Source organism: Kogia breviceps, chromosome 2 (assembly GCF_026419965.1).
Source record: "Kogia breviceps isolate mKogBre1 chromosome 2, mKogBre1 haplotype 1, whole genome shotgun sequence".
Classification (NCBI taxonomy): domain Eukaryota; kingdom Metazoa; phylum Chordata; class Mammalia; order Artiodactyla; family Physeteridae; genus Kogia; species Kogia breviceps.
In genome coordinates, this window is record NC_081311.1 from 183,603,382 (window position 1) to 183,654,549 (window position 51,168).

The 51,168-nt window shown below is 49.4% G+C and overlaps 2 protein-coding genes across 7 annotated transcripts; one reads left to right on the forward strand and one right to left on the reverse strand.

Moving 5' to 3' along the window:
- Positions 1–8,514: 8,514 nt before the first annotated feature.
- DNPEP (aspartyl aminopeptidase) lies at positions 8,515–32,405 on the reverse strand. Of its 6 annotated transcripts, XM_067026937.1 has the most exons (16): positions 32,278–32,405; positions 18,774–18,819; positions 17,619–17,712; positions 17,444–17,532; positions 17,235–17,348; positions 16,925–17,050; positions 16,577–16,707; positions 16,206–16,281; positions 15,987–16,094; positions 15,178–15,255; positions 14,114–14,197; positions 12,946–13,106; positions 12,512–12,551; positions 12,285–12,386; positions 9,024–9,191; positions 8,515–8,654 (listed from the first exon to the last, which is right to left on the reverse strand). In XM_067026937.1, the coding sequence occupies exons 3-16, from the start codon at positions 17,704–17,706 to the stop codon at positions 8,604–8,606; spliced, it is 1,416 nt and encodes a 471-aa protein (XP_066883038.1). In that variant the 5' UTR covers positions 17,707–17,712; positions 18,774–18,819; positions 32,278–32,405; the 3' UTR covers positions 8,515–8,603. The 6 variants fall into 6 exon arrangements, with proteins under 6 accessions (XP_066883038.1, XP_066883036.1, XP_058911174.1 ...); XM_067026935.1 differs by lacking the exons at positions 18,774–18,819; positions 32,278–32,405 and adding an exon at positions 18,311–18,387 and having other exon boundaries at positions 16,209–16,281; XM_059055191.2 differs by lacking the exons at positions 18,774–18,819; positions 32,278–32,405 and adding an exon at positions 18,311–18,387.
- A 7,039-nt stretch (positions 32,406–39,444) lies between these two features.
- DES (desmin) lies at positions 39,445–48,677 on the forward strand. The gene is made up of 9 exons (XM_059055194.2): positions 39,445–40,951; positions 42,170–42,230; positions 42,351–42,446; positions 42,562–42,723; positions 42,880–43,005; positions 43,413–43,633; positions 45,507–45,550; positions 47,581–47,663; positions 47,878–48,677. The coding sequence occupies exons 1-9, from the start codon at positions 40,374–40,376 to the stop codon at positions 47,917–47,919; spliced, it is 1,413 nt and encodes a 470-aa protein (XP_058911177.1). The 5' UTR covers positions 39,445–40,373; the 3' UTR covers positions 47,920–48,677.
- The last annotated feature ends 2,491 nt before the right edge of the window (positions 48,678–51,168 follow it).

The following is a 51,168-nucleotide window of genomic DNA, read 5'->3' on the forward strand; positions in this document are numbered from 1 at the left end:
TGTTATTGGATGCTGAATATTTTTATCATGAAAGAATGTTGGATTTTATTAAATTCTTTTTCTGCATCTATTGAGATGATCTTGTGGGTTTTGTCCTTAATTCTGAGGACACATGATTAATAATAATTACTCTAATTAATATAGTGTATTACACTGATTGCTTTTCATAAGTTGAACCAAGCTTGCATTCCTGGGATGAATCCGACTTTGTTATGGTGTATAATATTTTTTACTTGTTACTGGATTCAGTTTGTTATTTTGTTGAGAATTTTAGCATCTATATTCATAAGGGATGAATTTCCTCCCTTTTTATGAGACGTCTTTGTCTAGTTTTGGTATCAGGGTACTACTGGTATTGTTTTCTCTTTTACTTTTTGGAAGAGTTTGTGAGAATTGGTGTTAATTCTTCCTTAAATGTTTCCTCATTCTAATTAAATATTTGCTTTCATACTAAATTTTTTGTTTGTAATTTTGTATTCTTCTACTTAAAGAGGGTCCTCAAATTGTGTATGTTTCAGCTCCCACAAAACTGGGATCTCTCCTAGTATCCGTTGTACTGTTTATGGACCCTTGGGTTGTTCCCAGTTTGGGACTCTCATGAAAAGTGCTGCTATGAACATTCTTGCACATGTCTCCTGCTGCGCTCAGCAAATGCATTTACTGAGGGTGTACACCTACAGTAGCATGGCTGGGTCAGTGAAGATAATGCCAAACTGATGCCCTAAGCTGTTGGCAATTTACGCTCCCACTAACATTGTATAAGAGTTCCTATTGCTCCACAGCCTCCCGAACACTTGGTATTGTCAGATTTTTAAATTTCAGTTGCTGTAGTGAGTGTAGTAGTGTCTTATCATGGTTTTAATTTGTGTTAGGTTAAACCAAATGAAATTGCCGTTTTGTAGGTCAAAATGGTCAAACACAGTCAATTTCACATGATTTAACCTGATATTTCTCTGATGACTAATGAAGTAGAGCATGTTTTTTATGTATTCAATGGCCATTTGGATTTCCACTTCTTTTATGAAATGCCTGTTCAAGTAGTTTGCTCACTGCTCTTTTGGGTGTTTGATCTTTCCTACTGACTTGTAGGTCTTTATATACTCTGAACATGAGCCCTATGTCAATTACATGCATTGCAGATATCTGTTTCACTTTGTGACGGTGTGTTAGTTTCTGCTTTATAACAAAGTGAATCAGTTATACATACACATATGTTCCCATATCTCTTCCCTCTTGCGTCTCCCTCCCTCCCACCCTCCCTATCCCACCCCTCTAGGTGGTCACAAAGCACCGTGCTGATCTCCCTGTGCTATGCGGCTGCTTCCCACTAGCTATCTATTTTACGTTTGGTAGTGTATATATGTCTGTGACTTGTCTTCTAATTCTCTTAAGGATATCTTAATTTTAATGAGGTCAAATCGGCCAGTATTTTCCTTTTGCTTAGTGTTCTTTGTATCCCGTTTAAATCTTCCCCGACTGATGTCGTAAAGATATTCCTCCTCTAATATTTTCTAGAAGATCCATTATTTTGCCATCTATTTTTAGATGTAAAATATACTTGCAATTGACTTTGTGTATTGTGGGAGGTAGGGTTCCAATTTCATTTTTCCATATGGACATCCAATTTTCAAAGCACAATTTATTGAAAAGACCCATCTGAATTGCCACTTTTTATCACAAATCACGTATCAGATATTCAGTTGTCTCTACTGGTTTTATTGGTCAGTCTACTCTTGAACCAACAATATGCTGTATTAATTACTACAGCTTTGTAAGAAGCTTTGATAACTGGTAAGGCAGCCATCTTCTTCAAAGATGTCTTAGCTATTTCCATATAGTATATTATATATATTGTAGAATCAGCTTGTCAACTCACACAAAAGAAGAAAAGCAAGGAGGAGGAGGAGTAGAACCCATGACATTTTTATTAGAGTTGCAGTGAATCTGTATATCAATTTGGAGGATAACTTATATTTTTACAATATTGAGTTCCACATCCGCAAATAACACATATCTTCCAAATGGTTTGGACCTTCTTTCATTTAATTTTCTCTTTGGAGATCTTGCATATTTTTTATATTTATTCGTAGGTACTTGATTTGTATGCTTTGTAAAAGTAATCCTTTGAAATTTTCATTTTATAGCCATTTATGGCTGGTATATAGAAATAAAATTGATTTTGTACATTGAGTTTTCAGCCAACTATCTTGATAAACTCTCTTATTAATTCAAATAATAGATCTTTTGGATTTTTCTACATAACAAATCATATCAAAAGGAAGTTTACGCCTCCCTTTCCAGCCCTTCTAGCTTTTATTCCTTTTCTCACTTTATTACCTTGCTAAGGACCTACAGTACAGTGTTGAATAGAAATAGAATAGCAGGCATCCTTGCCTTATCTCAAAAGAATTCTAACTTAATTTAGGTTTCCCCCAAAGCAAACCCTAGACAAGAATCTGACGGCAAGGAGTTTATTTGGGAGGTGACAGAGAACACTGGTAGGGGTGAAACAAGGAAGAGAGGGTGGCCGATAAATGGGGTGTGTTACCAGGCTTGGTTCTGGAGCTTAATCTTGTTGGGGAGACTCTGCAAGCCAGTGTAAACTACACACATCAGAGGTATCTCACCCAAGACATGTGAGAGCTGGAGTGTTCACACACAAAATCTTGCCAGTCACTGGTTAGAGCTGCTCTGGGGTAGAGAGCATCAGCTCCCTAGCACTTCCAACTGCTACGTGAGTGGAAAACTAGTCAAGCAGCAAGAGAAAGCCTGCGGGCAAAGACGTGCTGATATTGGCAGTTGGAAGTGGGACCAAGTACACTGAAGTGGGAAAAGTGAGAGACACAAGTGGGTTACCCACAGTGTCTTCTACAAAAACCTTCAATATTTTATTTTATTTTATTTTATTCTATTTTATTTTATTTTTTAATGTCCTAGGGTTCCAAATGTCCTCTGTTTAATTCAACAATTTATTATTACAAGTAATAGTTGCAGTCCCCATAGGATATCAGCAGCTGTCTAGTTCCAAATCTCTCTATGCATCCTCCAAAAAGCATGCAGTTCAACAGGAGAAAGAAGGAAATAAAAATAGTCATTACTGGGATCTCCCTGGTGGTCCAGTGGGTAAGATTCTGTGCTCCCAATGCAGAGGACTTAGGTTCGATCCCCGGTTGGGGAACTAGATCGCACATGCATGCCACAACTAATAGTATGCGTGCTGCAGCTAAAAAAAAAAAAAAAAAAAAAAAAAAAAAAAAAAAGGATCCCGCACGCCACAAGGAAGATCCCACATGCCTCAACTAAGACCTGGCACAGCCTAAATAAACAAATATTTTTTAAAAAACTCATTACTCATACTTACAGCGTAATTAGGAGACAGAAAATACTACAGACTTTGGTGGTAAAGTGCTACCACCTGGTCTCTGCTGTTCTGAAATCCCATTATCCCCATCAACACTAGGGAGCTCCGTTCCGAAGCAGCCTTCCCTCCCCTCGCATCAACCCTGCCTGCAAAGGACAGCCCACCACTGCCTTTCTCAGCCAGGGAGCGGCTTGGTAATTACGATACAACAGCATGCGCGCTTTATCACCAACACACTTAGCACTAACAAATATATACAACTGCAGGTACTTCGAAAAAAATCCACCACATCGGCAAACTACTAGCTAACTTAAGAGAAAAAAGGAGAATGAACAAACACAAGAAAGAGAAGGAAGAGGAGGAGGAGGAAGAAAAAGAAAGAAAAAAGGGAGAAAAAAAGGGGAGCCGGGAGAGAGAGAGAAGAGAGAAATTATAGGGAGAAATTATTAACCAGAAGGGGGCAATGAATAATAACAGACTGCTTTAGAGAACTGTGCAAATAAATGTGAACACTGAGATAACATGACTAATTTCTAAAAACATAAAATTTACAAAAATTGATGCCATTAGAGGTAGAAAGCTTAAGTACACCAATTTCCAAACAACAAAAAGAGAAATTTATGAAAGAACTTTTCCACAAAGCAGCATCAAGTCCATATGGTTCTGCAGAGGAAATCTACAAACTTTCAAAAGTCAGATAATCCTAATGCTATTTAAATTGTTCAGAGCATACATAAATAAGTAAATAAAACCAGGAAAACTTCCAAATTATGAAGCAAGAGTAACATTAATACCTAAACCTGATGACACACCAACAAACCCTGCAAGTCAATCTTATTTATGAATATACACACAAAAATCCCAAATAAAGTGAAATAAAATGTTGTCAAACACAATTAATGACCCATTAAAAAATAATACGAAGTGACCAAATGGGACTCGTTCTGGGAATAGAAGTATGGCTTGATATTAGGAAAAATCATCAGCATAATTCTCTATGTTAATAGGTCTAAGGAGAAACAATCAGATGATTATGAACCAGACACAAACAGCACATACTGCATGATTCCATTTATATAAAATTCCAAAAAATGCAAACTAATCTATGGTGACAGAAAGCAGATCACCGGTTGCCTGGAGTCCAGGGGTGGAGAGATTGATTGATTGCACAGGGAGTACAAGGGAAGTTTTGGGGGGTGATGGAAATGTTCTCTATCTTGATTGTGGAGATGGTTTCTCAGGTGTACGTATCTGTGAAAATTCATAGAATTGTATACTTTAAATGGGTGCAGTTTCTTGTATGTAAATTATACCTCAATAAAGTTGAAAAATATTTTAAAAATCAATAGCCTTTACTAGCTACACACTGGGGGACAACATCTGTGATGCACATACCTAACAAAGGACTTGGATTCTGAATATATATGTACATACAGAAACATTCAGAATATAAGTTCGGAGTGTGTGCATGTATATTCAATACATGAATCAGTAAGAATAGGATAAACAATTCAATGTAAATGGGCAAAATATTTGAAGAGCAACTTCACAGGAGGACATCCAAATGGCCAATAAGCTCATGAAAAAGTGCTCAATATTACTTATCACAAAAATGCAAATTAAAATACAATGAGTAGTCTTCTCACCTCACACCGTTCAGAATGGCCATCATCAAAAAATCTACAAACAGTAAATGCTGAGAGGGTGTGGAGAAAAGGGAACCCTCTTGCACTGTTGGTGGGAATGTATATTGATACAGCTACTATGGAGAACAGTATGGAGTTTCCTTAAAAATATATAAATATAACTACCATATGACCCAGCAATCCCACTACTGGGTATATACCCTAAGAAAACCATAACTCAAAAAGAGTCATGTACCACAATGTTCATTGCAGCTCTATTTACAATAGCCAGGGCACAGAAGCAACCTAAGTGTCCATCGACAGATGAATGGATAAATAAGATGTGGCACATATATACAATGGAATATTACTTGGCCATAAAAAGAAACAAAACTGAGTTATTTGTAGTGAGATGGATGGACCTAGAGTCGGTCATACAGAGTGAAGTAAGTCAGAAAGAGAAAAATAAATACTGTATGCTAACACATATATATGGAATTTTTTTTTTAATGGTTCTGAAGAACCTAGGGGCAGGACAGGAATAAAGACGCAGATGTAGAGAATGGACTTGAGGACACGGGGAAGGGGAAGGGGAAGCTGGGACGGACTGAAAGAGTAGCATTGACATATATACACTACCCAATGTAAAATAGATAGCTAGTGGGAAGCAGCCGCATAGCACAGGGAGATCAGCTCAGTGCTTTGTGACCACCTAGAGGGGTGGGATAGGGAGGGTGGGAGGGAGATGCAAGAGGGAGGGGATATGGGGATATATGTATACATATAACTGATTCACTTTGTTATACAGCAGAAACTAACACAAAATTGTAAAGCAATTATATTCCAATAAAGATGTTAAAAAAAAAATCCAATGAGTTACCACTACACACCCAACAGAATGGCTAAAATTAAAGAGACTGACAATACCAAGTATTGGTGAGGGTGTAGAGCAACTGGAACTCTCATACATTTCTGGTGGGTGTGTAAAATGGCATAGCCACTTTGTAAGATTGTTTGGCAGTTTCTTATAAAAACAAGCATGCATCTACCCTATAACCCACCAATTCTATTCCTAGGTATATATCCAAGAGTAATGAGTATTTGTCCACAAATATATAAGAATGTGCATAAATGCTTTCTTCATCATAGCCAAACAGTGGAAGCAGCCCAAATACCATCAGTAAAAGAATGGATAAGGAAAAAAAAAAGAATGGATAAGGAAACCATGGTATATAAAGGAATAATATTCAGCAATAAAATGAAAAAAAAAAAAACCTACTTCCACATTCAACCACATAGATAAATCTCAAAAACACTATGTTGATCAAAAGAAGACGGACAAGTTGGAAAAAAAAAAAAAAAAAAGGAATACAAGAATCTGGACCAAAAAAGAGTATATATGGTTCCATATGTGAAATTTGTGGAATTCAAAAACAGACAAATCTATAGTAATGTTCTGTCAACCTTCTGTATCCTTTTGTTTGAGGTGTGTCTCTTGTAAACAGCTATAATTTTTTTATCGAGTCTGATAACCTTTGTATTTTAACTAAAATAGTCCACTTATTTTTTAAGTAACAACTTTGAGATATAATTTTATTTTTTTAAATTATTTTTTTTTGGGGGGGTACATGGGCCTCTCACTGCCATGGCCTCTCCCGTTGCGGAGCGCAGGCTCCGGACGTGCAGGCTCAGCAGCCATGGCTCACGGGCCCAGTCGCTCCGTGGCATGTGGGATCTTCCCAGACCGGGGCACAAACCCACGTCCCCTGCATCGTCAGGCGGATTCTCAACCACTGCGCCACCAGGGAAGCCCAACTTTGAGATATAATTCGTCCACTTATTGATGTTATAACTAGAGACATTTGGGTTTCGGTCTACCACCTTAAGTGATTTCAACTGCTTCACCTCTTCTTTTTTTCCTCATTTCTCCTTCTTTTGAATTTTTAAAATTTGTTCCCACACTTTTACTATAAAAATGTTCAAACATACAAAAAATTTGAAAAAAAAATAGTACAATGAACACCCAGTCTCTCCACCTAGTCAATACTTTTTGACCTATTTTACTATTTTATCAACTCATTTTACTATTTTATATCACACACAAATATATACATAATATGGTTTTGCTGAACCCTTTGAAGCGAAGTTGCAGAATAGACTGATCACTTTTTATTATCCTATTTCCCTCCCTCAATTATTTTGAAGTTATATTCATTTCCTAGGGCTGCTGTAACAAAGTACCACAAACTGGTTGACTTAACACAACGGAAATTTGTTCTCTTATAGTTCTGGAGACTTAGAAGTCTGAAATCCTGGGGTTGGCAGGGCCATGTTCCCTCTGAAACCTGTTGGGGAATCCTTCTTTGCCTCTTCCTAGCTTCGTGTTTGCTGTCAATGTTTGACATTCCTTGACTTGTATATGCAAAATCCTGATCCTCCATTTTCACATGGCACTGTCCCTGTGTCTCCACATCTTCTTCTCTCTATGCGTGTCTGACTCTGTGTCCAAATTTCCCCTTTTCATAAGGACACAGTCCTATTGGATGAGGGTCCACTATAATGGCCTCATCTTAACTTGATCATCAGCAAAGACCCTATTTCCAAATAACATCACATTGACAGGTACTGTGGGTTAGGATTTCAATAGCTTTGGGGGGACACAATTCAACTCCTAATAGAAGCTGTAGACTCAAATTCTTTTAGTGGCTTTCTTAAAAAATACAATATGCATCCTTGACTTCAAAGGATAGTATTCATTCCTTCACTCTCTTTCTGGACATTACAAGAAACTTAGCACGCTTTAACCAGTTTATCTCTCCTGAGTTTTGTGCTATTGTGGTCATTCAGTTTAATCATATATATTTTAAACCCCACAAGCAATATTATTGTTTTATGCATCATATTGTTTTTAAAAACTTAAATGGTCATATTTATATAAAAACTAACTTTCGTATTGGTATCCAAAAATTTGGAAAGACACCAGTTAGCACAATTATTTTGATAGAAGAGTTTATAAGCAGACATTGACTTTTCCTATTTTGATTTTTTTCAGTGATAATTGTTTCTTGGTAATTGTTAACAATTAAGTAACACCAGTGGCTGCTAAGTGAAGTGGATGATGCAGGGCGATGCTGAAGCCCGGACTGTGTCCTTCTCTTGGCAGTGCCTGGGAGAGATGGGGAGGCACTGGGGAAGGGAAACAGCCTGGGCCGCCCAGGGCGGCTCTGGGGGCATCGAATGCTGAGCACCCAGACCTCAGAGGGCCGAGCTGGGCTCCTGGACTAGTCTGGGAAGGGAAGGACTGGGGATGGCAGAAGAAGTGACCTTCCCATAGCGAACCTACCACCTCCACCCACTCAGGCATGAGCTTAAAAAAGAGAAAAGAGATACGAAATCAGGCCTCCATCAGCTCCCAGGATTTGCAGCCTCCTCGACCTGTACCCCACTTCCCCGTCTGTTCTGGTTCCAGAGGTTCAAGCCGGCTGAACGCCCAGGCCTCCAATCTCCAAAGAAGCACAACAGAATGAGTTTGAGTGAAAAATCCACTTTAATAATCCAGCTTCAGCTCAGCTGAGAACTTCCCCTCTCAAGCGCAAGAGAAGTCTTTCCAAGAGGCCTCAATCCACTAGGAGGTTACGGCTCAGAGAAGGGAAAAGCTCAAAGAAGCCCTAAAATAGTAGGCAACATGGAATTTGAGATTAGTGGAGACCAGCTGGGGGGGCCCCCACTGCTCACCGTCTACCAACATGGCCCCAGCTAGAGGAAGGCATAGTTGCCTCACACACACTTGACAGCTGCCCCAGGCTTCCCACCCCTGATCCCCTCTCTGACATTTCATTATCCTCTGCGGGCTGATCAGGGCCCCTGTGCCTTGAGAAGAATGGGGACCCTTCTTTTCCTACATGGTAGGCACAAGACAACCAGCCCCATGACGTAGGCCAGCCACTTAGTGACGGTGATGTTGCCCCAGCAACCAATCCAGGCACTAGATGGGGAAGGAGCTCAGTTGCCATGGTGACGGGTGGGGTGGGAGTCACCTTGAAGAGAGTGAGGGTCTGGAGTACTCCTGTGGTGCAAGCTGTCTCCCGGATGGAGTGCATGGCCAGTTGGGGGCTGCCTAAATCCAGCACCCGCAGCCCCAGCCGAGAAGCCAAGATGGGCCCAATGGTGGTCCCGCAGGGAGAGTCATTCCGGACCATGAGATCCTGGGGAGAGGAGGAGAGGTTCATGAGCAACGTGAGGTGTGTGTTTATTAAGGCCCAGGAGGAAGTCACCTTAGAACTGCAGGGCTGAAAGGGGTCTGGTACATCGTCCACTTCGACCTCCTCCGAAGGTGAATGTGACCAGCATAAAATCACAAAGCCAACACCAAATGGCAGGCCCAGAGGACAGCAGACTCTGAATTGTTCCCATTCTCTGCACCTGCATTACCAACACCCTCCCGGTCCGGGAGGATCCCGCATGCCGCGGAGCGGCTGGGCCCGTGAGCCGTGGCCACTGAGCCTGCGCGTCCGCAGCCTGTGCTCCGCAACGGGAGAGGCCACAGCAGTGAGGGGCCCGCGTACCGCAAAAAAAAAAAAAAAAAAAAAAAAAGATTTTCCACATAAGGGAAAAGAGAATTACAAAAACAAATTAAGTAATAACTATTCTTTCTTAAAAAATGAGAATCACAGTATCAACTCATGTTTTTTAAAATACATATATTTTCTTCCTAGCCATGTCCGTAGAAATGGCTCCAAAGCATTTCCCCACCCCCAGTAACAACGAACACTCATGGTGCCAGACTTCGGTCTCTAACATCCATCAAAAGCTACCAAGTCTGGGGAGAGAAATGAACAAGATGAGCCTGCAATTTCTTATTGTGCCAAAAAGCAAGACAACTTTCCAGAGTCATGACAAAGGCCACAGAAGTTATGTTGAAAGGGCCCCCACTGGTCAAAGTCATGACAACTGGAGCATGAAATAACATGATTACAGTGGACCAGGTTCACACTGAACCAACGAAACTGAACCAAAGAAAATCTATGATTCTACATAATGATCATCAAAAAAGGAAAAGGAAAAAAAAAAATCCTCGTATTTGCCAGCATTTGAGGCAGCCATTAAAACACCTCACCTTGAAAAGTGGTTATTTAAGGGAAAGAATAACATTTGTCCTGTCTTTCCAGGAGGAACCATGCTTCACAATAACCAAATGGCCCTCCTGATGGGGGAAAGTTCTACTTCACAGTAGAATGACAGCTAATAAACGTAAAAGGAATAAAAGAATGGGGGGGGGGCATTTTTCAGTAAACTCGAATGAAATTACGGATTTAGGCCAAGATTATCAATTGGTGTTAAAACCAGACACCTTTCTGGTTGATGGGGAACTCATCACTTGTACAGGTTTACTACCCAATCAAACGAGGAAAACCTCCAGATGGTGGAGGGATTTTGAGGGCACCCCCCCCAAATCCGGTGATCAATCTTATTATCGCTAAGAGTGAATCACCCAGATAATATGTGGATGACACAACATGAAGAACACACCAGTCACGATGTCTTCTGGCCAAAAATGTTTAACTTGAATCCACCGACCCTTTAGATATGAATTCTAGATTATAGGAGATACAGGGGCTAGAGGCACAAGCTCAATGACGCCAAGAAGAAGCAAATCCAGGAAGGAAATTATAAGGGATGACCAGCCTGGTTTCTTCAACAAGTCAATATTATTTCAAGAAAAAGAAAAAAAGAAAAAGGAGGCGGTGCAGCTGTGCTAGATTAGCAACCAGATATAACTTGTGGTCCTGAACTGGAAACTAAAGTGGGACAAACAACTGTAAAGAATGTTTTGGGGGAAACTGGGGAGAACTGAAAATGATCTGTACATTAAATGAGATATATAGGGGCTTCCCTGGTGGCGCAGTGGTTGGGAATCCGCCTGCCGGTGCAGGGGTCACGGGTTCGTGCCCTGGTCCGGGAAGATCCCACATGCCGCGGAGCACCTAGGCCCGTGAGCCATGGCCGCTGGGCCTGCGCGTCCGGAGCCTGTGCTCCGCAACGGGAGAGGCCACAGCAGTGAGAGGCCCGCATACAGCAAAAAAAAAAAAATAAAATAAAATAAAATAAAAAAATATTAAAAAAAAAAAAAAAAAAAAAAGAGATATATATTTACTGAAAAATTCACTGAAATGGAAAGGTGGAGAATACTGAGTGAAAAACTAAAGCAAAAGATATATCTAAAATGATTTCATTTTTAAAAAAACGTGTGTTAAGTATATACATAGAAAAAAAACTAGAAGAATAGGCACAAATCTCTGGGGATTGTTTTATTTTCTCATTTCCATTTATATTTTCTAAAGTATACGTGTCCTGCTTCTGCTGTAAGCCATTCAAGAAAAATCCCCTAACATCTCCCTACCGCCTTAGAAGAAAATCCAAACACCCTTCCACAGCCTAGGAGGCCCTGCATGACCGGCCTGGGGAGGCTCCTCCCCCGTCTCCCTGCTGCTCTCACCCCGGCTCCACCACTCTGGCTCTGGCTCTGGCTCCTCCTCGTAGACCAAGCTCAGTCCCGTGGCCCTGGGAGCTTCTGCCCTTGTTCCCTCTGGCAGGGATGCTAGTCGCTCCTAGCTGCCTTGTTCTCCATACTTAGGTCTCAGCTCAAGTGTCACGTCCTCAGAGAGGCCTTCCTGAGAATGGAACAACTTAGCTCTACACGGGGGGCGTGGCACCGTGCAGCAGCGAGAGCCCGAGGCTGGCGATCAGGATTGCAGGGTCCGAGTCCTCACTCACCAGGACCCGCCTGCTATGCTTGCCACTGGACCACTGAGCCCCAGTCCCTGATATACGTATTATCCTAACATGAGTATTATGTATTGCATATCTCCCTCTCTCGTCCCCTTCGACTAGCTGTGCCATTGACGATGAGTTCCAGGTTTCTCGGCCCTGAACTTCTCCAATGGAAGCCACCAGTGTGTGTATAAGAGAGACACAGAGGAGCTGGGGGTGCTGGGTAGGGAAAAGGCAGGACTAACCCACTATGTGCCATGAGCACACTGTACCTTGAATTCCATTTTACAGGTGTGGAAACTGGAAACCAAGGCATATCAGGAGATGAGCCCAAGGTCACAGACCAGAACCATGGCAGAACCAGCACTGACCCCAGCTCTGCCAATATCCAAACCCCAATGCTCCTCACTCTACTGGGACACCCCCCCCACTAAAGACTATCTACAAGGCTTCCCTCACTGGGGAGCCATCTGCTTGTGCCCCCCCACTCCCTCCATCAGCCCTTCCCAGGTAGGGCCCACCCTCACCTGCAGGGGGACCCCGACCTTGCTGGCCACCTCTCGGATCAGGGCCTCTGAAACCGCATTGGAGGCGTAGCGTTGCTTGCTGTTCACCTTGATCACAGGGCCCTGGGGAGAGCAAAACCAGGAGCCAAGAGTGAGGCAGAGATGGGTGAGAGGCCCAGAGGGAACACGATTAGGGCCCGGAACCAGCCAGGCCTCCAAGTCCCTAAGGAGAAGCAGGAGCTCCTCACCTTGTGGAATAAGGGCCGGTGGTTCTCCTCATGCTTGTCCCTGTAAGAGACAGAGAAGGGACGGGGATGGCAAACAGGAGCTGGGCCTGTCAACACCCACCACTCTCCCATAGCAGACATCACTACTGGATCACAGCGTTCTTGCCCACCCAGCCAGGCAGGACCTGAGAATCACGCTAAACACAGTGCTCCAGGCAGCCTCCAGCTACAGATGGAGATAGATTTGCAGATAGAACCTATTTGGATTGGTTAGGCACCCATGACTTCATTTTGACCATGGCAGTCAAAATGAAGCCCCCCCTGAACCTCCTGGAAGAATGAGGGGGAAGGGGAAGGGGAGAGGCCGAGGCCCAGGCCCAGGGCTGAGGCCGAAGGCAGGTCACGCTCGGGTCTCCGGCTGTGTGGGGACTGCGTGCCTGGCACGGGAGACTCACAGGTAGTTGGGGTGCACAGCGTGGGCCATGTCTGCGCTGATCATGTAGGACTTGGGGATGGCTTCCTCAAAGGCCGTCAGGTGCTGGGGCGAGGCCGAGATCCGCCGCAGCACCAGCTCCGTCAGCAGTGACTGTGCACCCTGTGCGCTCTCCGACCCCACCTGGCGATAGCAAAGGCCTGGCTCTAGGGGTCCGGGCTCGGGGGCTGGAGCTGGAGGCCAGGCAGAGGGGCCCGCTACCCAGACTGGCCCAGGACCCCACTGAGTCAGTGGGTGGGGAATGTGGGCTGTTATCAGCAACTTCCCAACCCTGTGCCACCAAAACGCTGATGGTGAGCTGGGGCCAAACTGATCCTCGGCCATCTCCGGGGCAGAAATAGCACTTTCCAGTCTACTTCCCTTCTTGGCTCCCTTCCCTCTCCCCTGACTCTCACATCTGGGCCTTAGCACAGGTGCCCCACCTAACTGGTCAATCTTCTTTCGTGCATGTGACAGAGGCTGCTAACTGTCCATGATCCCTTCTATAACAGAATACCCGAGATGTAGCTGAGCATCAAACCGCCCGGCTAGAGATGACATTCCCAGCTTCCCTTGCAGCTAAACATGGCTATGCCAAGTTCCAGGGAATGCAGGCAGTGATGAATGTCACCTGTGGGTCATGCCCTTAAAAGGATGGGTGGACACTGCCCCTTTGCCCTTTTCTTCCTTCCTAACTCAGTACAGACACGGTAGCAGAAGCTGGACAGCAGCCCTGGACCCTGAGATGGACACCATGGGTTTGGGGTGGCAGAGACCTGTCCTGAACTGCTAACTCTGACCTGTGCGGTTACCTGGAGAGAATCTTCCATGGCGTCTAAGCCTGCACTCTAACCCAAGCAGACAAGGAGAGGACCCAGCCTGGGCTGAGTCCTGGGGCCACCAGGGAGAAAGGGCAGAGTCCCTGTCCTCGAGTAGCTCACCACGCGGCACACAGAGAGACGTGGGAGGTGTGGTCACGCTAAGAGCACATACGTGCTGATCCAGAGGGGACACCGAGCGCTGAGGAAGCACAGGCAGCGTCCCACCTGTCTTTGCAGCCTCCAGAATAGCCCTGGCTCGCCGTGGCTGCTGGACACGACTGGCTACAGAAGACTCCCCAGAGGAGACCCTCCCCAGACCCCTTCGCGTACCTCTTCGTTGTCGTACAGGGCAATCATGCGCACGTGAGGATCCGCGGCCAGAGAGGCAGGGGCTGCGCAGGAATCGATCAAGGCCTAGTTTGGGGAGAGAACCAGAGAATCATCCTTCCCGCTCCTCCTTCCGTAACTCAGCCCACCAGCACCTCGGGGGTTCACACTCGCCCGCCTGCTTCCCACTGTCATGGCTGGAGTGAAGCGGGCTCAGGCTGTCACTGGCCTGCATCTCGCAGGGCGCTGCCTGGTGAGAAGACATGCAGGGCCCTTTACAATGGGATGGAGAAACCCCTCTCTGAGTGTCCTCACACACACAAAGGCAGGAGGATGTGTAAGACGGAGGGGAAGGGCTGAGAATCCTGGAAAGTCAGAAGGACCACACAGATCATGTAAACTAACTGGCCTCAGTGAAGAGACTGAGGTCCAAAGAGGAGTCTGTGACTCCGTCAAGGTGACATGACTGGCTGGCTGGCTGCACCAGTGGATATGGGTCCCACGTCTGGCCCTGGTCCCAATTACAGCCCAAAGTGTGTCTCCAGGAACAGGATGGGGCACAAAGGAGAGTAGGAAAAGGACAGAGGGAGGAACAGGGATGCGACGTGAGAAAGAAAGGGAAGCAACCAGGGTAGCAGGATGGGAGGGAATATCAAAGTGACCAGGAGGAGGAGAGACCACACCACTGAGATCCCAAGGCTCAGAGACGGCAGGATGGGCTTAAGCCAGGGCTTGGCGGGGAAGGCGAGCAGGGAGCAGACAGAAGGATGATGCTGCCCTATGGGATTCGAGAGCCTTTCCTGTGAAGCAGAGATTAACTTAAAGGAGAAGCAACAGGAGCAGGGTTAGGACGAGACACTGTGACGCCCTAAACAACCTCTCAGCCTTCCCCTACCTCAGTCCCTGGCCCCAGGCCAGTGCAAGGATGGGGCCAAGAGGAGCGATGCTGACGCTGCAGCACTTAGGTCCCTCCCCGTGGTCCACCCTGCACCAGGGGCCTTCTTATGACCCATAGGGCTTGAGCGGTTCCCCCGCCCCAGGGCTCCTGGGGGTGCCCTGCTCCTCACCTGCAGGGCACAGAAGCAGCTGTGCAGATTATCCAGCCGAGGGGCAAAGATGAACTCCTCATAGGCACCACCCAGGACCTAGAAAGACAGGACAGTCATCCTGAGCTCCATCCCCTGCTCTGCACTCTCCCTCTTCTCCCAGCCCCAAAGGGCCTGTGCTTGAGCGAGTCTCCTTGGTCCCTTGTGCAACCTCCCCCAGCCCCTGGCCTAGAGCAAGCATTAGGAGCCCGCTGTGCAGAGAATGGAGGAGCACCGGGCTGGAGCTGAGGGATGGGAGGGTGGAGGCCCGTAGCTCCTGACCAGTTCCTGAGGGACAGGAAGAGGGAGGGACTGAACGAGAAAAGAAAGAAAAGTAAGGAAATAAACAGAGGAGACCAGATGAGAAACAGAAACAGCGCATGTTCAAACAAGGCCGAGCGTCCAAAGACATAGCAATCTCCTACTGTCGGCAACTGGGAGAGACACAAGGACAGGCTCCAGGAAGAGGAGGGCCACATCCAGGCCTCTTGTCCTTAGAGGTTTGGAGCCAGCACAGGTCAAAGTGGACAGGGACCCCTGTAGCAGAAACTCCTGGGGAATCTGTGGAAAGCTGATGCCCAAACCCCACCCTACACAGTCATGTAGGCAAGTCTGGAAGTGGGAAACCTGCCCTTTTTGAGACCCACTGCCCTGGAAGCAGAGCGGGGTGGTGTCTACTGGAAAAACAGGCGTGAGAGTAACTGGGGCACTGGCAGAGGTGACGAGCGCTTGAGGGGACATGCCGGGATCCCAGAGGTCCCCACCCACGAGTTCCTGCAGCTGCTTCTCACCGCAGGCTGAGTGTCCGCAAGACACAGCTCCAACTCCAAGATATCCTCGGAGCTCAGCCCCAGATGGGCACAGAGGAGGGACATGAGCACAGAGTGGTGCCGGTCTTCCTGCGGGGCAGAAGGATGCTGGGAGGGGGTCCGCTCCTCCCTCTCGCCCCTTCTCAGAGGACCAGTCTCCTCCGCCCTGCTCACCCCTTCCCATGAGCAGGAGGCTCTTACTACAGCATTGAGAGGGCCTGGCTCAGGAGTCCCCTTCTCCAGCTCCTCCTGGACTGCTGTAGCAAGAATGGGAACCCTGTGGGGAGACACGTGAGGGGGTGTGTGTGGGGAGGAGCGGAGGACACGGCAGGGCGGGACACCCCTGGGCTCAGGCATCCCCTGATGGGGAGCTGCCCTGGTCCTTCACTTCCCAGCCCGCTCCTTACACGGCAGAGCTGAGAGGGCCCTTGGACATCAGCTGGGTCCCAAGAGTAGAGCCTGACAGTGGCCACCGTTAGGTAGCGGTCTCTCAGGTCCCAGCAGGGCCCCTTCCATCACGTGGTGCCACACCCTACCCCTCCCAGTCACCACAGCCTCCACTCCAGTCTCACAAGTGCATCTCCACGTTGGGCGCAAAGTTCTCATTGACATTTCGCTGCAGATGGATGGCCAGGTGCGGGATGCGAAGAATGGGCTGGTCCACGTGCACCAGCCGCTGCTCCAGTCGGCCTGAGGTGGGGCACTGCGGCCAAATAGGCGGGTCAGCCCAGGGTGCCCTCCCCCAACTGCGGTTGGTTAAATCCCCCACTTCACCCAGACTAAGCAAGGTGGTCCTCTGACCTGGACTGCCCCTACACCCCTTCCCCGGGGGGCTCTCCACAGGTTCCCTGAAGGAAAGTGACAGTCAATCGTCAGGCAGCTGAAGCTGAGAGCCTCCCACATCCAACCCCAGTTCCCACCTTGACAATGACACGTCCAGCCAAGGTCAGGTCACGGTCAAACCAGGTGCTCCAGATTCCACCACCATAGGTCTCCACGCCAACCTGCTGGAAGCCCACCTGGCTGCGGCGAGACCGCCGTTTCACCTGGGTGGGACGACGGGGAATAAGAATTCAGCGAAGGCCACCCGACACGATTCGGAGATGAGACAGACGGCTGACATGCTAAGTGACAGAGAAGAGCCCCAAGTGTGGAGGAAGGGGATGACAAGTCTTCCTCCCTGCTCACCCCCTGATGCCTCCCCTCCCCAGCACAGCCCCAGTTCCTTACCCGGAGGCAGGGGCTGTCCGTGTGGGCCCCAATGAGGCTGAAACCGTTGCCAGGAACATACTGGCCACCCACAGCAAATGCGATGATGGTAGAGGAGTTCCTGGTCAGGAAGTACTGGGGTGGCGGTTTTGAGTTGGATTAGCCAGCCAGCTGGCACAGGACTTCGAGCCCCGGCCTAGGTTCCTGCCTCTCCCACCCCACCCTAGTACCTTGCTCTCGGGCTTGATATCCCAGCTCTCCGTCTCCTTGAGTTCATGGAAGCCAGCCTGGAGGAGGCGGTTGCGGCACTCGGCCACAGCTGTAGGGAAAGAACCCTCTCACAGCGATGGAAGCCGGTAGGAGGCACACTGGCCCCCACCTGCCTCGGCTGCCCTGGTCACTCACCGTGGAAAGGAGAGGGGCTCCGGTTCACGAACTTGAGGAGTTCCCGGGCCGCTGCTTGCACCGCCTCCTTGCGGGCCCTGCTGCTCATGGCCCCCTAGCGGAGGGGGCACTCAGATTCCTACGAGGTCTAGGACCCCTGATCTATCTAAGCTTCGGGAACTCTCCCAGCCAATCCCCACGAAGTGACCGCTCCAAGGCTCAGACCTCTGCTTCCGCCCCTTTCCCCACCGAGGGACGCAGATGCCGGGCCTCCAGCCAACCAACCAACACCCAAAGTACCACAACCCGCGCTGCGCTCCCCGCCCAGCTCGTCCTAGACGGCGCGCCCCCGAATCCGAGCGTCAGCCCAGCCCCCCAAGTCCCGCCCCAAGTGCCCGACCAGCTGGAAATCCCGGTCAGTTCCCAAACTCCGAGCTCGCAATCAGGCCCCTAACTCTGGGCCGGCCTGTACCAAGCGCGCGATCCCATACCGGAACCAAAGCCCTGTTCTCTAGGGAACACCCCACCTCGGTCTCGCAGGCCACCCTTTAACAACCCCAGGAAGGTAAGGTCACCCGGGGCCGGACTTTCGGTTTCGTTTAGGGTCGGGTGGAACCCCCACGTCAGCAAGCGCGCTTCTGAGCTTGGGCCCGAGCGGGCGCCTGGCCGGGTCTGCGATCGAAGTTAGTGCGGGGAGAGCGGTGGCCACCTACCTGCATGGCCTTACGCGTGGGCCTGAGTCCGCTCGCACGGCCCGCCCCCACTCCCACCGCCCTCCCCGTCCCGCCCCGCCCCCGCCGCTCGCCCCGCCCTCCTCGCCCCCTCCACGATGGTAGCGGGCGCCCTCTGCCGACCGGGAGGTGCTAGGACAGCCGAGGACAGCCGGGAACTGCCGGCCCCCGTCCCTCCCCCGGGTCAGGGAGTCCAGGTAAAAAACGTCCCTGCTGGGCTTCCCTGGTGGCGCAGTGGTTGAGAATCTGCCTGCCGATGCAGGAGACACGGGTTCGTGCCCCGGTCCGGGAGGATCCCACATTCCGCGGAGCGGCTGGGCCCGTGAGCCATGGCCGCTGAGCCTGCGCGTCCGGAGCCTGTGCTCCGCAATGGGAGAGGCCACAACAGTGAGAGGTCCGCATACCGCAAAAAAAAAAAAAAAAAAAAAAGTCCCTGCTAGCTCACCTGGGCCGTCGAGTGCTGTACAAAGTGTTCTCTCTCCACAGGCACCCTGGTGATAATAAAAAAGCAACGTGGCTAATGTTCATGGAGGGTTCACAATAAGTTTTAGCTTTATGATAAAGCTTAATGAGCTAGCTTGTTTAATCTTCACCACTGCCCTGTCAACTTTATATCTTTACTGTCCCCATTTTATACGTGACCAAACCGAAATACAGAGACGAGTAACCTGTCCAAGGTGGTAAGTGGCAGAGGTGGGGTTTGGACTCAATTAATTTGATTCCCGGGGCCTGGAATAACCCACTTTCAGAGCTTTACTGGGATTTTTTCTTGGTAAATGTTACGTTACACGGGAGGTCCGTAAGCAACAGAGAAATTAATGACTTGTCCAAGATCCCATAGCTGTCTGGAATTTGACTCTGACATCCGTACTCTTTGCTCTTCTTAAAACGACAGAAAAAGACAAATTCCATATGTTCTTGGAGGCAATTCCCATATTCCTGTGTCAAGAGTGGTAAGTAGCAATTTAAAAAACCCAGGCAGGGACTTCCCTGGTGGCGCAGTGGTTAAGAATCCACCTGCCAATGCAGGGGACATGGGGTTGAGCCCTGGTCTGGGAAGATCCCACATGCCGCGGAGCAACTAAGCCCCTGTGCCACAACTACTGAACCTGCGCGCTACAACTACTGAAGTCCGCACACAGCAATGAAGGCCCCACGCAGCCAAAAATAAATTAATGAATAAATAAATTTAAAATAAATAAATAAAACCCCAGACACACACCAGTCAGAAAGGCCATCATCAAAAAAATCTACAAACAATAAATGCTGGAGAGGGTGTGGAGAAAAGGGAACCCTCCTACACTGTTGGTGGGAATGTAAACTGGTACAGCCACTATGGAAAACAGCATGGAGGTTCCTTAAAAAAACTAAAAAATGCAGCTACCATATGATCCAGCAATCCCACTCCTGGGCATATATCCGGAGAAAACCATAATGCGAAAAGATACATGCACTCCAGTGTTCATCGCAGCACTATTTACAATAGCCAGGACATGGAAGCAACCTAAATGTCCATCGATGGAGGAATGGATAAAGAAGATGTGGTACATATATACATATATACAATGGAATATTACTCAGCCATAAAAAGAACGAAATAATGCCACTTGCAGCTACATGGATGGACCTAGAAATTGTCATACTGAGTGAAGTAAGTCAGACAGAGAAAGACAAATAAATATATGATATCACTTTTATGTGGAATCCAAAAAAAATGGTAAAAATGAACTTATTTACAAAACAGAAATAGAGTCACAGATGTAGAAAACAAACTTATGGTTACCAAGGGGGAAAGGGGGGAGGGACAAATTGGGAGATTGGGATTGACTTATACACACTACTATATACAAAATAGGTACCTAAGTAGGACCTACTGTATAACACAGGGAACTCTACTCAATACTCTGTAATGACCTATATGGGAAAAGAATCTAAAAAAGAGTGGATATATGTATATGTATAACTGATTCACTTTGCTGTACAGAAGAAACTAAGACAACATTGTAAATCAACTATCCTCTACTAGAAATTAGTTTAAAATAAATAAATAAAACCCCAGGCCCCTGCCTAGCCATCGATTCTGATCAGGACTTTGGTGGCCCCTAGGTTCAAAACAGGGGCCAACTACCTGGGTTGTTCTCAACATTCCAGGGATTACAGGTCGATGGAGCAATCTGCCATTTATGTACTGGAGTAGGAATGTCAGGGGAGTGGGGAGTAGTTGGAAAGATCCCGCAGCCCTCAATTCAAAGGAGTAGATACTGCAATGGAGTACTCAGGAATATACACACTAGGTGATGGGTTAAATTCATGGCATTCCCTAACCATTCACTGCAATGCCATTATGTATAAAGTTTCACTGCTGAGTGGAACATGGAGAGAACATTCTTGTTCTCTGAGGAGCCAGAGGCTGGCTGCTGGGGAAGGGACACACTCAAGGACGGTGACAAGGGCTAAAACAGGGATACAAACAGGAGTAAGGGAGAGGGACTTAAAAATCTTTAACATTCTGGTCACAAAAAAGAGTACATGTTCACAGCATTGCAAATCGACTATATTTCAATTTTTAAAAAGTGAAAATAAAACTTAATTCAAATAAAAATAAAAGTGCATTGTCTGATAGTTTAAAAAAAGAGTACATGTTAATGCGAGCAATTCAAATATCAGCAAAATGCAAAACTTAGAAAGTGAAACTAAATGTTTGAAAAATGGCACAGCCAGTCTTAATAAAAACAAAACCAGGAATTCCCTGACCGTCTAGTGGTTAGGACTCCGAGCTTTCACTGCCAGGGGGGCAGGTTCCAGCGTGCCAAAACAAAAACAAAACAAACAAAAAAACCCCCAAATCCTCTTAAGAAACCAGAAATCTACAGCAGACATTAGTAGGGAAATATAGACGTGTCCCTCTTCAAATCAGAAGCAAGGTACTGATGAGCTATTATCACTGGTAGTCAGTGTGGACCTGCAGTCAGAGCCAGTGTCACAAAACAAACAATTATATAGAGAAAAGCACAGTCTGTCACTGTTTGTAGATTATTTGATTAGCAAGAAAATAAACAGACAAGCTGTTAGAACTAGAAGAAGGGGTGGCCTGATTGGAAAAATCATCGCCTTTCCTGTACAGTAATTAACCAGAAAATATAATAGTAAAAAGGTCTTATTTACAAGAACAAGAAATACTATTAAATCCCTAGGAATGAGCACATGCATGACCCAATCTCACTGTAACCAGGGAAATGCAAGTTAAAAACGAGACACCATTTTTGATTTCTCAGATTAGCAAAAATGAAAGATTGGTAATATCAAATGTCGGAGAAGGCTTGGAGTAATGGAGTATGCTTTTCTACCCAATTTCTGTGGTGTGAACACTAGCCGTGGCTGATTCTAAGCTACCAACGTGAACTGAATGTGGAGTTGGGAAGGAATGTGGAAAAGTACACCATCGTGTAGATTTTCACCAAACAGATGTAATAGACACAAATAACCTCAGGAACATAGATTTATGGGAAAATAATTAGGAAAGTGATGATTTTTGAGTATTTGTTATCTCTGTTCGTAATAGAATTTATTTAATTGTAAGTTTAAATAATTTCATTTTTAATGATTGCTGTGTTTCACAACAGGACCACAAAATTCCTGGAAATTTGACAATCAGTTCCTATGAGCTGGTCCAAGTCGGTTCTACCACACAACTTCACCCATACTCTACACCTTTGTTCCTCAAGTTGTGATTCGTTGACCTGGGAATTTTTCAGAGATTCAGAATCTCAAGGTTTACCCCAGACCTACCGAATCAGAATCAGCATGTTAACAAGATCCCTAGATGATCTGAATTCACATTAAAGTTTGAGACACAGTGTTTCAGAGTACCCCATGGCAGTAAAAAACAATGTGAGGTCAATCTTTTTGTATTATCATAGGAAAAAGGGCCAAATTTATTGAGTGAAAAAAAAAGTAATTTCAAGGGCCAAATTTATTGAGTGAAAAAAAAAGTAATTTCCAGAATAATATTTATAGGACAAGAGTATTTTGGTAAAACTCTCACAGTGAGCTAAATTCCTAGATTTTATATAAATATGTATGTAAATTCATGAAAATGGGTTTGGAAGGAGAGTGGTCATCTCTGGATAAGGAAATGGTATTGAGTATGAAGTGAAGAGTCAAGGGGGGACCTCGGCTATCCAAAAAAAAGTCTCTGAGAATCATTCTTGCCCTCAGCCTCCAGAGAAAACCTTCCCTACCAGCCCTTAGTTGGTGTTTACAATGTATTATTCATTTATCTTCTTGATTTAATGCCTGTGCGTTAACATAGCAATAGGTGACACATTTCAGTGTGAGTTGATTTGATATGTGGGTCCTTTCTGATCCATCAGTTTATGAGAAAAGGTTCCTAAGTAGTAATTTGTCACATAATGCATTTGGGATACAGAAGACCAAAGCAAAGCTGTAAGGAAGAGAAGGCATGTGGAGTGTGTGTGTGTGTGTGTGTGTGTGTCCGTGTCCTGCCCTGTCTGCTAAAATGGATGCAGTGAGGAGCTGAATCAGATGATCTTGATTTCCTAATGCCAAGACAGCGCTGGGTATCTCATTGCTGGTAGATACCTTGGTTGTTTCAATAAGTAAATAATTTGCTTCTGGGTAGGATGATAGGGTCTTGCATAACACGGTACAATTTGTTCTCTTACGTTGTTGTTGGAAGGGCACTTTAGTTTCCAACACGTGTCTTCTGCTCCAGTCCTGTTTTCCAAGTAAGACTCAGCTGAGTAAGAACTGCAAATCCCAGGATGCCTTGAGATGAGTAGCTCAGGCAATATTATAATGTTCAACCAATCATGTTCTAGGAGGGAGGTTTGAAAAGCATTTTATATAGTTACAAAGAATGAAGTGCCTCTACAGGTACAATTTCCAAGATATATTACTAAGTGAAAAAACAAGGTGGTGCAGAATCGCTGTTATGGTATGCTGTCATTTGTGAGTATAAATACACAGATACACACATATTCTTATGTGTTTAATGTATGTCAGGAGCCACAAAAAAATGGTAACTGACTCTGAAAGGAGAAATGGGGTAGCTGAGGGCGGGGGAGGTGGGTAGAAGAAACACTTCCTTTATCCTATAAAAAGGATTCCTATGAATCCTTTTGCACTTTTTTTCCTATGTGTGTGTACGTGGAAAAACTTTTAAAAACTAAATAAGTAAAAACTAAAGGGGCTTCCCTGGTGGCGCAGTGGTTGAGAATCCGCCTGCCGATGCAGGGGACACGGGTTCGTGCCCCGATCCGGGAAGATCCCACATGCTGCGGAGCGGCTGGGCCCGTGAGCCATGGCCACTGAGCCTGCGCGTCCGGAGCCTGTGCTCTGCAGCTGGAGAGGCCACAACAGTGAGAGGCCCACGTAACGCAAAAAAAAAAAAAAAAAAAAAAATCAAAACTAAATAAAAAGTTTTGAAAACTAAAACTTTAAAAAACTAAACTAAAAAGTAACAAGGGGAAAGATGATCTTTAAATACTTTCTGTGACCATAATCTTTGTTTTCTTCTGTACCCCGACTGAGTTGGTAAGCATTTGTTGGTTAGCATTTAACCCTAAAGGCTTCAGTTTAAAAGTACCTACTTAGGGGGTTCCCAGGAACTGAGATCCCACAAGCGTGCGGCATGGCAAAAAATAAAAAAACCCACTTAAATCTGTATTACCGGGACTTCCCTGGTAGTCCAGTGGTTAAGACTCCATGCTCCCAATGCAGGGGGCCTGGGTTTGATCCCTGGTCAGGGAACTAGATCCCACATGCTGCGACTAAGACCCGGCGCAGACAAATAAATTTTTTTTAAAGTTACATTGTTTATTTTTAAAAATCCATATTATCCTCTGATATAGAAATTGTGTCATTTGTGTTGGATGGAATGTTTCTTTTGATATTGATATTTTAAACAAAAATAAACTGCGAATGAGGTAGGGAAAACCTCAGAAGAAGGTACCCAACTCTATTAATTCCTCACCTACACAAGAACTGCAAAGTATTGATCCTACCTGTTTCCCGTTCCTCACTCTTCTCGTCTCCCCTCCCCTCTGACCCATCCTAACTCATGTGTTCCATCTGTAATCACTCCTTTGCACACACGTCCGTGTTCCTTGCTTGCTCTAGCTCTGCTTACCTGTCTGGTGAAAACCCAAACCCTGACAGCAACCAGCGCCCCATGCCTCATGTCTGCACCTGGCCCATAGTAGATATACAATGAATATTTATTGAGTGGATGAAATTTCTTAAAGTGACTGTTAGTTGTGAGAAATGGCCCTCGTAGAATACTCCTCAGCCATAAAAAGGAACAAACTATTGATAACTGCAGCAACTTGGATGGATCTCATAGGCATTATGCTAAGTGAAGAAAATGACAAAATTATAGACATGGAGATCAGAGGAGTGGTTGCCAAAGGCCAGGGAAGGTGGGGGAAGGGGTGGGTGTGACTCTAAAAGAGCAGCACAGGGAACATCTTTATAGTGGAGGAATGGTTCTGTATCTTGATTTTTTTTAAAACTCTTTTTAGATCAGACTATTTTTTCCAAATATTTATTTATTTATTTATTTGGTTGCACTGGGTCTCAGCTGAGGCAGGAGGGCTCCTTAGTTGTGGCATGTGAACTCTTAGTTGCAGCATACATGCAGGATCTAGTTCCCTGAGAAGGGATCGAACCCGGGCCCCGTGCATTGGGAGGGCAGAGTCTTAACCACTGCGCCACCGGGGAAGTCCCTGTATTTTTTTTTTTTTTGGTGGTACGCGGGCATCTCACTGCTGTGGCCTCTCCCGTTGCGGAGCACAGGCTCCGGACGCACACGCCCAGCAGCCATGGCTCACGGGCCCAGCCACTCTGCAGCATGTGGGATCTTCCCGGACTGGGGCATGAACCCGTGTCCCCTGCATCCGCAGGTGGATTCTCAACCACTGCGCCACCAGGGAAGCCCAAGGTACACTTCTTGATCTTTAATCTTGGAGGTTTCAGGCCCTGTAGCAGGCAGCTAGGGAGTTCTGGGGAGTACTCACACCCCCAAGGCTAATGGCTGCCCTTGCAGGCCTGGCCCTGACCTCCTAATGTACCCCTGCAAAGCCGGCTCATGCCCCCAGGTGGCAGGGAAAGACCCTCACTTCATCTTCTAGGAGCCAAGATGGGGCATTTCTGGCTCCGAACCTCTCTGACTAGAGGTCATTTAATCCTCACTGGATTTGCCCTGTTTATTTTGGTGAACAGGGCTGTTTACTTTCAGTTCATATTTCTAGAGGTGCCTGCTCATTTTTCTTCCCTATTATGTACTCTTTGCAAGCACTTGGGTTTGAGTAAATATGTCTGTAAAGATCCAGGGACTGGCTTATTCTTTGTCTGGTATTTTAATGGCCTTTAAACAGTGTCTGCTCAGGTAAGCATTTTATAGATGAATCAAAAAGTTAGGGAATTCTATTCTCAGTGGCTACTGACTCCTTCCAAGCTGACAGCTTGCCACCAGCAGCCTCTGAATCAGGGCTTTTCATCAGTAATAAAGTATCAAAAGCCGACACCCATCTCTGGACAGAGAAAGCAACCAACCCTGGTCAGCCAGATATGGGACCTGGGGACGATGGTAGGTATTTCCACCCCAGGGCAGTGTTTAGGATAAGAATACCTAGAGTGCTTTTTAAAGTGCAGATTCACAAGCCCCACACTTGAAAATTCTTCTTGGGAAGATTTGCACAAAGGCCCAGGGGATGTGCATTTTTAACCATGCTGCAAATAATTCTATCTTTAGACCATTCTGAGAAACACTAATCTAGATTCCCCAAACCACGAGTGCCAATGGGTGGGCTGCCCTTGGGCTCAGTGCCCTGTTGTGGGGTGACACGGAGAGAAGCTAGGGAACTAGATTGGGCTGTTTGGAGCATTTCCTTTTTTTCTTTTTTCTTTTTTTTTTTTTATTGGCCTCGCTGTGTGGCTTTCAGGACCTTAGTTCCCCAACCAGAGATTGAACCTGCGCCCTCAGCAGTGAGAGTGTGGAGTCCTAACCACTGGACCACCTGGGAATTCCCTGTTTGGAGTATTTCCATCACCACTTAGCACACTGTTCTGCCCAAGTTAACCAAGAGGATGATGAGTGTGTTCTGGTGAGCCACTTGCTCAGGGTCTAATTTGTCAGCAACTTGAGGACAGGGATGAAGTCTTGTTCATCTTTTTATCCCCCCCAGTCCCCGAGACAGTGCATGGCTCACAGCATGGTGCTCTGCGCTGGCTGGGACATTCCCACAGGAGAACACAGGCCTAGAATGCAGCCCTGGTTACCTCAGGGTAGCCTGGGAGCCAGTTGTTGGGAATGGACGTGGCAGAGAGGCTGAGCGCCATGGTCACCTGCTGGCCTCCTCCCGAGCTGAGGCCGGGTCTGTCAGAGGCTGAATGGACACCACCAGCTCCTCCCCCTGCCTTGGCCCCTCTGCTCTGAACTGCAGGGTCCTGGTCTATCCCACAGGGCCCAGTATGATACCATCAATGCAATTTGAAACAGTAAGGTCCTCACAGCACCCAAGGGTCAGTCTACTGTGGCCAAGAGTCTAAATGATGACCCTTGACCCGGGGAAGGCTGTCCTGCATTCCAGGAGGCTACAGAGGTCTATTTCCTCCGCTCAGACTGTGAGCTCCAGGAGGCACAGCCCACGTCGGCCTTGTTCATGCTGAGTCCTTAGTGCCTAGCACAGTATACCTGACATGTAGTAAGTGCTCAAAGGTTTTTTTGGGGTTCATGAGTACATGAATGAGAGGTTTGGCTGGCTCCAGCCATCCATTCGTTTATTCATTTGATAAATATGTTTTGTGTACCTGTTGCGGGTCAGGCTCTCGTCGATCTGAATAAAACAACTTTTCTGTCCCGAGGAGCTCCCAGCCTGGTGGTGGGATGCCAGAGACACATCCTTTGTGTAATGCTCCCTGACAAGGGCTCTATCCGAGGTCTAACGGAGATGGGGTTGCAGGGAGGAGCGCACGGTGGCAACGACAGGCTCTTAAGCCAGAGAAGTGGTACGTGGTCTGGCAGGATTTCCCCTGCCTGGTAGGTGAGCCCCATCGGCCCCAGGGCTCTGCCTGTGCGGACAACCAGGCTGCTTGTTTCTGCTAGCACTGCAGCAGGGTGCATCCATAGAAGCAATCTATAACACACCACTTACAGCCATAACGAAAACACAAAAATCAATCGCCGGCGCTCACTCCCATCAGCAAACGTGCTTGCAGAGCCTTGTGAGTGTGGCACACAGCTTTAAGGTGCCACGGGAGATACAGGGATGAAAAAGGACTCTGACCCAGGGGACTTTGAATCTCCCTGGGGAGACGGGACACATGGACATGAGCTGATCAGTCACACAGAGCGAAAGAGTGTATGCCAAGTAGTGAATGCAGGTTCCGGAACTGCACTGCCCAATACACCAGCCACCAGCCACCTGAGCAGCTTGAAATGTGGTTAGTCCGAATTGAGAGGTGCTGTACGTATAAAATAATGTATACATCAGATGATGACAAAATATTCATATATCTCAATTTTTGACCATTGCTTACATGTTGAAATAATATTATTTTGGATACATTGGGTTAACTACATTATTGATCTCACCTGTTTCTTTTATCGTTTTAAAAGGTGGCTACTAGAACATTTGAAATGACATATGTGGCTCCCGGTTACATTTCATTTGGACAGCACTGGTCTAGGAGTTGAGGGGACCCAGCGAGGGCCCAATAGCCTGTGCTACTACAGTTGGGAAGAATTCTGAGGAAATGGAACAGTTAGGAGCAAGCAAGGGTGTGGGAAGACATTCGAGAAGTTTGATCATGAAGGGAAGGAGGGGAGATGGCAGCTCAACGAGGCAACGGAGTCCCGGGAACCATGTACACATCACCGACCCAGCCCTCCCTCCCGTTCCTGACATCTTCCCAAAACACGGTGGTACCTCCAGTCACCCTCCCATGCCATGACTCTGGAGGAAGGCTCCTTCCTCTCAGTCCTGGACAATGGGCAGTTGGCCTGTGAGCTGGGGTTAGATGCTAAGTATTGGCTGATTCTCAGCCCCGGGGGAAAGGGAAGTGGCGGGGGAAGGGAAGGGAGCTCAGGGACCCCCCCGTGCTGGTGGAGCTAGGAGTTTGGTCAGTGTTTGAAATGGGGAGAACTTGTCAGAGGAGCAGAGTTGGGAGGAGGAAGTCAGCCCTCAAACCTGGCCAGACAAAGCGTCCACTGTGGACACATTTCCTCAGGAGAAATCAGGCAACCTGGATCTGATGTTCCTGCCTCTGCCCTCCCACTCAGCCACACGGAGAAGCCGTAAACACTCAGATACAAGGATTAACTCTGCATGTGGTGTCTGGGACATTGTGAACAACTCTTGGCAGCTGTGTTTTTGTCTGTGTTAAAATTGATCTTTCTAACCCCCAGCACCTAGGATGTGGGGCCTGGTACACAGCCAGTGTTCAATAAATATCGATGGATGGAGGAAGGAAGGAAGGAAGGAGGAAAGAAGGAAGAGAGGGAGGGAGGGAGGGAGGGAGGGTGAACAAAATACAAATCTGTCACAGCCCAGAAGTAGATACTTGGAAGGGGCTACACTTGTTCTGTGCTAGAGTTTTGGATGTGGGCAGCAAGAGGGGTCTCTCACAAGCCAGATCCCATAGTGTCCAGGTCAGAGGAGAACCGATGCCCAGCATACAGCTTTCCACCACCCTACCTCCCTGCCGCAGGGCCCTGGGCCCACAAGATTTGAGAGGCGGTGTATGTCCAGGCTGTAGCCTTCCTGGGTTAAAGCTCTGCTCCTAGTCTCTTATTCTATTAAGTACTTTTTAAAAGCCTCTTACGACCTCTGTAAAAGGAAAGATAATGTGAAGAATTCCAGGAGGGTTGGATGAGCCTGTAGCAGGCTGGGGGTGGCTGAGTTAGTTCCTGGACCAGCAAAGGAAGGACTCCCAAAGCACATCAGAAGCCTGCAGTTTTCCGATATGGCCACTGGAGGGCACTTCAACCATGTAATACCAGCTCTCCTCCACCTCTCTCGTCCTTGGAGAGCCCAGATTTCAACAAAAGTTTAAAAATCATCACAATAATGATAGCCGTCCTGGTTGAATATCCAATAAGGGGCTAAACGCCTTAAACATATATCATCTCATTTAATATTCACTACAATTGTGAATTATTTTAGCTATATAGGAAAAACTGAGGCTTAAAGGAGCCGAAGAATTTACTAAAAACCCCCTAGCTAAATACAATTTGGGAGTAAGAACCTGAACCCAAGCCCTTGGGCACCGACCATAAACAATGAATACACGAGAAGCTGAAAAGGAGCCTGGACAGAAGCAGAGAGTCAGCTACACAAATATCGTTACTGAACAATTTACACATATATGAAATTGGAAGACGGCTTACAGATCATTTGTACGTTTCATACAGTAATGTTTCTTTTTTTTCCCCTTAAATGATGTAATTAAATAAATGAAGTGTTTCACAATTCATGGTGAGGAATCAGGATCGTGTCAGGCCTGGGCTACGGAGTCCACATGGCAGAGACTTGCGCAGTCAGAGCTCCCAGGGGCCTCCTAGGGGTGGGGAAAAGAAGAGGGGAACAGCAGGAGTGCCCGGGATGGCGCTAGGTGGGGCGGTGCTCCAGTGCAGGGAACAGCGGAGGCCACCCTGCCTCCACCCCGCCCTCTCCAGGGACCGGCAGTTTGGGAAGTGCAGTGTGTGCTCAGGAAACAGTCGGATTGCATTACAGGGAAGATTAAAGGAGCTAAATTGGGCCGGGGGCTGGGGGAGGTGTTCGAGAAGGGAGCAGCAAAGGGCCAGCGGCTGGATTACCGGGAGAGGCTGCCGGGAGCTAGGGGTGGAGGCGGGGATCCCACATCGGGCAGGAAGCCCTCCTGACCCCAGTAAGGCTGGAATGTGGGGTCAGCAAGGGCCCAAGCAAGGGCATCCTCACTTAGAGGGAGCTGGGGGAGGGATGGGGGCAGAGACCCAGCAAACCCGGCTGGGGGTTGGGGGGAAGGGAGCCTGGGGGAGGTGGAGACAGACCTGGAGGGGGAGGGGGAGGGGAAGAGGAGTGACCTGGAGAGGAGGGGAAGCTGTGGGCAGAGACTCAGCCGGAGCCCCGTCCTGAGAGGGTGTCCGGCACTCCAAGCCCGTCCAGGCTGGGGAGTGGGGACACAGGCTGCCTGTTGGGTGTTGGTGGGGCGCCTGTTGCACTACACTGAGAAGCAGCTGGAAGTGGCCTGGGGCCCTGGAGCACCCTCCTGCAGTCCCAGCTCCCCCTTCCCAATCCCCTCCCCCAGCCTGAGTGGCAGCGCAGGCTGTGGCCCCTCCCAGCCCCCAGGGCAGGTGGTCAGTGGTCTATTCTGGTACCCAGGATGGCTGGGGAGCCTGGGGAAAGGCAGAGGGGGAGCCTGGCCTTTTTTTTTTTTTTTTTTTTTTTTTTGCGGAACGCGGGCCTCTCACTGCTGCGGCCTCTCCCGTTGCGGAGCACAGGCTCTGGACGCGCAGGCTCAGCGGCCATGGCTCACGGGCCCAGCCCCTCCGCGGCACGTGGGATCTTCCCGGACCGGGGCACGAACCCGTGTCCCCTGCATCGGCAGGCGGACTCTCAACCACTGCGCCACCAGGGAAGCCCTGGCCCATCTTTTTGAGGCTGGATGGGGAGGGGGCAATGGGGGGGCTCTCTGGGACAGTTGGGGGGATAGAGTTCTGAGCACTGTGGGTGGGGAAACAAAAATTGCAGTGCTCTCCGTTTTCAACAAGTTGTATCTCTCAGGACCTTTAAAATTGGGAAGAGGAGTGTATCTGGGATGTCTTTAGGCTCTGGGGCCTGGGAGCAGCAGGGCAGTGGGAATCCCAGCAGCCGACAGTGGACCCCAGAGTTTCTTTAGAACCTTGAGGCCACTGGGGGCCACACAGCCCCCAGTCCCAGTCTTCCAGGCAGCCTCTCCAGGACAGAATTGTGGGTGCTGTTGCCTAAGGCCTCCTCCCAGGCCAGCTGGGGGCAGTCTGGGGCCAGGGTGCCCTGAGGGGAGCCTCTCCAGCCTGAGGGGGAGCTCCAGTGCCTGACTGGCCTGAGGGTGGCACAGGGCAGAGTGGCGCCTATATTCCCCAGACAGGAAATCTTCAGTGCCCCCCAGCTCTTGTGGGATGAAGGCCAGATTCCTCTGCTGCTGGTCCCTAACTCCCTAAAACTTGCCCCTTCCAAGCCCAGCCCCCTCTCTGGAGGGCAGTGGAGTTGGGGAGAAGAGCAGGGCAGAATGTCAGGAGGGATTTGTCCACTACTGGACAAAGGACTTTTCAGTCGAGATCCCCAGGTAAGGCCAAGTTAAAAGGGGAAGGACCTAGAGCTGAGCCTGCCAAGTCAGTCTATGGCAAGGCCTTAGCGACCACACAGAGAAATGAGCTGGGTTTCTAGGAGCCATGGACTAAGGCTCAAAACCAGACTTTGTTTTTACTTGCTGTGCAACCTTAGGGAACTTACCTAACCTCTCTGAGCCTAGTATCCATAACTGTAAAATGAGGTTAATAGTTACTTCCCAGTGTTGTGAAGATCAGAGATGCAGTGATTTTATATGGCAGGTGTCCAGAATACCATGCCCAGTATATGGTAAGTGGTAGCTACATTATTATCAGAGGCAGCATAGCCTGTGATAGATTTGGAGTTAGGCAGTCTTGGCTATGAATCTTGGCCCTCTACCAGCTGTCCTAAGGCAAGGACTCAAGCTAGTTCCTGGACCTCTATGAAACAGTTTCCTTATGAGTCCAAAGGGGATAAAATATTTTAGTAATGGCTGGCACTTACTGAACGCTCACTGTGTGCTGGGCACTGTGCTAAGTGCTTTACGGACAATTTCTCATTTAATCTTCCCCAAATCCTATGCTGCTTTATCATTTCACAGATGAGGAAACCGAGGCTCAGAGGGGTGAAGCAACTCACCGAAGAGTGGTAGATCCAGTTTGAACCCAGGCATCGGCCCGTCAGCTGGTCCCAAATTCCTCCCCTTGTCCATACCTCCGCAGAGTCCAATGGAACTTAGGCCATTGGCTGTCTATCTGGATAGGTGTGAGAGGGTAGATGACTGGGGCTATAAAAACACTGAGAGACCAAGAATGGGTGTCTTCTGGAACCCAAGACTCAACTTTCATTGTGTGTTTGGATGATTCAGAGAATAAGCATTTGAGCCAGCAGTAAGAACAGCTCAGGGTGCTGTAACGGGCTGTGGTCTGGAGTGGCAGAGAAGACCCTAGGGTCTGAGTGGACTCCAAGCTGACTGTGACTCAGTTGGCTGGAGGAAGAGGAGGTTGAGCCTGTAAGGCTATAGATAGCAACTGTGCATAGCGGCCCTGTGAGGTCATTGCCAGCCTGCTCAGCCCCTGTTTAAAGCACTCTACAGCCTCAGAGGGATGTAGAAAACCTGGAAAGCACCCAAGACAGCAGGGATATGACCAAACTGGAGGGGCTGAAACCAAAAAAAGCCTATGAAGAAAGATGAAAGGAATGGGGATAAAGCAGGGAGAAGAGAGGGCTGAGTGATAGCTCTAAGAACCTGGCAGAGAATTCCAGGGGAGAAAGGAAGCTGCTTTCCTCTATCTGGGTTAAGGTCTAAGAAAGAAAGAAGGGGCTTACGTTTCAGCAGAGGGATTAGAGTTAAGCCTTGAGCGGCTCTCTAGGGTGTGAGTCTGTGGGTAGGTAGAGAAGCCCATGAAATCCCCTTCCACGGAGGTTGGAGCAGGGCTCGGTGCCACCCTACACCTTCTCAGCTGCTCCCAGCTCACCCTGACACCTTCCCACTCCAATTCTCACACCCCTGCCCCTCTTCCACCCAGATATACCCTAGGCTGGTCAAAGAGAGTTTTCTCTTGTTCTTCTTGGAGGTTTCAGCTGAGGGGAGGGTGCGTGTTTGTGCTGGGGAGAGAGGACTCCCCTGCCTCTCTAGGAAATGGCTCAGGACTGGGGGGATTTGGAGAAGTTCAGGGGTATCCTCCACAGATAGCTGGGAATCGTGGGGAGGTGGCTGGATGTGGTGGGGGGAGAGATGTGCGGGGACAACTGAGGCTCCAAGAGCCCAGGAGGGGGTGGGGGGCTGCCTCCATTTTGTTGGGCAAGACCAAACGCTCACACAGTCAGGATGGGTGCCAGGGGAGAGGGAGGAAGAGAGGCCGGGCTGTCAGGGGGAACCTGGGGGCAGGGAGAACGTGTGTCTATGGAGGAGGCTGATTCCATTTCTGCTGGCAGGTGTAGCCACGTCTCATCAACACATGGTGGGACTGGGTCTGTTCTGGGGATGCGCCAGTTTCTGGGTTTGGCTTAATGATGAGTCTAGCTGAGCAAAAAGGCTTCAGAGAAGGCAGCCCAGGGAGGCAACTTTTCAGAAGAAAGGGTCCGTCTCACTCCTCTTCTGGGGGGTCAGAATGGTGGGGGGGGTGTCCAGGATATTTCATTTTGAGCAAAAGGAGAAGCTGAAACCCAGAGAGGGGGTGCAACCAGTCCAGTCACTCAGCTTATCCAGGGTTGCCCAGGACTCCGGGCTCCTGACTCCCAGCCATATGCTGCTACCAATGCACCAGGATGTCTTCCTGGGGACCTTCCCTTCATGCTAGCAAAGCCCCCTCCTCTGCCTTCAACCTGACTTCCATCTCCATCCTCCCCACCTCAAACCTCTTACTGATTCAAATAACACCTGAAATTTACAGGATGCTCAGAGTCCACAGAGCACTTTCATCTCCACCATCTCATTAGCTCCTCCCCTCGAGGCTCAGCTTCCCCCACCCCTCCTCCTCCCCGGTCTGCAAGGCATCCTATTTGGTAGAAGCTGGGAGCTGGGAGGAGGTGAGATTAGCCTCAGACTTCTCCTACTTTGGCAGAAAACCTGCAGCGCTCCATGTCTGTAAAAGGAGTGTGGGGCCGGAGGGTGTTGGAGCGGGGCTGCGGAGCCTCCCCAGAGAAAGAGCTAGGTCAGGGGGGTGGGGTACCGTGAAGGAAGGGGCCCGGGAGAGGGTCTGGGGTCAGGAGGTGGAGAAAATTGGGAGAGGGAGGCCTTAAGCCAATGAGATGTGGACGGTGGCAGATGAGAGGAGGTGGACTGCTGGCTGAGCGCGCGGCAGGGGGGCCAGTGCAGCGCGGGGGAGATGAGATTCAGGGAGAATCCTGACGCCACCCTTCCAGCTGGGCCCCCCAACTCAACCTCCCCCTGGTGATATCAAGAAGGAACAATTGCCTCTGGACATTCCTTCCCTTTTACAGTCACTCCAGGCTCTTCAGCCGCCTGTGGAGCTGAGAGGAAGATGGGGGTGGGGCGGGCAGCATGGAAGGGGACCGTCGGGGGGAGGGGCTCGGGAAGCACTGAGGCAGGGAGGGCTCAGCCAGGGACCCTCCATGTCCCACCCCCTGAGCCCAAAGACTCAGGATTGTCAGAAGCTGTGAGGGCTCCAGAGATGACTGATCCCTTTTCACATCTAGGCATGACAGAGCCAGAGAGGAAACAGAAATTGCCCAGGGAGTTCACATGGTTAGTTGGTGAACTTCCAGGATAAGCACCCACCTCTTAGCCTCTGGCTGACCACCCCACCTCCACACCCCATTGCTTGGGCCTCCTACCTCCCCACAAAGTGCTAAAGTTGAGGCAAGAGCCAGGTCTCAGAGTTCATACTTGCTACACTGTCCCCAAGGCTCTCAACGCAGTGGCTGTGTCCTGGCCCAACCCAGCTTGGGATGGAAGCATGAGGACGCTGAGAAACAGAAAGAGGAGGAGGTTGGGCCCTGGACAAAGGGACAACGGCGAAAGAGGAGGATGGGCTCTTGATAAAGGGACAAAGGCAACCCTGGAGGTGGGGGTCGGTCAGTGGAAGGAGGGCACACCGTCGGGGGACACCAGCACCGTCTCACATCTGGGATCCTGGAGTAGACCAGGGGTGGATGAGATACTCCCTGACAGGGCAAGGTGGAAAAGTTACTTCTGGTTCTCTCCTTTCTGACCTCTTTCAGTTTCTCCTCAATCCAAATGCCCTGTGCTGGCCTGTAACAGAGGCTTGTTAGGTACCCAATACTCTTTGTGGAATGGAATGGGCTTCCTGGAGTTCCCAGGCAGGAGAGGGGTTCAAATTAGAGCAGTGCTTGCTGGAGTCACAGTAGAAACTAGTTAAGCCTTAACTGAGAAGTGGGGGTGTGGGATTGGTCGACCTCATGACCTATGAAGTTACCTCCAACCTTAAGTTGCCAAGATTCTCCAAGGTCAGAGTAATCTGGGAAGATTTCAAGCAAACAACAGGACTGACTACCTTCTATAATTGATTCAACAAAATATACTGGTAACACCCATTGTAAAAGGGACCATACCATGTACACACATTTATAAATTGTCCCCTTTTTCCGGCAAACCCTGAATGAAATGGTTTGTCTTGGTGGACCTTCCCGTTTCCAATATTATTTAGCTCAGGTGAGAGGTGTGACCATAAAATAATGTGAGTGCTACTTTTTTTTTTTTTAGACACCTTACCAAAATGTATATGTTCAAAAGTTTGTCCCAAGGATGTTCATATCAGCATTGTTTATAATAGCAAAATACTTGAAAAAATATAAATGTCTATCAATAAAAAATTGGCCAATTGGCCAAATAAATTATGGTAAATCCATTCAGTGAAGTACAAATGAGGAGGGACTTCCCTGGCGGTCCAGTGGTTAAGACTTCATGTTTCGACTGCAGGGGCCACGGGTTCCATTCCCAGTCAGGGAACTAAGATCCTGCATGCTACGCAGCATGACCAAAAAAAAAAAAAAAAAGGAAAATAAATACAAATGAGGATATTAAGAAGAATGACTCAATACCTCCCAATAAGGAAAAAAGTAGGACAAGACAGCTCTCTTGGTGAAGTCTACCAAACATTTCAGAATTAACACTAACCCTTCCCAAACGCTTCTAAAAATTTGAAAAGGAAGGAATATTTCTTAACTCATTCTATGAGGTCAGCATTAGCCTGATACCAAAGTCAGACAAAGATGTACAAGAAAATAAAGCTACAGATCTATATTCCTTATAAATATTGATGTTAAAATTCTCAACAAAATATTAGCAAACCAAATTCAACAGCATATTAAAAGGATTATACACATGATGACATGGGATTTATTTCCTGGAATGCAGGAATGGTTTAACATATGACAATCAATCAGTATAATATACCACATTAACAGAATGAAGGGAAAACCCCTCATGATCAACTTCATTTACAATAGCAACAAAAAGAATAATAATATGTTTGCAATAAACATAACCAAGGAGACATAACATTTGTTCATTGAAAGCTACAAAATATTGCTGAAATAAAGAAGACACAAAAAAATTGAAAGACATCCAGTATTCACTGATTGGAAGACTTAATATTGTTAAGCTGTCAATAATACCCAAAGTGATCTGCAGATTCAATGCAATCCCTATCAAAACCCCACCAATGTTTTTTGAAGAAATAGAAAAATTCCTTCTATCTAAAATGCATATGGAATCTCAAGGGACCCTACATAGCCAAAACATCTTGAAAAAGAACAAAGTTGGAGGATTCACACTTCCTGATTCCAAAACTTACTATGAAGCTAGAGTAATCAAAACAGTGTGGTACTGGTGTGAGGACAGATATATAGGTCAATGGAATAGAATAGAGAGCCCAGAAAAAAATCTTCACATATATGGCTAAATTGTTTTCAACAAGGGGAAAAGGACAGTCTTTTCCACAGATGGTACTGGGAAAACTAGATATTCACATGCAAAATAATGAAGTTGGACCCTTACATTATATTATATATGAAAATTAATTCATAATGGGTCAAAGACATAAAACTGTAAAGCTCTTAGAAGAAAACACAGGGGATAACATTCTTCACATTGGATTTGGCAGTGATTTCTTGGATATGACACCAAAAGCACAGGCAATAAAAGAATACATAGATTAACTGGAGTTCATCAAAATTTAAAACTTTTGTGCATCAAAGGATACTATCAAGAGAGTGAAGAGGCAACCCACAGAATAGGACCTCTTGAATTATGTGCTAAGTACCTTACCCATCCAGATAAATTATCATTATTTTTAGCAAGTCCAGTTCTAAGCAGTCCTCAGGGGAGTCTAAACTCCTACTCCTGTGGTGCTCCCTGCCTGGTTCAGAACATGGTTTGGAATGCTCCTCTTTCACCTGCCTTCCAAGCCTCAGAGTGTTGTTTTGCTGCCCTCCATGGTAGCAAATCCTCAGGGGTGGAACCAAATTTTGGAAGCAGCTCCAAGTGGTTCAGAGCCAAGTCTGGTAAATGTTGATTTTGACTACAGAATACACGGCATAATTTATTTATTTGTTTTCTGCCTCATTTCACTAAGGAAGTGAGGCCTTAGGCTGGTCCGAAGGGCAATTTCCTTTTGTGGTCTGGAGACTATTCACAGAGAGGAGTCCCAAATATGTTCTGTCCTCCCTAGTGTTATGGAAATGGTTGCATGGTCTTCTACAGTATATTAGCCAGGACTGTTTGGGTTACAAGTGACAGTAGCCAATACCAAGTGTCTCAAGGAAAAATAAAGGAAAAGTTTATTGGCCCCAAAGCCAGGAAGGACAACTGGGGAAGCTCACAATATTGAGGGGAGAACTGCAGAACCAGGGCCCCGGTGGGATGGAATTTAGGACTTCTAGCCCTGCATTCTCCTCCTCTCTGGGTGTCTCTGTTTCTCCTGGCATGCTGACCTCTCTTTCTTCCTATGCCAGATAGAACTCCCCAGTGGGCTGGAAACATGGTTACCACAGGCTCCGGTTTAGTAATTCCAGTTCCATCTATAAATTCCAGGGTAGGTCTCTGATTGGCCCCACTCAGGTCCAGGCCTGCCCCTTGAGCCAATCACTGCAGTCAGAGGGATGCAGTTATAAGACTGACTGGGAGCTGAGTCACCTGTCCACTAATGGTGTGTGTGTGTCTGTGTGTGTCTGTGTGTGTCTGTGTGTGTCTGTGTGTGTCTGTGTGTGCAGCAAAATAAGGGGATGGGAAAGAAAGCTTGCAGGCTACTTTGAACTAAAACAAGGACAGTGCTGCCTGGGATGTGCTAAGGATTCACATGATCTCCAAAATTCTCCAGGAGCCTACAGTCTAGTTTGGGAGACGAGACACAAAAATAACCAGAACACAACAGCTTGCACCAACTCGAAGGCTGGATAAGAATACCTGGAACTCCCCACCCACCTCATAAGCTCGTCTCTAGGATAAAAATTAGAAACTGAATGTGAATGAGCTTTGCAAATACAGCAGCAACAAAGCCCTTTGCAGTTCACCTTGCACATTCACACCCACTCTAGGGTCAGACTGCCTCAGCCTCCTGAGCTATAAAATGGGAATGGTACTACTTCCTACCTCATAGGGTTATCAGAGAATTTGGGGATCATGGGTGGGGAGTGCTTAGCAGAGTGGCACACAATGGGTGCTCAGAATACATAAGGTGTTATTATCTGCATATTGTTACCTGAGCCTCTTCAAAGCCCTAGACAGCAGACACAGCCAGGCTGACCATTCCCACTTTATAGTTGAGGACACAAAGTGAAGGACCTGCCTGCTTGTAATTACATCTGCTGGTAATGGCAGAGCTAGGGTAAGACCAGTCCTCTATTTCCAAGCTTTGCCTTCCAAAATGGTCAGGCCTGGGGGAGGCCTGTAGAGTGCCAGGTTGGAGGTATAGAGAGACAGCCAGCATTCATGGAGAAGTAGGGATGTCCTTAGGGGTCAGCCAGTGTCTTGTCCTAAGGAGGAGGCCTGCGAAGGGATGGACAAGCCCTCTGCAGGGCTCCATTCCTGCTGGGGGCTTGGAGCATTATGGGGGTGGGAAGTGATTGGGGATCATCACCCCAAGCCTTCCTCTGCCATCTGACACCCTTGTCTCCTCAAGTACTCGGCCCCCACCCCCCAGAGCTCCTCTCCTGTGCGCTTGTTTCCCGGACTGATGCATTCTCTATAAATACCAGCTCTGGTATTTGGGGTTGGCAGCTGTTGCTGCCAGGGAGATGGCTGGGTTGACATGAGGCTCCTGACAAAACACAAACCCCTGGTGTGTGTGGGCGTGGGTGGTGTGAGGAGGGGGATGAATCAGAGAGGGGGTGGGGGAGGGCTCAAGGGGGGGCAGAAGGCAGGCGAAGCTGGTGGTGCAGGGTTGAGAGCGTACAGTTATGTTATAATTGTTATAATTGGAAACTGAGAGCCTACCAGACCCTTTCTGGAAATCACCCTGTTGTTTATAAACTTGAGGCCCTGCCCTCACCCATAGCGGAGAGGAAAAGGGCCTTCACTAGTTCAGAGGGAAACTGAGGCTGGGAGCTGGAACCCAGGGGCTAGTGGACACAGCTGAGCAGGCGGGCTCTGGCGGGGATGGCTGAGTGCCCCGGGCTGGTCCCCCCCCATCCTCCCTGCCTGTCTAGAGACCCTCCTCCTCTAGGCCTGGCTAGTAGGCTCCTGGTCTTTGCCTGAGCCCTTCTAAATGTTCGCCACTTTCAGAGACTCTTTAGAAAAAAAAAGGTGATTTGGAGCCTTTCTTGAAAATTGGCCTTGTCCCTTCAGGAAATGACCCAAAGTATCTGCTTGCAGCAAAAAGGAGCCCCTCAAACTATATGGAAGCCTCTCCCCTGCTCTCTCCCCTGCCCGCAGGCAGGCGGGCCTACCTGGGGGCCAGACATGCTTGAGCCCTGGTGAGGCGGTTGGCAGGCCTGCCCATCTTCTGCCCCCCTAGGTCCACCAGCCTCTCCCACGCCCCTCGGGGGCCCCCCACCCGCCGGCTGAGGGGTGCAGGCTTCTTGCGGGGGAGCTGGCCTCCCTGCCCCCACGCCAGAGGCCGCCCTTTCCTGGCAGGACAGCGGGATTCTGCAGCTGTCAGGGGAGGGGCGGCGGGGGCTGATGTCAGGACGCATACAAATAGTGCCGACGGCCTGGGGCCCTGTCTCCCCTCGCCGCAGCTACTCTCCGGCCGGCCGCCCGCCGCTTCCTCCTCCGCGCCGCGCCGCCCAGCCTCGCCCTCGCCGCCACCATGAGCCAGGCCTACTCGTCCAGCCAACGCGTGTCCTCCTACCGCCGCACCTTCGGCGGGGCCCCGGGCTTCCCGCTCGGCTCCCCGCTGAGCTCGCCGGTGTTCCCGCGTGCGGGCTTCGGCACCAAGGGCTCCTCGAGCTCGGTGACTTCCCGAGTGTACCAGGTGTCGCGCACGTCGGGCGGGGCCGGGGGCCTGGGGGCAATGCGGGCCAGCCGGCTGGGGTCAACCCGCGCGCCCTCCTCCTACGGCGCGGGCGAGCTGCTGGACTTCTCGCTGGCCGACGCCGTGAACCAGGAGTTCCTGACCACGCGCACCAACGAGAAGGTGGAGCTTCAGGAGCTCAACGATCGCTTCGCCAACTACATAGAGAAGGTGCGCTTCCTGGAGCAGCAGAACGCGGCGCTCGCTGCCGAGGTGAACCGGCTCAAGGGCCGGGAGCCGACGCGGGTGGCCGAGATCTACGAGGAGGAGCTGCGCGAGCTGCGGCGCCAGGTGGAGGTGCTCACCAACCAGCGCGCCCGCGTCGACGTCGAGCGGGACAACCTGCTGGACGACCTGCAGCGGCTCAAGGCCAAGTGAGGACCCAGCGCTCCCAGAACCCCCCTCTCCATGGGCTGGGCGCGGGAGGCTAGGCCTGGGGCTGGGTCCAGTTGTCAGCACCCTGTCCTACCCAGGGAGAGGGTTGCCTACCTGTGTCCCCCCAGGAGGGGAGAGGGACGCCAGGTCTCTCCCCTGTGCCTGCAGTCTGCAAACGAGGAATTTCCTGGGGGACATCATGGGGTGGAAAAGGGAGACCTTGGGAGACCAGGTGCTTCTTAAAAAAGCATCTTAAGTTGCTGGGGGTTGGGCAGGCACATGGATGGAGAAAGGAGGCAGTCAGAGGGAGAGGGGAGGTTGGTAGGAGACAAGGAAATCTGGCGCCAGCAGTAGCTCTCAGCTCATCTGTGATGAGGCCCTGCAGGTGTGGGTAGAGAGGGGATCTTGGCCCCGGGGCCCGGCTGAAACTTTCCGGGGGGACCGATAAGCTAGAGGAAAGCAGAGAGTGGGTGGGGGCCGCAGCGCTCAGAAAGCTTGGAGGACCAGATGGTGGGCTCCACCGGGCTCTCAGTATGTACAGGCAGCAAGTGCAGTGCGCCGAGCCACTGGCCCACTACTCAGGTCACAAATGTTAAATGAGCACCTGTGTGGGCCAGGCTGGGGCTGGGGCCTGGTAACGCAGAGGTGGATAAAATAGACATGGTTCTTGGACCCTCCCTGGTGGCGCAGTGGTTGGGAGTCCGCCTGCCAGTGCAGGGGACAAGGGTTCGAGCCCTGGTCTGGGAAGATCCCACGTGCCGCGGAGCGACGAGGCCTGTGCGCCACAACTACTGAGCCTGCGCTCTAGAGCCCGCGAGCCGCAACTGCTGAAACCCGCAACAAGAAGAAGCAGCCACCGCAATGAGAGGCCCGTGCACAACAACGAAGAGTAGCCCCTGCTCACCGCAACTAGAGAAAGCCAGACGCAACGCAGCTAAAAATAAATAAATATTTAAAACAAACAAAAAGAATAGACATGGTTCTTAATCCCAGGGAGGTCACAATCTGGTGGGGACATAGACTTCCAGGGTGTGGCTCCAGGGCAGAGATTGGGCCACTTCCTGTTCCCTCCCTGTGTGGGCGGGGCCTCCTGTCTCTATCCAGCAGCCAGGCCTCCTCTCTCTGTCCTGAGCCCACTCCATGGGCAGCCCCCAGTCAGTCTTCTCCACTGCCAGTTATATCCCCACCAACTGTCTGTCCTTCTGCATGTCTGCCAGGATGCAAGAGGAAATTCAACTGAAAGAAGAAGCGGAGAACAATTTGGCTGCCTTCCGAGCGGTGAGCCCTCTTTGGTCCCCCAGCAGCCTTACCCCTCTGTCCCCTCTGTGTTGCCCTTGGTCTCCCTCTGCCCTGACCGTGTGATCGGTGACCCTCTCCCTCTCCCTTGACCTTTACCAGGATGTGGATGCAGCCACTCTAGCTCGAATTGACCTGGAGCGCAGGATCGAATCTCTCAACGAGGAAATTGCGTTCCTTAAGAAAGTGCACGAAGAGGTATGCCCTTGTGAAAGCAGCTGGAAGGGGGTGGGTGGTGCTGGGCTCCGGGAATGGGGGTGTGAGGATACGTGCAGGGCCTGGTCGGGGACTGAAGCCCAGCTGTACCCTGCAGGAGATCCGTGAGCTGCAAGCCCAGCTTCAGGAACAGCAGGTCCAGGTGGAGGTGGACATGTCCAAGCCAGACCTCACGGCCGCCCTCAGGGACATCCGGGCTCAGTATGAGACCATTGCGGCTAAGAACATCTCGGAAGCCGAGGAGTGGTACAAGTCAAAGGTGGGACTCTGGCCCCTCTGGCCCCCTCAATCCCAGTTTGGAGGTACTTCCTATGGCTCCATCTTTGGGGAGGAGGGTGATCCTGGGGTCTCCATGCTCCCTTGCCCACCCCTACCTGTGTCCTGGTCATCTCAGGGCCCCTCTCTTTGCCCTTAGGTGTCTGACCTGACCCAGGCAGCCAACAAAAACAATGATGCTCTGCGCCAGGCCAAACAGGAGATGATGGAGTACCGCCACCAGATCCAGTCCTACACTTGCGAAATCGACGCCCTCAAGGGCACTGTGAGTCCCTGCCCACCTCGCCTGGTCTAGCCCTTCCTGTCTGCAGCTCACACTCTGTGACCTCAGGCCCATCTTAGAGTCTCTGTCTGCTCAAATCTACCACAGGGCTAAAAAAAGATAGGTGGATTCCCAATGGGGCTCTCAGGAATCATGGGACTCCTGTATGGAGGCGAGGAGGCCGAACAGTCATGCTCCCTTGTATCTGTTCTGTTCTCTGAGTTTCCACATGAGACTTCATTTGAGTTCAGAATTCCCTGGCTCAGAAGAGTTCGACAAGCCCTAGACTTGGCCATCTGGGGTTGCCTCCCAGCCCCAAGGCCGTGCCTCTCTCCATCCTGCACCCCGAGTGTCCCCCCGCACCACCACCACCGCAGCCTGTCCTTGACCCGGGCGCCCCTCCCCTGCAGAACGACTCGCTGATGAGGCAGATGCGGGAGCTGGAGGACCGCTTTGCTAGTGAGGCCAGCGGCTACCAGGACAACATCGCACGCCTGGAGGAGGAGATCCGACATCTCAAGGATGAGATGGCCCGCCACCTGCGCGAGTACCAGGACCTGCTCAATGTCAAGATGGCCTTGGACGTGGAGATTGCCACCTACCGGAAGCTGCTGGAGGGCGAGGAGAGCCGGTGAGGGGCAAGGCAGGGGCTGGCCGTGTGGTCCCGGGGGGTGCTGGGGGCCCATTCCTGCCCTGAAGCGGGGCTCAGGATCACCTTCCCAAGATCTGGAAACAATATTATACGAGTCCACCACTCTGCTAATTGCAGAGAATTAACCAAGGCCACCTGGGTAAAAAGTGATTTAATTAATAGCTTTTATAAAAAGAGAAGTGTAAGTATTCCCACATCCATCTTCCAAATTAAGAACCAGCAACACAAAACCATATCCAGCAACCAGTAATAAAACATTACTGCCAGTCCAGAGAGAGATGGAAGCAGAGCAGGGAATGATGAGGAAGGAAAGGGAGGGGGCAGATAGAGACACATAGAGACAGAGGGGCTCGGACACGATAGGCTAAGAGAGAAGGTGCAGAGACTCGTGCTCAGAGGGTGCACACACACGCACACGCACATGTATATACACACACACATGCTCATAGGAAAAGACACAATGATACACTCAGAGCAAATCACCTCTAGACACAGAAAACAACATACAGCCAGAAAGGGACACGAGGGAACCTTCTTGATTGATGGAAATGTTCTATATCTTGATTTCAACTGGACGCTACATGTTTGTAGACACTGATCAAAACTCACTGGATTGGGCTTCCCTGGTGGCGCAGTGGTTGAGAGTCCACCTGCCAATGCAGGGGACATGGGTTCGTGCCCCAGTCTGGGAGGATCCCACGTGTCACGTAGCGGCTGGGCCCGTGGGCCATGGCCACTGAGCCTGCGCATCCGGAGCCTGTGCTCCACGATGGGAGAGGCCACACAGCAGTGAGAGCCCCGCATACTGGGGAAAAAAGAAAGAAACCTCACTAGATTGCACACTAAAGATCTATGCATTTCACTATGTAGACTTTTTTAATATAAATTTATTTTATTTATTTATTTAATTTATTTTTGCCTGCGTTGGTTCTTCATAGCTGCGCGTGGGCTTTCTCTAGTTGCGGCGAGTGGGGGTTACTCTTCGTTGTGGTGCGTGGGCTTCTCATTGCGGTGGCTTCTCTTGTTGTGGAACACAGGCTGTAGGCGCACGGGCTTCAGTAGTTGTGGCACGTGGGCTCAGTAGTTGTGGCGCACGGGCTTAGTTGCTCCATGGCATGTGGGATCTTCCCAGACCAGGGCTCGAACCTGTGTCCCTTGCATTGGCAGGCGGATTCTTAACCACTGCGCCACCAGGGAAGCCCCTTCACTATGTATACTTATCATCAATTAATAACAGGTCAATTACTCAACAAAATGATGCCCATTGATACTCACAAAAATTTTTTTAAACTTCAGATTTTAAACTTAAAATCTGAAGTTTAAAAATATCGGCAGACGTGTTTAGATACAGATTTATACAAAGAAAGATTTCAGATATTGTAGAATAACATCTGCATATAAGGACCCCTTAAGTGGCATTGCATTTTCCCAGCACTAGGCATAAATGGGGGTGCCTGCTCCTGGAACTTGCCCTCAGCTGAATGGGCCAGAGGTTCCCAGCCTGACTGGAGGGTGGGCACACACAGTGGATGTCACCCACAGCTGCCATTGATACACCCTGCAGTGCCAAGGGCAAGAAGCAAATCCTGGTGCAATGGAGGGTGCAGTGGGGTCGTGGGTTCTGGTGTCACACCAGCAGGTCAGAGATGGAATGGGTTATCCTTCCAGAAGGGACAGTTCCTGGGACAGCTGGAGTTGGCCTTTGGCCCCATGCCCCGAGCAGTGTTGAAGTCAGTGGGACTGGGACAGCTGAGGATGGTGTTTACAGAGGACCAGGGCAAGCTCTGAGGGGTGGTCACAGAGAGAGATGGAGGGTCCTAACCCTTTGGGGGCTTGGTCTCTCCCCTTTCAGGATCAACCTCCCTATCCAGACCTTCTCTGCCCTCAACTTCCGAGGTGAGTACATGTTGGCAAGTGGAGGCTGGGGTGGCAGGGGATAGGAGTCCAGAGTGGGCACTGCCCAAGGCCAGCCAGGAGGGGAGGATAGAACCATAGGGACAGGGCTGGGGTCTGGGGAAGAGAAAGGGGGCTGCTACAGGAGAACGGGGGAGTTTAGGTAGAAGCGCTTTCTAACAGAGGGAGCTTTTAATTTTATTTTATTTCATCGTATTGTATTGCATGACCATGTCCCCTGCACCTTCTGGGAGTACTGAATGGCCAGTAGTTTCTGTTTCCTAATATGCCCATACTCCAAGGTACCAGGGGTGTCCTTGGGGACCAGGCAGCAGGAGCGCCTAGAACCATATATCCTGGGCTACAAGGCACCCACCACTTATTGTCTGTTTGTCAAGTTGCCAAGTACTCCCCCCCCGCCTCCCCAGCTGCTTGTTGAACACGTCCAGTTTGCTGGAGCAAGATGTTGGGGGCATGTTTTAAAAAATGAAGCCAAACCTTAGCAAAGCCAAACACTTAAAAGAACGAACTCCTAGGGCATTCTGCCATTCTGATGTTAGTAATATGCAGATCGAGTGGTTTCCAAACCCCAGAGAGCAGAAAAACATGCTATAATAATACATTAGGAAAGCAAGCTGGAGTCCTTGGCAGCTTCGCCTTTCCTAGATCAAACCTTTTATATATTCGATGTTCATTTTCATCAGGAAAAAATACACGCTTTGCTTCACCGAGTTACAATGTTCATCACATGCTGGTTGCCTGCTAAGGAGATTCACCAGCACCAAACTCATAATACCAAGGACCTAAATTTGACCCTTCCTATAAAACTCAGAATGTCTCTTTTCAGTTAGTAGTTTATCCAGACACCAAGTGTGAGCCTTGCATTTATTTTATTTTTTTAACATCTTTATTGGCGTATAATTGCTTTACAATGGTGTGTTAGTTTCTGCTTTACAACAAAGTGAATCAGTTATACATATACATATGTTCCCATATCTCTTCCCTCTTGCGTCTCCCTCCCTCCCACCCTCCCTATCCCACCCCTCTAGGTGGTCACAAAGCACCAAGCTGATCTCCCTGTGCTATGCAGCTGCTTCCCACTAGCTACCCACCCTATGTTTGGTAGTGTATATATGTCCATGCCACTCTCTCACTTCATCACAGCTTACCCTTCCCCCTCCCTATATCCTCAAATCCATGCTCTAGTAGGTCTGTGTTTTATTCCCGTCCTACCCCTAGGCTCTTCGTGACATTTTTTTTTTCTTAGATTCCATATATATGCGTTAGCATACGGTATTTGTTTTTCTCCTTCTGACTTACTTCACTCTGCATGACAGACTCCAGGTCCATCCACCTCACTGCAAATAACTCAGTTTCGTTTGAGCCTTGCATTTAAAATCGCTTAATGCTTTTACAAGCCAATAGTTCTGGGCCATTATCGGGAAAGTACCATTGTTACCATTTAACAATGGGGAAACTGAGGCACAGAGGGACAAGTGACTGGCCAAGGGCACAGTGAATCAGTGACTGACTCCTCTCCATCCCTCCTTCATTAAGACATCAAACTGCTCATCTGGAGTCTTAAGGGGGCTGGGTACCATGAGGTCCTCCAAAAGAGTATCTTGGTTCTGGGCTTTGGGGTCCCGTCAGGGTACAAATTCATGCAGGGCTCCCCTGCAGCCAGGGGTGTAGAGGGAGCGAGGAGGTGTGTGTGTGGGGGTGGGTGGGGGATGCTGGGTGGCCTGGGCCTCGGGGATCCCCTGCTGTCCTGAACCCGGAGGCACCTGGAGCACATCTGTTGGATCCTGATCTTATCCCAGCCCTGGGACAGGTCCCTGGGTCTGCAGAGCCACCTGTTGGGTGCTGGGCTTAAGGACAGGTGAGGATATTTTGCTGAAAAAGTAACAGGCCCATCCTGAGGGGGTAGGCGTCTTCCGGGCTGTGCCCGGTGGGACCAGGGAAGGACTCCCAGCCACAGGAAGAGCCCAGGTGTGGCCAAGGTCTGGCTGAGTATGTGGATGGATCTGTTATAGAAACAAGCCCCGAGCAAAGGGGTTCTGAGGTCCATACCAAGAAGACAGTGATGATCAAGACCATCGAGACCCGGGACGGGGAGGTAAGTGGTCTGCCTGGTCCCCTTACCCTTGGCGGGGGGGCCTCGGGGGTGTGGCTGGGCGGCTGTCAGCCAGGTGCTTTCCACCAGCTGTGCTGATTCAGGCTCCTGCCTGGGGGCAGAGGGGATCCTGCTGTGCTGAGGTGGAGGCGGCCCGGGGCCATGGCTCCATTCTCTGGCCAGCACTGGGTTAGACTGGGTTTCTCTTCCTCTCCAGGTCGTCAGTGAGGCCACACAGCAGCAACACGAGGTGCTCTAAAGCCAGAGACCCCTCTGCCATCAGAGACCGTCCTCACCCCTGTCGTCACTGCCTCCTAAAGCCAGCCTCCTTCTATCCCAGGGCACCACACCCAGCCACAGTGCTCCCCTCACAGCCTCTGACCCCTGCTCACCGACCACCCCTCATGGTCCCCACAGGGGACGTGGCTGAACCCTCCCAGGCACAGGGAGCCCCCTGCTGTGTGAGGTGTGGATGTTGGAGGTGAGTGGGCCTGGCCCTCGGCTGCCCTTGTCGTGTGCTGGGCAGAGCCAGAATGGAGCCAAGGCATAGCAGTGACCCTGCCCCTCCCACATCCGTGACCTCTGGCTAGCCTCTGGCTTTGGAGAGGACTCCAGTACAGGGTGTAGGGACCCTGCAGGGTCAGGCTCAAGCCCCATGGACCTCCCCCACCCCCCCCTCCCCAGCCTGAGTCAGAAAGGGCAGCATCCTCAGCAAGCCGGGCAGGTAACTAGGGACATAGCCCTCTGTGGAGACTGTGGGGCTTGAAGCTGACCCCATGGTCCATTACTTTCCCAGGGTGGGCTTAGAAAGCAGGGGCTGCAAGAGGGAACCCCCGAAGGTGCCAGATGTGGGAGCAGGAGATTCAGAAGGAGAGAGGGTGGGCGAGATGATAGAAGAGAGGAGAGAGGCAGAGAGCGGTCTCAGGCAGGTGACCGGGGTGCCCACTTCCCTGTGCCTGCCCCTCCCCTGCTGCAGAGGCTCTGGACAGAAACAATAAAAAGATAAGCACAAGCCTAGCATGGCCCCTGCTGTCTTGACTGCCAGGTCTCCTCTGGGGAACCCCAGGGCCCTGTCGCACCACCTCTTGAGATGAACTGTGTGCTGCCTTCCTGCCCAGCTAGACTGTCCCCCAGGGCCTGTCACCCCTTCTGTCCCCAGAGCCTCCCAGCCTTGCTGTATGTGTGTAGCATATGAGGGAGGGGGCTGGGCAGGGGGCTTTGGTTGGGGAATCACAGATACCTCTCGTTAGGCCCCAGCTCCAGGATGGACCCCACAGACTGGCTCTGAAGTAGGGCTCCCTCGGTCCCTTCCCTAAAGGAACTTACACTTTCTTCCCAGTAAACCTGCGTCTTTTAAGCTCAAAGCCAGATTCAGGAAAAATAGCAATGTTAAGAATAGAAGGCTCTATCTTGTTCTTGGAGAAGAAGACTCAATACTCTAAAGATGTGATGTCAAGTCATCCTATGTTCATTTATAATTTCAGTGCAATACATCTCAATTAAAATACCAAAGGGAGGGGCTTCCCTGGTGGCGCAGTGGTTGAGAATCCGCCTGCCGATGCAGGAGACACGGGTTCGTGCCCTGGTCCGGGAAGATCCCACATGCCGCGGAGCAACTAAGCCCGTGAGCCATGGCCGCTAGGCCTGCGCGTCCGGAGCCTGTGCTCCGCAACGGGAGAGGCCACAACAGTGAGAGGCCCGCATACCGCAAAAAAAAAAAAAAAAAAAAAAAAAACCAAAGGGAAATTTGGGGAGAATTTGGGAAGATGGGAGGGGAAGGTAGGACATATTAAAAAAAAAAGGAAATCATGGAATGAAACATTAACACAGGTACGTTAAAGGTTTCTGTGGGGAAACCTTAATTATTCAATATAGGGCATGGGGGCATTTGGGTAGCCATGGGCAAGAGCAGGAGTGAAAGCTGTCTTTTCACTCCTTCCAAAAAAGAAATTCCAGGTGGGTCAGAGATTTAGGAAGCTTGATGGATCCACACAGGTCTCAGCCTTCCAGCCACTCCTCAGATTTAAGGGATTACACTTTAGACGTGGGAAGAGGGTAGAGATCACAAACATGATAAATTTGGACAGTCTGTAGGTGAAATAACTCTAATGGGGTTTTACTCTTAAAGTACCTAGTGTGCCATTCCTAACTGGCTTTTTCCAGAAGCTTCCAAAGCCTTTCTGGTGTCACTTTCTCCCCCTCCTTGGATGTGGCCTTGGCTCACGAGTTGCCAGGCTCCCCCTCTAGCTTGTGGGGTCCCTCCCTCCAGGAAGGACCCCCTTTTTGACGCATGCTATCCTTCACCTTGCCCTGGGAGCATCTGGGGCTATACCCCATGTCCACACCCTCTGCCACTGGTGATTAATGTCCCTTTCTTTCCCCCAAATTCTCCAACGGAGTGAGCCCTGCAGGCCCCAGAATGTCCCCAATCAACTGGTGGTGGAACCCCAAATGAAATTAGAAGTAGCATTTTCTGTGTCTGCACGGTGGGATCAAGGAGGAGGGATGGGTGAGGGGCTTCTTAACCTCGAGCTTGTTGGGGGCGCTGGAATCAGAGCTAGTCTCTCTGTGAGAGAAACACCTGGGTGAGGTGGGCCCGAGTGGATAAGTGGTGGTGTGTGTGTGTCTGTGATAATCTCCGGAGCCTCTCGTCTCTTTCTTCTTTCCCCTGAATGAGTTCCATGCGCTCACCTACCCAACAAAGGATAAAGGGACACAGAGGTCAGAGGAGGTCTTAGAGTCATCCCTACCTTCCCATAAAAGGCTTAGGTGCAGGGACTTCGCTGGTGGTGCAGTGGATGAGAATCCACCTGCCAATGCAGGGGACACGGGTTCGATCCCTGGTCCGGAAAGATCCCACATGTCGCAGAGCAACTAAACCTGTGAGCCACAACTACTGAAGCCCGTGTGCCTAGAGCCTGTGCTCTGCAACAAGAGAAGCCACCGCAAGGAGAAGCCCGCACACCACAAAGAACAGTAGCCCTGGCTCGCCACATCTAGAGAAAGCCCGTACGCAGCAACAAAGACCCAATGCAGCCCAAAATAAATAAAATTAAATCTTTAAAAAAAAAAAAAAAAAAAGCTTATGTGCAGACTGGTCACTAAGAAGGAGGGAGTGTAGGACTTTTAGACTCTCAGATCCAGACCTCAGAGTCCCCCAAGCAATGACCTCCACAATGTGGAAATCCCCTCCCCAGCCTTGTCCCACACCTTGGTGAGCAGTCCTCAGGCTCTGCTTGAATGTCTCTGGGTCTGAGAACACAGCGCCTTCTAGCTGGGACAGCTCTGAAGGTCAGAAAGTCCTTCCTTCTCAGCACACATCTGCCCCTGTGATGGCTATCCACCTGTCCTCAGAGAAGAGGGGAGGCCCAGGGGAAAGCATTCTCTGAGCAGAGCCTTCCTGGGACTGGAGATTCTGGAGACTCTAAGCCCTCTGCTTTGTCTTTCTCCTTAGGAGCTGAGCAGTGACCCAGGAATCTAGGGCAGAGGAGATGGATGTGGGGCTCCC

What these genes read in the sequence shown, in the direction of transcription:
- DNPEP (XM_059055191.2), bottom strand. An exon ending in CGGACAGCCCCTGCCTCCGG is followed by an intron (nt 17,051 to 17,234) that starts GTAAGGAACTGG and finishes CGTCCCACCCAG; the next exon opens with GTGAAACGGCGGTCTCGCCG. An exon ending in CCCAACGTGGAGATGCACTT is followed by an intron (nt 16,282 to 16,576) that starts GTGAGACTGGAG and finishes GTCTCCCCACAG; the next exon opens with GGTTCCCATTCTTGCTACAG.
- DES (XM_059055194.2), top strand. Translation starts at nt 40,374, where the DNA reads ATGAGCCAGGCCTACTCGTCCAGCCAACGCGTGTCCTCCTACCGCCGC. An exon ending in AGGAGTGGTACAAGTCAAAG is followed by an intron (nt 42,724 to 42,879) that starts GTGGGACTCTGG and finishes CTTTGCCCTTAG; the next exon opens with GTGTCTGACCTGACCCAGGC. An exon ending in TCGACGCCCTCAAGGGCACT is followed by an intron (nt 43,006 to 43,412) that starts GTGAGTCCCTGC and finishes CCTCCCCTGCAG; the next exon opens with AACGACTCGCTGATGAGGCA.